The sequence below is a fragment of the Papaver somniferum genome, unplaced genomic scaffold (genome assembly GCF_003573695.1).
Source record: "Papaver somniferum cultivar HN1 unplaced genomic scaffold, ASM357369v1 unplaced-scaffold_10, whole genome shotgun sequence".
NCBI lineage: Eukaryota > Viridiplantae > Streptophyta > Magnoliopsida > Ranunculales > Papaveraceae > Papaver > Papaver somniferum.
Genome location: NW_020618825.1, coordinates 14,782,719 through 14,854,807, shown reverse-complemented (window position 1 = coordinate 14,854,807; position 72,089 = coordinate 14,782,719). Strand labels below are relative to the sequence as shown.

General features: G+C 39.1%; 5 protein-coding genes and 1 long non-coding RNA gene across 7 annotated transcripts in view; 2 read left to right on the top strand and 4 right to left on the bottom strand.

Annotated features, from left to right (window-relative positions):
- Positions 1-1,810, bottom strand: part of LOC113326415 — a 2,935-nt gene extending 1,125 nt beyond the window's left edge. Inside the window, exon 1 of the mRNA XM_026574153.1 lies at positions 1,400-1,810. Within this exon, the coding sequence (XP_026429938.1) occupies positions 1,400-1,810 (411 nt within the window). The remainder of the gene's footprint in view (positions 1-1,399) is intronic.
- Positions 1,811-3,183: 1,373 nt separating this feature from the next.
- Positions 3,184-8,676, bottom strand: LOC113326414 (alpha-mannosidase-like). Its single transcript, XM_026574152.1, has 26 exons — positions 8,470-8,676; positions 8,243-8,326; positions 8,064-8,152; positions 7,658-7,952; positions 7,479-7,565; positions 7,323-7,394; positions 7,114-7,227; positions 6,916-7,016; positions 6,720-6,813; positions 6,449-6,616; positions 6,252-6,335; positions 6,073-6,138; positions 5,927-5,983; positions 5,467-5,832; positions 5,314-5,382; positions 5,127-5,205; positions 4,977-5,047; positions 4,734-4,895; positions 4,592-4,657; positions 4,401-4,513; positions 4,212-4,299; positions 4,014-4,124; positions 3,815-3,910; positions 3,664-3,711; positions 3,482-3,550; positions 3,184-3,387 (listed from the first exon to the last, which is right to left on the bottom strand). Exons 1-26 carry the CDS (start codon positions 8,674-8,676, stop codon positions 3,184-3,186), a joined length of 3,060 nt encoding a protein of 1,019 aa, XP_026429937.1.
- Positions 8,677-25,848: 17,172 nt separating this feature from the next.
- On the top strand, positions 25,849-28,751 carry LOC113326125 (endoglucanase 16-like). The gene is made up of 8 exons (XM_026573919.1): positions 25,849-26,176; positions 26,598-26,810; positions 26,913-27,113; positions 27,231-27,308; positions 27,395-27,544; positions 27,773-27,881; positions 27,989-28,152; positions 28,242-28,751. The coding sequence occupies exons 1-8, from the start codon at positions 25,976-25,978 to the stop codon at positions 28,566-28,568; spliced, it is 1,443 nt and encodes a 480-aa protein (XP_026429704.1). The 5' UTR covers positions 25,849-25,975; the 3' UTR covers positions 28,569-28,751.
- A 951-nt stretch (positions 28,752-29,702) lies between these two features.
- On the top strand, positions 29,703-30,506 carry LOC113326413. Its single transcript, XM_026574151.1, has one exon. It carries the CDS (start codon positions 29,703-29,705, stop codon positions 30,504-30,506), a length of 804 nt encoding a protein of 267 aa, XP_026429936.1.
- Positions 30,507-35,008: 4,502 nt separating this feature from the next.
- LOC113326412 (zinc finger BED domain-containing protein RICESLEEPER 2-like) lies at positions 35,009-37,028 on the bottom strand. Its single transcript, XM_026574150.1, has 4 exons — positions 36,545-37,028; positions 36,190-36,330; positions 35,742-35,895; positions 35,009-35,639 (listed from the first exon to the last, which is right to left on the bottom strand). Exons 1-4 carry the CDS (start codon positions 37,026-37,028, stop codon positions 35,009-35,011), a joined length of 1,410 nt encoding a protein of 469 aa, XP_026429935.1.
- Positions 37,029-37,573: 545 nt separating this feature from the next.
- LOC113326690 lies at positions 37,574-38,256 on the bottom strand. 2 transcript variants are annotated; one of them, XR_003348479.1, is made up of 3 exons: positions 38,170-38,256; positions 37,975-38,077; positions 37,574-37,619 (listed from the first exon to the last, which is right to left on the bottom strand). It is a non-coding gene; the product is annotated as an uncharacterized LOC113326690 (long non-coding RNA). The 2 variants fall into 2 exon arrangements; XR_003348480.1 differs by having other exon boundaries at positions 37,975-38,074; positions 38,170-38,229.
- Positions 38,257-72,089: the final 33,833 nt, after the last annotated feature.

Here is a 72,089-nt window from a genome sequence, read left to right as displayed (position 1 = left end):
GCTTATGTATGTATTTGATGAACCACCTTGTTTCTCGTATTGGTGCATTAGAGTATTTAAGTCACCAATTATGCAACAAACACCTTTAATAGATTCTAATATATTATTTATGTGTCTCCAAAATCCATTTGTTTGAGGATGTGCTGGGAGGCCATAAACAAAGAATAAATCTCATCTTGGTATCGACAGTTTAGATTCAATGACACAGTGAATTCTATTTTGATATTTGGAGACCACTGATAAATCTACCGAGTTTCCACAGTAATGCAAGACCACCACTTATACCATTTGCAGCTACATAACCAAAGTGTCTGAACTTCAAAGAACTACAATTCCTTATATTGTTTGCTTCGTTTAGTCTTGTTTCAGATAAAAACGAGATAGTAGGATTGCAGCTGCGCAAAAACGAGTTTAATGTCAAAACTGTCGTCTCGTTCCCTAGACCACGACAGTTTCAGTATTGTATTAACATTTATCATACGACTTTTGGGGGCAAGTCGCCACAACCTTTACAGAAGTGCAACAATGTTGCTTGAGTAGGGGGTCACATTCCATCGGTTCTGGTTGTCTTTTACTGCCACTACGAATAAGAACATATGGAGTATCTGATTCTTGAGAACTTCTAGCAACTTTCTTCCATTGTCTCATGTTCTTATGAGGGCTTTGTTCAAGTGCAGTAGGTTCCGGGATGGTTTTTTTTTATTGAGATTGAACATCTGATGGTTTGGAGGTGGTGGTGGTTTGATGGTGGAGAGATGAAGGGAGGATTTACAGTGGGGTGGAAGTACTAGATTCAGTGGTGGGGTGGATGAGATTAGCAGAAGTGGTTGGGATTTTTGTTTTTTTCGGAAAGTTATTTGGTTTCTTTAGTGGATGGGTGGTGGATTTTTGGTTGTAGATAGGGTCTGGATTTTTTTTGGGTGTTTTTAGACTTCTCAACTGCATGAGATTTAGCATTGAGTGATGGAAAACTCGGTGATTGATTCTCATTATTATTAGGTCCGAGAGATTTTTTAACAGTTTCCTGAATGGCATGAGAGTTTGACACTGATATGGTAATATTGGGATTTTTTGGCTGCATGACTTTTTCCGTGGAGTGATTAAAGGAGAAAATATTGGTGGGATTTTGACTAGGTTGTGGTATAGGGCTTACTCTTCTGGTTTCATCATCACCATTGTTAGGGTTTGTAGTTTCTTGCTGCTTCCTTGTTGATGGACTATTCTGATTGAACCTAGGTTTGAAGCATTGACCTCTTCTGTAAGTATGGCTACTTTGTATCCTGCATCTTCTCCATAGAAGTTTCTTGTGAGAAGAACCCAATTTTCTCACATTCTCGAGGAAAGATCTGGACACTGTTTCATGATGTGACCAAATTTTCCAAAAAAAAAAGAAGCATACTCTAGATAGTCTTTCATGCCTTAACATGGCCTTGCACTTTTTCTTGGATAGTAGAGTGAAATTTAGTTCTTGTCTTACAGGCTCTGTGACATCCATTCTGACTCTTACTCTGGCAACACTCCCCCACAGTGCATGTTCTGATGAGGTTATTGGATATGTAGTTCCTATCTTGCCTGCAATGAAATCGACCATTTTGATTGTTTGAGCACTCATTGGTAGTCCATGAATGTGAATCGTAAAATCTGCAAACTTAAACTCATACTCTTCTAGAAGTTTGTCAGGATCGCATGTTTCCATGAAGAAAAGATCTTCATTTAGTGTCCATGGAGATCTAGTGAGAACTGTGTTGTAATCGCATCCTAGTGCAAAGTGAACTAAATATATGAATTTTCGAAAACTTAATATCTCCATGTTGCCTGATGGTCTCCAGGATCTAAGTAGCATGTTGTAGAGGATATTTATCCCATATTATCTTCTTGTGATTGTGGTTATAACTAGAGTATATTTATGTGTTGGTGGCTCCACTAGATCATATGGAACCTCAAACTCTTCTTCTTTATTATGTAACAAAGCAGCCATTGTGTTTGCCATATCTTCATGCTCAGAGTTTGGAGATTGGGTTGAAAATGACCCTATGCAACGCAGAAACTCCAAAAAGATAAAACTGTGTTGAAATCCAAACGAACAAAAAAGAAAAACCTTAAAAAAAAAACACACCAAGTTGTCAAGAAAGGAGAGAAACAAAAGATCTGATTAACCTGAAAACAAAAACACAACATGAAGGAAAGAATATGTTAGGGAGAAGAGGAAAATCGTTCTTAGACCAAAATAAAATCATTCTAAAGAAGAGAGAGAAAATTGAACGAAAAAGTTTAAAACGTTTGTTTTAGGAAATATTTCTGAAACTATCCCTTTAGTTTATTATTGTTAGTATAAGAAATATATATAATTTGATAGACATGTTTATATTCGTTACGCGGATGTTTTTAAATGCTTTTCAATGGTATAACTTTTACGAAATCCGTGGTATAGTTTGAGAGATAAATCATTTCTAAACTTTAATATTTATTATCCATAAGGATAAAATTGTAAAAAAAAATTCAACTCTTCTCCTTGCCATAAAAATTGTGCAAACTTGTACTAGTAACGTGCCGAAGTCAAATATGGAGATATTCGTATGATCATATCTCACATACCTGACATTTTCAAAGTCTAACAAAGAAGTCTTTTTTTCTTTTTGTGTGTGTGTTAGTAAAATTTTAAAAACAGGCTAAAGCCTCAGGAAAGTTTCATCCCAATCAACAATAAAAGTAAAGTGTTTTGCTTCTTTGGCAAAAAGTGTATGCCACTGCATTTCCGGTTCCGAGAACAAAAGAAAAACCTAGAAAATTAAGACAATTTGAAGTCTTGCAATTAGCTTCTTCCAAAATCGCCTTGTTGGCCCAAGAGATGTCTACTGCGACGCCATTTAGGTATTTGAATAAAGAAATCAAGACCTCTTAATTTTCTTGTTTTCAACGTGCACTTGTGCTGTTGTGCAGACTTGTCAGATTATGGAATTCAAAGCAAATTTTGGGATACACTGCAGATCCTGAACAACGAGGTTGATTTTGAGTTATCTCGTAATTCCGGCTAGCTATTATTGCATACAAGTAATATACTGCTATTAGATTTTGAATGCCTTTGCCATATTTTGTCTTATTGTCGGACTTTTGTGTCAAAAATACAAGATAGAAAAGTTCTGTAAATTTCATTAAAGAATGATTCATATAATACACAACTGTCTAAAATTTAATCAAGAATGTACGAATTTCCATCGGACCTAACTCAACAACTAAGGTGGATTTATCAACAGGAGCACCTCTCGTCGCGACAGCTTCTGGTTGGCCATTATCGCTCCCATCACTGTCTAATGTCCATTTCATCTTCATTTTCATTTCTGACTTCTTTTGGTTTGTCGATAAGCTTGTTTCGTTCAATTCCTTAATCTGAATTAGGCACAAAATTCCAATGCCGTTAGAACAAAAGTGAACAGAGAATCATAAAAATGCATACAACTGATCATGGTGTACGTATACGAACCATTCTATTGCCGAATAATTTCTTCAGCTCTACTTTGGCCATGGTTGAATACTCAGTATCTTCGTGGATCTGTACATATCAAATGCATGATAAGAAACAAGCATATAGAAGGAGATTAATCTCTCTATCCCCAACTTTAATAAAACAGCGGGCAAGAAACAGGAGGCGCGGCATTCTTTTACCTCGTAAAGATGTGCGAGTCTGACTAAAACCGCACCATCATCAAGTTCCTGCAAACGGCATCACTGGTTTAGTTTTCATTGGAGAAAAGAGACACTATTCGAAATACACATGCTAATTTACAGTTGGGAGAATAAAGAGCATATTTCTCACCTGAAGAGTTATCAATGCAACATTAGGAGGTAAAACGTAACTCGGATCCATAGTAGTTGCTTTCGTGACGTGAGAAGCGTTCCAATTTTCAATACTCTGGCAATACCACCGTGCATCTTTTTTAGCTATCGAAAAATGAAGATCCAAAAAAGCAAAACAGAAATCGTTATACGCAGTTTAAGTTCGTTGTTAGCAATACCTCATGTGTGAAAGCCAAAAGAAGCGGGGAATAAACTTCTTGACCAGTTGTCCGTCGCCATCTTTGTCCTGTCCCCAACTTGTTGATGTTGATGTAATAGTTACCGCGTATCTGGAAAACAATGCGTTGCTAATTAGGCATGGGCTGGAATTAGCACACTGTAGTCAGTAACTTACGGTTCACTCACTATCAACATACCGTGAGTGGTTCACAATTTGTTTCGTTGAAACATACAACTTCATCAAGAGGTTCACCCACGCCTTTGCCATCATCGTATTGTAACCGCCTTTTATAGAAAACATACAATTGATCAAAGACCACAGATATCTATTAAATAACCATGAAAAAGGTCTAGTAATATTTCATAACAAGAGGTTATGTCAAAACCTATGAAGCATTAGTTCTAATTCTCCGTCATGAATACTAGCACCGCCAGTGGCCCGATCAACCAAGACTGAAAACTCTGTCTTGTTATCCGCAATATACATTCCAAGGTTAAGCTGTGAATAGCAGAAGATTAATACATATTACAGAACTTGTGAGAGCATGCATGCAGTACTGGCAAAGCAAAAACTTACTGGATAATAATTTCCTGCCACGGGTTCATAAACTGAGAGTGACCAGTCTTTTCTGTAATCTCGCACCTACCCAGAACCATGAGTACATATTTAAACTCTAATAGTATATGAGAAGTAAAGATTTATAGACTTAGAGATATACCCGTTGTAGAAAATCTCTTCCGTTAGAATCTGTATAAAACATCTTTTTTGTAGCCATACTGGTTGTTATTCGAGTAATGACTTCCATGCCATCATATGCTTGTATCGGACCAACAGTGAACTCAACTTCAGCGTGGTCTTTGTCTTTGTAAAGTCTTGTCACCTGAGAAATGAAGTGAAACTGTCAGAGAGTTCTGCCAAATTTAAGATAGTCAAACCAGGACTAGACAATATGGCGACTAACCTGATATACCCAGGAGCTGAATTGTTGATGAACTTCGTGCACAAGGGGTCCTCGCACAATCTTCATAGGTACTACCTGTACGCAAACCCGAATAAAGCTAGTTACATTTTATCGATGGTGCACAAATTGAATTTGTAACTAACTGCGCACCGCTTTGTAAATGACTTACAGGTTTAGAAACAGGAAATGGAGAGGAATTGTTAGGGCGGAATACATACGTACCAGAAGCCTACAAGAAATGCAAACAGGTTACAACCAACAACGTAGTACGTCAAAAAAAAAAAGGTGATCAACTCATGAATGTAAACAAGAACGCTGATATGACTACTCTACTTACTTGTGAATCCCTCTCGTCACCAGAACTTGAAGCATACCAGAGGTAGTTTTGTTGCATCGGTACATTAACCTAAAGGAATCACAACAAAACTCGCTTCAAAAACAAATGTAGCAGTTGAAATGATTTTGATGTCAAGTTTTAGATGTAACTTACCCCTGTTTTAGAATTTAGCATACTCTTCAGTTGTCCAGTTTTTAATGAGAATGACATCTTTAAGTTCCCTGGTCCAACTTCGACCGTCTCATTCTGTGTATTAGACTTATTTAAATCCATTCGTCTCCGATGCCCACTTTGTACTTCATCTTTGTTACTAATGAAGTAAGTATTCCATCCTAGAGGAGGCACTGAAGCTAGAAATAAAAGCCAGTACTTTGGAGTTTCTTGCTTATTGACAGATATTCCAAGATACAATTCCGTATAATTTCTTCTTAAGTTCTTTGTGACCTTGTCCATTTCTACATACTGTGACTCAATCGTGTTTCCCTTGGAATCTTTTACCAAAAGATTTGGATTGTTTACCTAATATAAGATGACACCAATTTCACAGAATGAGAATGAATGTAACAAAGAAAGTCATGTGTACAGTACACATATATGTATGATATATACTCACAGGAATCCTGACGATGTTTGCGCGACTCCAACCAAGAGAATTGTAAGCTACTACAACCTGATTAAACAAGGATTCAAACGAAATTCATGAATAAAATCCGTCGTCATCGAGTTGTTTTTGAAAATACGAAAGAATCTTTTACATACCAGGCTCTTCCCTTTCTGGATTTGTTCTTCAGTTGGTGGACAATAGCTTATATTTAGCAATGGGCACTGTTATTTGTTTAGCGGACGGAAAGAAAAAAACACCGAATAAAGATTATGAAACTTTTTAATTAAGTTCATGGAGGATTTTAACAAAATGCAAAGATCATTGTTCTTCTTACTTGGGAAAATTTTACATCAGGAATTGCACTTTGTTGACTCGATTTTATTAGGCGTGACAGAGCTACGTTTGTAACAACTTGTGCCTGCACATCAAATCAATCACAACTAAAAAAACATGCATAGTAACAAAGCAGTGACAGCGATGGTAAATGGCATAAGAAGAGTTGAAGTTTAGGCCATTAGTTACAGAACCTACCTCAGAAGCACCAATAAAAAGTCGCTTCGTATAATCATCGTTCACGTGTTGTTTCGCAGTTCCGGTGATAGCATCATGGTGCTGAGCAATTCCTAAAGCATCACCTAAACTGAATGAATTTGGACCATCTGACTTCCTTCCAGCTAGAAACTCCAGCTGTCTTGCTGCCTATATAATCAAATCTTATTATTACTTGTAAGCTCTGAATAACATATTACATATCTTATTGTACTTGAACAACACACAAATTAAGATTCAAGACACAAATTACCAGATAATATCCACTCAAATCTCGAACGTATCGCTTGAATGATGGGCGACTGGTAAAATAACCTGTCCAATATGAATGTGCCCTTTCCGCATACCTGTGGCGTCGTGAATGAAAATATGAATGCAAGAAAATTTGATTAAGGAAAAAACTGAAACTAGACTCAAGAGGAAAACAAGGTAAGAATAGCAATGCTCACGGGAAGAAGTCATCGGTTTTCAATGGCCATGTTTCATTTTCTGCGTTCTTTGCGTCAGTATAAATCGATGCAGTCGAATACAATGCATTAATTCTACCATCCTGTATAAGTAGTAGTTAATTCAAGTCCCAATAGCATAAGCACAGAGAAGATTCAGAGTTCCTTTACTCCGGAATGGATAAAAGGAGGTGTATGGACCTTGTTAACGTAATGAATCAATTTGTCCATTTGCTTAAACCAAGTTTCGGCATACTGGTACACGAAATCATCACCCATTGCCCACATTATATGGTTTGTTCTTGTAATGTTTGCCTGTTCATATCAAAAGTATCAACAGACGATATATATGATCTCAAATCTAATAGCACATAACGTAAGTAAGTTCGGTTAGGTGTAGTAGTGTTTACTTGACTGATTGCAGCCGTAATGAGATCGTTCACTCGATTTTCGATATTCATATCAAACAGAAGAGGATTGTCCTGCAACATATGGAAGGTAAAACAGTTCAATACACACACACTGACAACAAATGATCCACCAAGGATAGTTTTTAAAGTTTCTACCTGTAGAGGTAAATAGTTCTCATCTTTCACTTCGAAATGGAAACCGGGAGGAGGAGCATAATTGACGGGAAAAATGTTGGTGAAAATCTGCATTAGAGAGTCACAGGACCGAAAAATGTTAACATAGATGCAAGAACAATGCAGGAAGAACTCTAGTAGCAATGTGGTGTGTCACTAACCTGAGCAGTGGAACCAAAAGTCTTAGAACCACGCCATATAACTTCAAGCGATTTATCGTTATAGCGTTTTTCTCGGTCTTCATAATCCATCCTCCAAAAGTGCAGTGAATCGAAACCAAGCTCAGAGCCAAGAAGGTAAGCTTGAACAGAAGAGTGGCCAAAAGGATCAATTTGCCAACCGGAGCGCGGAATAGCATTGAATTGTTGCTTGATCATTCTATGTCCTAGCGTCGTTTGATCTATCATATCTATGTAATGTGTTGTTGCTTCATCATGCATACACCATCCACCATTTCTGAATCACAATCCAAACATACCACCGTACCCCGCCCGTGTCAGATTCAGACGCTTAATCGGAAATAAATATAAAGACAGGTACATATATAAAGATTGTTATATTGCTTACACAAATTCAAGTTGGCCAGTTTCTACAAGTTTCTTGACTGCCATTTGTATATGCTCATTTTGCTCCCCCCACCATCTTTGAAAAAAAGCCTAGATTCAAATAATTCGCCACGGAGTCAAATAGAGGAGTTCTCTTGGAAAAATTATGTAAATGTTGTACTAAATCAAACTGTTCTATACCTGTTCAGCGAATACGAATTTTCTATCAGGATTCCTTAGCAAAGATTCAACGACCGAGTCCAGCACGTTCTCAATACAAGCATCCTACAAAGAACAATTGTGAAACGACAAGCAAAACCCCGTTAACAACTTCGCCAATCCAAAAATGTCGAAATCACTCCATTTTTCCCTCTGAAAAATCAATTCAAAATAAGAAATAAAAATTTAATCCTCATTTAAAAAAATACCTGAATAGTGTTATTTAATCCGACATAATACTGATCAATAGTCTTCAACCATCCAACATCATCATGCGAATGCGGAACCAAATGAACGTTTAATTTACCCTCAACAACACTAGCTCCGGTGTTATAATTTACAAAACCGGCAACACAAGTACTCCAAAGAGCAAGAAGAACTGCCACAACACCGGTGATAAACCCTGCTGAAACCATCTCCCTTGCAGTTCACAGTTTTTAAATCCAAGTTTTCCTCCTCCTCAAAGAATCTTGTTTGCTATACAGATGAGATTTGGATTACTTATATAGTTCAAAGAACCTAACAAAAATAGAATTATGAACCTTAAATGGAATATAATTTGAGAAGTAAATGAAGAATCTAATATACAAGGCAGATTTTTTTACTGACAGAATATGTTTCCTAAAATATTACTACTAGCAATTAATGCACACTTAAGGCACCCCATGGAGAAATGGGAGGCCGGAAGGAAAGGGTATTGTTCTGATGGGGGGCTATAGCTGCATGAGCCATATTTACACTAAGTTAAGAACAAGTGGCATCAAATGAAAAAAAATAAACCGTTCATTTGGTTCCAACTTCCAAACAGTATTTTCTTTCTTTTTCAAGAATTAAAACAAGATACAGCAGTGCATTATCATGAACCTTAGAAGTTTCGTCTCCTCCAAAAACATGATGATCAGAATTTGCTCCAAAACATTAGCGACGCCTGAGAGATTCGAACTCTCGCGGGGTAACCTGATGTACTTAGCAGGCACACGACTTAACCACTCGGCCAAAGCATCTTCAGTTGATACAGAATGCTAACTAAAATTATTCAAAGGCAATGAACTAATTATTTTCTTTGCGTTTTCAATAGAAACCATTTCTTTTCAAGCTTTGCCAAATTTCATAATGTAGGTTTTGCCAATATCACGATTTCTTCGAAGAACAAAATGTAAATAGATCGGATCGAATATATATGTTTTTCACAATAAAGAGTCAAACATACACCGTTGCCACAGATGGGGAGGGCTGCCGAAAATAAAATGAAACATCGTCAATTGCATAATACGTTATGAAAATGCGGGGGTCTAACAACCACACCCAACAATTCGTTTGGCAATCTGAGAGGACTTACTCCAATACACTTTCTAGAGAATCAACTAGACAGTCAGACTCAATCTAGAGTAAAGTATATCAAAGAGTACACTATCTCAATCTCTCAATATAATTCTTACTCAAGCAAATAGAAATATGCGAATTTTATTTAAATACAAGAGAGATAACTTGGATGGTACCAAAGACCAATATCCAAGTGTCAACCAATGTATATCAACAACCAAAGGTTGGATATTCCAATTGATTGATCTAACGCACAACCTGTTATATTTCAATTATGGAAATAACACAAACACCAGAATTTTGTTAACGAGAACACCGCAAATGCATAAAAACCCTGGGACCTAGTCCAGATTGAACACCACACTGTATTAAGCCGCTACAGACACTAGCCTACTACTAATTAACTTCGGACTGGACTGTAGTTGAACCCTAATCAATATCACTCTGATTCAAGGTACAGTTGCGCTCCTTACGTCTCTGATCCCAACATGATACTACACACTTGATTCCCTTAGCTGATCTCACCCACAACCAAGAGTTGCTACGACCCAAAGTCAAAGACTTGATAAACATATCCGTCTCACACAGAAAAGTCTATAGGATTGAATAAATTCGTCTCCCATAGAAGTACCCAAGAGTTTTTGTTCCGTCTTTTGATAAATCAAGGTGAACATGAACCAATTGATGAACGGGTCTTATATTCCCGAAGAACAACCTAATATTATCAATGACGTGACAAAAATCTTAATCGACTAGCGAAACAAGATATTGTGGAATCACAAACGATGAGACGAAGATGTTTGTGATTACTTTTTTATCTTGCCTATCGGAGATATAAATCTCAAGTCAATTATTCAATTGTGCTCTTATGATAGATACAACAAGATAAGATCACAAAACTACAAGAAGAGTAGTATCGGTCTGTCTTTACAATCCTAATGAAGTCTTTTAGTCGTTAACCTACAGGGTCTCGAGAAGAAACCTAAGGTTAAAGGAGAATCGACTCTAGAAATACAACTAGTATCACACAGGAGGTGTGGAGATTAGGTTTACCAGTTGTTAGAGTTCTTCTTTATATATTTTTCAAATCAGGGTTTGCAATCAATGTTAGCTTAGTAACAAAGCATTCAATATTCACCGTTAGATGAAAAACCTGATTCAACCAAGATAATATATTTCAACCGTTAGATCGAACTTAGCTTGTTACACACAAATGAAATGTACCCTCATTTAGGTTTATGTAACCGTACTTCAACGTGTACACCATGTTGGTTCACAAATAGTTAACCAAGGTTAGCCATATGTTTACTCTCATATTAACGTTATTCATCTTAACCATAACTAGTTCAAATGACTTCAAGTGAAACTAGTTAATGAGTTGTTCAATTGCATAGAAGACACAATCGAAACAATATTGGTTTGATTCACTTCAATCAATCATGAACATTATAGCCACAGTTTGCAAAGATTGCATTCCTTAATATTAAAATATTTAAGTTCATGAACACACCGATTTGATAAAATAACTAGCCTATGTATGCATACGGGTATGCGTACCTAAGCAACCAGATTTTGAGTTTGTTAAGTTTCCACACTCAGCAGAATTTTTCGGTTCGAAAACTTCCGCCAGTATGCGTACGGGTATGCATACTTAAGGTGACTATTTTAAGAGTTTGTATTCCCAAACCCAGCAGATATTTTCGTTTCGAAATATTCCTCTAGTATGCGTACGGGTACGTATACCTAAGGTAACTAGTTTAGGAGTTTTCAATTCCCTAACCCATCAGATATTTTCGGTTCGAAAACTTCTACCAGTATGCGTACGGGTACGCATACTTATCTTGTCTCCTTCACCAATTTGGTATACACACATATGCATACACTTGGCTCCCGGTTTATGGATTTATACACTAATGTGCGAAAACACTATATATGCTTATATCCAAAGATGGTTACATTATCAACTCTACATTCTAATCATTGAAACATTCTTAGAGGATGACAGTAGCCGTTTTCACACACTATTAGCATCAAAGCAATTTTCAGATTATTGAAATGTCAACATGACTTTCTTCACGAGTAAAGATGAACATGGATAAAGCGAAAGCTTTCCAACACATATTTCGATAAATATGTAAGCGAGATATACTCAGCTCGAAATCTCAAATGTGCATAGTTGAAAACTATATCGTAAATACGATTTATGTCTCAATATAGGAGATATAGTAGAAATAAATTTTCCTAGTGATAGATGAGTTTAAGTCTCCACATACCTTTTTGTCGATGGATTTACACAAGCTCTCCTTAGTAGTTCTTTGTCTTCAAATGACGAACGTTGAGAGATCTAAGCTCAACTACACTGTCTGTGTCCTAGTCCGAGACATTTATAATTAGGCTAGAAATCAAGACTTATAATTTTGATCACTAACATTGACAAACATGCTTGAGATATCAACGCATGCGAGTTCGACCGAGCAATGCCCTAACAATCTCCCTCTTTGTTAATATTAGTGGCAAACCTATCAATACATATGGATTACAAAATAAATAAAAATTGTAGCTTCTCGTCCACATGCTTGATTTCCTTGGCATCTTCAACACGACTCGACATCTTTGTCACTTCCAAGTACTCCAATGATTCCAAAGGTTGTAAGTTTAGCATCATCATTGTTGAGGATCCGTAGCTATAACAATGAGAAAACAAATGCTCTCAATTATTGTTATACAGTGTCATAGTATTATTACCGTATCAAAGTTCAGTTGTATCACAACTTTGACAACAATACTATGGTGATATCTATCACTCCCCCTTAGTCAATACTTTATCTCAACATGAAAACCACTCTCCCTTACATAATAATTCGTAAACCATATGTATTTGTAGTGTGAACTACACATTAATTATCCCCCTTTTTGTCAATAAAATTGGCAAAGGTACGAAAATTAGTGGGATCCTAATGAAATTTGCACGAAGATATTTCATGACCAAAAGTGTATTAACATACCAACAAATTTAGATGCAATCATATAGCCGAAGTTAAATGCATTCATCAAGGAGTTTATAAAGATACAAGATAACCCCTCAAAAATTCCACAGCCGCACTCCCCCCAAAGATATGGAAATTAAGCATAAGTTCGAAATAACTCTCCCCCATAAAATGTCATTCCCAATGCAACAACAAAGGAGACCTTACTTTTGCAAGAAAAAAAAGGATTTCTTTGGATACAAACAAATATCATGAAAACATGAATTCGTAATCCAAAACTACTCAATTAAATTAATCACAAGAGAACCCGTGATTAATTCAATTTAAATACACAACTAAACTAACGACATGAGTATGATCAATTCAATTGGTCATGCTCATCATAAGATAATTAGCGGAGCAACACAACTAAACAAATCATAAAAAGATCTATTCATTTGATTATGCTCAATTATAAGAAAACTTATGGAGCAACGGAATACATACACAAAAATGTGAATCGGAGATCGATCAATACTGCGGAATATACAAGGATTCATTCTATGTTTCATCAATATTTGGACAATGACATATAATAGACTTAATCCTTGTAATCAAAAGTTCTATCCTTTTTCCCATCAAACTAATGAATAAAGGATTTAGCTTTTGTTTGTCAAAAGTTCATTCTATCTTTTATCAATACTTTCATATCAACATATAATAGAGATAAATTTTGAACAAGTTTGGGACAAAGACCGTTCACGGACGCAAATAATATATCCCAAACCAATTTGCAATAAATAAAATCATAAATATTAAGATTGCAAAAATTATCTTCCAAAATACTTAGAATTTAAATAAATAAATCTAAAAACATGAAGATGAAAATGAAAATGTTGGAATCAAATAGTGGTATGTACTCACAATAATGGCTATTCCAAACCCTAGTTATTCTTCTAAACAAAAACAAGAATAAAAATTATCATAAGAAGATTTACTAGACATTGAGACCTCTGAAGAATTCTTTATCGTCCCTGAACTCCTTGTCGTCAACATCCATGGGAACATAAGGTTCTTGGATAAAGGAGTCAATTCCAGCAAACCTTCTAGGCTGATGATGTCGAACCAAGGACTTCTGAATTTCAAGAGTTCTCAAAACAATAGCCTTTATTTGCTGAATATCCTTCCCTTTTTCCTTTAACTCTTCAAGAACACCAGAAAATTTTTAGAATTTGAAGGAAGAGCTCTTGGCTTCCTCATATTCTTCCTTTTTCTTTTCAAAGTTGGAACCAAAGGAGATTTTTCTTTTTCCTTTATGATGATGGCTTAACAATCATATTAACATCTTTTCCATCTGACGCCATGAAGCTTGGAATATCCATACGAGTATGGGTTTGTGAGAGGAAATCACAATTTAAACTCAACAGGCAATCTTAAGATGAAAAGAGTTTCAGAGAAGGAAAAAGGAATGTAGGGTTACGGAACCTTTATCTACAAAGATTCACGTACGCACAATTACTACCCTAAAGAGAGTAGAATTGTTGAGAATATCCCTCTTTTATTGATTAAACAGGAAAATCCCTTCCAACATGAAAGAATCTTAAACTCAAAAAGAACGACAAATCTAAGATTTTTTTTTTGCTTTTAAAGGCTGAGGTGTGCACAATCTTGTCTCTTTTAATCAGGCACATGAGACAAGATGCACAAAAACAACACAATCAAGATGTGTTGCGGTGAACAACAATCTGTCCACCATAACCTTTTTGAGAGGAACTCATAGATCCCTGTCTATCAGCTTGTTTAGACCATACTCTTTTCTCTAGTGGTCTTGACCTATCTTTGGAAACCAACTTCTTCGAAGAAGATAAAATCTTACATACCTCAGCGGTTTTTTGAACAAGTTTAATCTTGTTTGCCAGGCGATTTGCTCTTCGTTGAAGTTTATTGACATATCTCATCTTGTGTTTGTACTTAAAACACTTTGAAAGTTCATGACATTTGAGTGAAAAATAAGAGCATGTTAATGGATAAGATGATTCAGATCCTTCGAGATGTACAAGCGGCTAGATACAGATTGGTACCTGGAAAATCAGACAAAGAGTTTCCGATGGAAAGGTTAAATTTTTCTTCCGTATTGTTGAATCTTCTCCTGGAAGAATATCAAGATTGATGTATGTATTGCTACAATTATCAAAATCAATATCTTCACTCAGAAGTGCAACACTTGATTTTTCGTCTTCATTAGAATCATAGTGATCAGACATTTCATCGAGGGTTGCAGCAAGACCTTTGTTCCCAGTGTATTTTCTACGGTTTGGACACTCATTGGAAAAATGACAAAAACCTTTACACTTCTGGCATATCCTCGTCATCAGCCTCGTCAGCATCCCTATTTTTAGGAGGAATGCGATTATGAGGTTTAACTGGTGACCTAGGTTTGTTTCTGGAGAACCGTTTACTTCTCTTTAATAAGATATCTCTAAACTGTCTTGTGATCATCGAGACTGATTTTTCAAGATCTTCATATGATGTATCAGTCTCTGAAAAATCATCCTCATAGACACAAACACTTTTACCTTTGTCAAGTAATTTAGTGTTTCTTTGTGTTTTAAAGGTAACATCCTTTCCGATTTTGGATGTATGCTCATGATCAAAGATCTTTAGCTTTTCAACCAACGTATTTCTGGAGAGAGTATCAAGGTCATTTCCTTCTACGATGGCATGCTTCTTAGAATTGTATCTAGATGGCAGCGGTCTGAGAATTTTCATCATAATGTTCTTTTCAGGAATAGTTTTACCCAGTGGAAAAGAGGCATTAACAATTTCAGACACTTTGTGATTAAACTCATCAAATGAATCTTCATCTGACATACGAAAGGTTTTCCCAATCGGAATTTAGGTTTTGAATCCTAGCCTCCTTTTCGCTGGTATTTACTTCAAATACGGTTTCTAAGATATGACAAGCATCTTCAGACCGAGTGCACGTTGTTACATGATGCTGAAGATCTGGGGTAATGGCACGAATGATGGAATTCAACCCGTCAGAGTTTTTCTTAGCAGCAAGTATCTCGGAAACATCATACGTACCAATATTCTTTGGAACTGTTGCATTACTGATTGCCACAACGGGAGCATCATAGCCATTAACTACATAAACCCATGATTGAAAATCACGCGATTGAAGAAAGGCTCGCATAGCAATTTTCCACCATAAGTAATTTGAGCCATCGAAGACTGGTGGTATGTTTATTGAGATAGCACCTTTGCCCAATATCCAAGTGTCAATCAATGTAAATCAACAACCAAAGGTTGGATATTCTAATTGATTGATCTAACACACAACCTGTGATATTTTAATTATATAATAATATAATGCGGAAAATAAATAATACAGACACCAGAATTTTATTAACAAGGAAACCGAAAATGCAGGAAAACCCCGGGACCTAGTCCAGATTGAACACCACACTGTATTAATCCGCTACAAACACTATCCTACTACCAATTAACTTCGGACATGACTGTAGTTGAACCCTAATCAATCTCACACTGATTCAAGGTACATTTGCGCTCCTTACATCTCTGATCCCAGCAGGATACTACACACTCGATTCCCTTAGCTGATCTCACCCACAACCAATAGTTACTATGACCCAAAGTCGAAGACTTGATAAACATATATATCTCACGCACAAAAGTCAGGATTGAATAAATTTTTCTCCCATAGAAATACCAAAGAGTTTTTGTTCCGTCTTTTGATAAATCAAGGTGAACAGGAACCAATTGATAAACCGGTCTTATATTCCCGAAGAACAGCCTAGTATTATCAATCACCTCACAATAATCTTAATCGACTAGCGAAACAATATATTGTGGAATCACAAACGATGAGACGAAGATGTTTGTGATTAATTTTTTATCTTGCCTATCGGAGATATAAATCTCAAGCGAATTATTCAATTGTGCTCGTACGATAGATACAACAAGATTAGATCACACAACTACAAGAGAAGTAGTATCGGTCTAGCTTCACAATCCCAATGAAGTCTTTTAGTCGTTAACCTACAGGGTCTCGAGAAGAAACCTAAGGTTAAAGGAGAATCGACTCTAGCAATACAACTAGTATCACACAAGAGGTGTGGGGATTATGTTTCCCAGTTGTTAGAGTTCTCCTTTATATGGTTTTCAACTCAGGGTTTGCAATCAATGTTAGATTAGTAACAAAGCATTTAATAGTCACTGTTAGATGAAAAACTTGATTCAACCAAGCTAATATCTTTCAACCTTTAGATCTAACTTAGCTTGTTACACACAAATGAAATGTACCCTCATTTAGGTTTATGTAACCTTACCTAAACGTGTACACCATGTTGGTTCACAAATAGTTAACCAAGGTTAGCCATGTGTTTACTCTCATATTAACCATAACTAGTTCAAATGACTTCAAATGAAACTAGTTAATGAGTTGTTCAATTGCATAGAAGACACAATCGAAACAAAATCGTTTTGATTCACTTGAATCAATCATGAACATTATAGCCACGGTTTCCAAAGATTGCATTCCTTAAGATTTAAATGTTTAAGTTCATGAACATACCGATTTGATAAAATAATCATCTTAAGTATGCGTACGGGTATGCGTACCTAAGCAACCGGATTTTGAGTTTGTTAAGTTTCCAAAGTCAGTATAATTTTTCGGTTCGAAAACTTCCGCAAGTATGCATACGGGTACGCAATACTTAAGGTGACTAGTTTAGGAATTTGTAATTCCCAAACCTATCTGATATTTTCTGTTCGAAAACTTCTACCAGTATGCGTACGGGTACGCATACTTATCTAAGATTATACTGACTTTGGAAAGAATCTTAAACTCAAAAAGAACGGCAAATCTAAGATTTTTTTTTTGCTTTTAAAGGCTGAGGTGTGCACAATCTTGTCTCTTTTAATCAGGCACATGAGACAAGATGCACAAAAACAACACAATCAAGATGTGTTGCGGTGAACAACAATCTGTCCACCATAACCTTTTTGAGAGGAACTCATAGATCCCTGTCTATCAGCTTGTTTAGACCATACTCTTTTCTCTAGTGGTCTTGACCTATCTTTGGAAACCAACTTCTTCGAAGAAGATAAAATCTTACATACCTCAGCGGTTTTTTGAACAAGTTTAATCTTGTTTGCCAGGCGATTTGCTCTTCGTTGAAGTTTATTGACATATCTCATCTTGTGTTTGTACTTAAAACACTTTGAAAGTTCATGACATTTGAGTGAAAAATAAGAGCATGTTAATGGATAAGATGATTCAGATCCTTCGAGATGTACAAGCGGCTAGATACAGATTGGTACCTGGAAAATCAGACAAAGAGTTTCCGATGGAAAGGTTAAATTTTTCTTCCGTATTGTTGAATCTTCTCCTGGAAGAATATCAAGATTGATGTATGTATTGCTACAATTATCAAAATCAATATCTTCACTCAGAAGTGCAACACTTGATTTTTCGTCTTCATTAGAATCATAGTGATCAGACATTTCATCGAGGGTTGCAGCAAGACCTTTGTTCCCAGTGTATTTTCTACGGTTTGGACACTCATTGGAAAAATGACAAAAACCTTTACACTTCTGGCATATCCTCGTCATCAGCCTCGTCAGCATCCCTATTTTTAGGAGGAATGCGATTATGAGGTTTAACTGGTGACCTAGGTTTGTTTCTGGAGAACCGTTTACTTCTCTTTAATAAGATATCTCTAAACTGTCTTGTGATCATCGAGACTGATTTTTCAAGATCTTCATATGATGTATCAGTCTCTGAAAAATCATCCTCATAGACACAAACACTTTTACCTTTGTCAAGTAATTTAGTGTTTCTTTGTGTTTTAAAGGTAACATCCTTTCCGATTTTGGATGTATGCTCATGATCAAAGATCTTTAGCTTTTCAACCAACGTATTTCTGGAGAGAGTATCAAGGTCATTTCCTTCTACGATGGCATGCTTCTTAGAATTGTATCTAGATGGCAGCGGTCTGAGAATTTTCATCATAATGTTCTTTTCAGGAATAGTTTTACCCAGTGCAAAAGAGGCATTAACAATTTCAGACACTTTGTGATTAAACTCATCAAATGAATCTTCATCTGACATACGAAAGGTTTTCCCAATCGGAATTTAGGTTTTGAATCCTAGCCTCCTTTTCGCTGGTATTTACTTCAAATACGGTTTCTAAGATATGACAAGCATCTTCAGACCGAGTGCACGTTGTTACATGATGCTGAAGATCTGGGGTAATGGCACGAATGATGGAATTCAACCCGTCAGAGTTTTTCTTAGCAGCAAGTATCTCGGAAACATCATACGTACCAATATTCTTTGGAACTGTTGCATTACTGATTGCCACAACGGGAGCATCATAGCCATTAACTACATAAACCCATGATTGAAAATCACGCGATTGAAGAAAGGCTCGCATAGCAATTTTCCACCATAAGTAATTTGAGCCATCGAAGACTGGTGGTATGTTTATTGAGATAGCACCTTTGCCCAATATCCAAGTGTCAATCAATGTAAATCAACAACCAAAGGTTGGATATTCTAATTGATTGATCTAACACACAACCTGTGATATTTTAATTATATAATAATATAATGCGGAAAATAAATAATACAGACACCAGAATTTTATTAACAAGGAAACCGAAAATGCAGGAAAACCCCGGGACCTAGTCCAGATTGAACACCACACTGTATTAATCCGCTACAAACACTATCCTACTACCAATTAACTTCGGACATGACTGTAGTTGAACCCTAATCAATCTCACATTGATTCAAGGTACATTTGCGCTCCTTACATCTCTGATCCCAGCAGGATACTACACACTCGATTCCCTTAGCTGATCTCACCCACAACCAATAGTTACTACGACCCAAAGTCGAAGACTTGATAAACATATATGTCTCACGCACAAAAGTCAGGATTGAATAAATTTTTCTCCCATATAAATACCAAAGAGTTTTTGTTCCGTCTTTTGATAAATCAAGGTGAACAGGAACCAATTGATAAACCGGTCTTATATTCCCGAAGAACAGCCTAGTATTATCAATCACCTCACAATAATCTTAATCGACTAGCGAAACAATATATTGTGGAATCACAAACGATGAGACGAAGATGTTTGTGATTAATTTTTTATCTTGCCTATCGGAGATATAAATCTCAAGCGAATTATTCAATTGTGCTCGTACGATAGATACAACAAGATTAGATCACACAACTACAAGAGAAGTAGTATCGGTCTAGCTTCACAATTCCAATGAAGTCTTTTAGTCGTTAACCTACAGGGTCTCGAGAAGAAACCTAAGGTTAAAGGAGAATCGACTCTAGCAATACAACTAGTATCACACAAGAGGTGTGGGGATTATGTTTCCCAGTTGTTAGAGTTCTCCTTTATATGGTTTTCAACTCAGGGTTTGCAATCAATGTTAGATTAGTAACAAAGCATTTAATAGTCACTGTTAGATGAAAAACTTGATTCAACCAAGCTAATATCTTTCAACCTTTAGATCTAACTTAGCTTGTTACACACAAATGAAATGTACCCTCATTTAGGTTTATGTAACCTTACCTAAACGTGTACACCATGTTGGTTCACAAATAGTTAACCAAGGTTAGCCATGTGTTTACTCTCATATTAACCATAACTAGTTCAAATGACTTCAAATGAAACTAGTTAATGAGTTGTTCAATTGCATAGAAGACACAATCGAAACAAAATCGTTTTGATTCACTTGAATCAATCATGAACATTATAGCCACGGTTTCCAAAGATTGCATTCCTTAAGATTTAAATGTTTAAGTTCATGAACATACCGATTTGATAAAATAATCATCTTAAGTATGCGTACGGGTATGCGTACCTAAGCAACCGGATTTTGAGTTTGTTAAGTTTCCAAAGTCAGTATAATTTTTCGGTTCGAAAACTTCCGCAAGTATGCATACGGGTACGCAATACTTAAGGTGACTAGTTTAGGAATTTGTAATTCCCAAACCTATCTGATATTTTCTGTTCGAAAACTTCTACCAGTATGCGTACGGGTACGCATACTTATCTTGTCTCCTTCACCAATTTGGTATACACACATACGCATACACTTGTCTCCCGGTTTATGGATTTATACACTAATGTGTGAGTACACTATATATGCTTATATCCAAAGATGGTTACATTATAAACTCTACATTCTAATCATTGAAACATTCTTAGAGGATGACAGTAGCCGTTTTCACACAGTATTAGCATATAAGAAATTTTCAAGTTATTGAAATGTCATCATGACTTTCGTCACGAGTAAATATGAACATGGCTAAAGCAAAAGCTTGCCGACACATATTTCGAGAAATATGTAAGCGAGATATACTCAGCTCAAAATCACAAATGTGCATAGTTGAAAACTATATCGTAAATACGACTTATGTCTCAATATAGGAGATATAGTAGAAATAAACTTTCCTAGTGATAGATGAGTTTAAGTCTCCACATACCTTTTTGTCGATGAAGTTCCACATGCTTTCCTTAGTAGTTATTCGTCTCAACTACATTGTCTGTGTCCTAGTCCGAGACATCTATAAATAGGCTAGAAATCAAGACTTATAGTTTTGATCACTAACATTGACAAACATGCATGCGCGTTCGACCGAGCAATGCTCTAACACGTTATACATCTTTTTTTTGTTGGAATGTTATTTATACATCGTTTTGATGGTTGCATAACCAAATTAATGAATGCATTAACCAAAATACGACTGTATAACTGTTATGCATCCTTTGATGTGGCTCAATAATTCGTTATGCATTTTTTTCTTGCTGGAATGATATTTTTAGGCATATACTACATTCGTCTCAGAAAAAGGCCAAATAGAAAAGGTGAAAGTATCACTTTTCCTGAAACAGAGTGAAAGTATCACTTTTCATAAAACTGAGTGAAAGTATCAATTTTCACGAAACGGAATGAAAATATCACTTTTCCTGACACGCACGGGGTGAAAGTATGATTTTTCTTGAAACAGAGTGAAACTATCACTTTACCCGACACACACTGAGTGACAGTATCACTTTTCCTGACACGGGGAAAAAATATCACTTTTGATATGGGGCGAAAGTATCTCTTTTCCTGACACACACGGAGTGAAAGTATCATTTTTCCTGAAATGATGTGAAAGTATCTCTTTTCCTGAAACGCATTGAAAGTACAGTTTTTCCTGACACGCATAGAGTGAAAGTATCACTTTTCCTGTATCACTTTTCCATACACGGGGCTAAAGTATCCCTTTTCTCGACAGGGTGAAAATATCACTTTTCCTGACACGCATGGGGTGAAGTATCATTTTTCCTGATACGCATGGAGTGAAAGTATCACTTTTCTTGACACAAGGCGAAAGTATCACTTTTTCTAACACGCACGAAGTAAAAGTATCATTTTTCCCGACGCGGGGTAAAAATACCACTTTTCCTGAAACGGAGGTAGTACATGTTTTTATTAGTTACAATGGAAAATTAGTTGATGTATAACTATTGCATAATGTGTTATGCATCCTTTATAGTGGTTTGCTTAATGGATATGTTGATAATTTTTAAAAAATTGTGCCTAAAAGGATAAACATCTTCGAAATTTTCTTAAAAGCTCTTGATGTTTGTATTCATTGTGTAGATCTCTTTAAAATCTTTTCAATGAGATAAAATTTGTAAAATTCCAATCCACGGATTTTTAAATATGATATATTCTAGTTCGCTTGCTAATTGTACCCCTAAAAATATAATACATAAAAAGTTATAGTAATTGGACTAAAATGGAAGGATATTTTTGTCCAGTGAAAAAATGACGAAAATTTCTAACTTTTTTTTATCAAATTGCACATTTGAGTTAGTTTTACAAAATAATAGCCATGAAAGTAATTTCCTCCCTTCGAGGTCTTTCGGGCCCTCCAATTGGTTGGTCCAATTATCTGTTATAAAGAAAATCCACAAGATCTGGCTAATTATGCAAACATTGACATAACTTAGTAAACTACTTTAACTTGCTTGGATTCCAACTTTTAGCAGGATCATTCATAGCTATATGGTTTTACAACTAATTATGTGGTTCGGAATTGGCGATTGATGTATTTGCTGTGGTGATAACCCTTTTCACTCAATGATATGGATATGGTTTGGAGGGTGCTTCCCGATGGCTCTTGACTCCGCTGGATATGTGCAGGAGGTATTCTAATTAGCAATTCGTATGTGAAAGGACAATAGTCCCACATCGGTATAATCCGCTTAATTAACTTAAAATATAATATGGAAGGGCCGCTCAACTCATTGCCAGTTGGTTTTGAGTTGGATGCTCGTAAACTTTAACATGGTATCAGAACTAAACCCCAGACCAGACTTGCGTACGCCGGGTGTAGGCCGAGTTACTGGCCGAAGTGTTTAACCGATTTTGTCACTTGTACACCCGGGATGTTGGCCAGTGCCGATACTGGCCGAGGTGTTACCCCCTGATTTAGTCACTCACATGTGTACACCTGTTACCGATGGACTGGTAACTCGTATGTAGGTCCACGTGTGAGGCCCAGTGACTGGCCTTACAAGTGAGGGGGCGTGTGAAAGGAAAATAATCCCACATCGCTATAGTCCGCTTAATTAACTTAAAATATAATATGGAAGGGCCACTCCACTCATTGCCAATTGATTTTGAGTTGGATGCCTATAGAGTTTAACATCGTGGTACGAAAAGAAATTTGGGATGGCAAACATACGAGTATTATACAGATTCGGGTTGTTCGGATTCTGTAAAAAATCTGGTCAACGGTTTGTTTTTCGGACAGTAGTTCGGAACGTCACACATACGTGTAAATTCGTTTTAGAAATATGAGTTCGACATTAAAAATTCGGCTTTCATCATAGTCGGAAAATTTGAATTGAAATACAATATATATGTTTTTAATCCTTAAACACCAACCTTCCATGCTCGAGTCCCAAGACATTCATTTTTTTTGAATCCTAAAACACCAACCTTCTGAGTTACATAGACGAACTATTGGGTTCACAATTAATACAAGAAATATTCGGAATCCCCATATAATCCATGTTCCGAGGACATGGGTTAAGTAATTCGGCCGGATCATGCGGATTCGATGAGTTCAAAAATATGCGTGAATGATTCGTCGAGTTACTAACTAGGAGAGAGGCATGCTTATCATGTCATCCATGGGCAAGCATGGGCCATTCATGTATTAAAATAAAGACCGATTTTTTTGGGAACCATGATATTTTTGCGGGGATCTTATCTATTTACGCTATCCATGATAATGAGATAAGGGATGTCTTAGTTGTTATAACCAACAACAAAAAAGGCGAAAATAAAAAGAAAAAGCAGAACAACAACAAAAAGTTTTGAAGAAATGGAGAAGAAGTGATGAAATGAGTATGACACTCTCTCCTAGGAATATTATATATAGATGAAAATCCCTCGAATATTAACCGGAACCTCAAGTCCAGCCGGTAATAACGCATTAAAATATAGGTGAACATTTTCTTCCAATCATCCCCTAGTAAGATGAAAATAAAAGGGGCAAACTGTGGGGCGAAAATAGCCAATCGCCACATGTAACCATCACAAGAGGTGATCACATGATAAGAAATTATAAAAGATACACCGAATCACACCTCAAAAGGTGATTACGCCGGAATCAATACACCAAGTGATCAGCCTCATAAAGGAAGCGTGTAAAGAGTAGTCAAATCACACAGACGGTCGAGTCTTAAAGGAAACAAGGAAATAAATGAGAATCAGAAGAGGTGTGATACATCTGTAGGCAGAAGTACCTCGTGTCAGAATCTCAGACGAAGGATAGAGAACGATAGGAGGTACAGTATGATGCGAAAGGAGTACAAAATAATCCGAATATAGAATCGTGTGATACACTCGGAGGGGGAGTAAAGAAGATCCAGTCCGGGCAATGATAAGATTTACGATGACCTCACCATCTTAGCATTATCATATCATATCTTCCTGAGTTCAATTTGCATATAAATACCAATCCATGTAGAAGGAAATGTACATGTAATCTTGAATGATATTTCTCCATAGAATTATAGAAAGAGATTTAGAGAAAGAAAGAGTCAGAAATTTGAGTGATATTTGTAATTGATCAAATGGTAAGACCTTCAATAATGAGAATAAATAGTTTTCTTCACCGTGGATGAAGGTCAACAAGACCGAACCACGTTAAATACTTGTGTCCATCTTTATTGTCATGTTCTTTACATCTTATTTTATTACTTTGAATATTGAGCATCTATAATTTATAGTCGTTAGACCTACATGAATGTAGCCATCAGAAAAGATGTAACTACACACGTTCTAAGTGCATCCGTGATTCCTATAAAAAGGAGTAGATTTAAAATGAATGAATTTTTTTCTTACGAATATGAAACAATCGGTTTATGTATGTCTCCAACAAAGACCGGTTATGAGAATTGGATTTTATCTACGCTATCATTAACCGATTCCTGATATCCTTCATGAATACCAAAGAACACTATCCCAGAATCGGTTTACAAGTGCATGAACGTAAACCGATTATGGGCAGTTTTTTCGACAAAAAATCAAAAATTCTTTGTTGTTTGATGTTTTGAAGATTGATTTACATTAATTGATCTCACATCTAACACGATTAATATGATTAATTAGTGATAATTAATTAGCGGTAAAATGGGAGGTAAGAGAATAATTGGATAAGGGAGAAAAAAAACCATCGTGCCCAACAAGTCGTTATGAAAAAACAAACTCCAGTCTTCCTAGATAGGGTTGCGAATTGGGAGAAGCTAACCCATGGCCCCCATGTGGATGCCTTTTTTCCCTGAACTGGATAATCCGTACGAGTAGGAACGCATTGATCACCTTATACAATTTGCAAAGACATTGATTTTAATTTTCATGCGAGACAGAATCAAAGGCTTACTAATAATGATCATATATCCGTAATGGCAGAGACAAAAATTTGCATCTTCTATAATGAGGTTTTGCCAAAATTAAGCAATATACCAAAATTACCAGCACACAATTTGGTTTCTCCACAACAATTTTAAGTCAAAAAAAGGTCTCAGCATTCTCTCTTTACCTTCCAAATTCCCATATTTTTCTCAATGGTTTCCTCCCCAAAAACAGTTAACAATTTCTCTCCCCATGAAGATAACAAATTCAAACCCGTCTCTTCAAGTCCTTCCTATCATTAAAATGGCAAATGCAACGGCTCCTCGTCGTCATTAGTTTTCATTTGTACAGTTATATATCTCAAAAACCATTCTACACCAAAAAATCCTACGTAGTTTCTTTTCTTTTTTCTTTTCTCTGAAAGAAAAATTCTACGTAGCTTCTTAAATAGTTTGGATGGGGTTAAGTTTAAAATTAACTGCCATTTTATTGGCATTGTTTGCCATATCTAATGATGTACATGCTAATTTCGATTACAAAGATGCATTAACAAAATCTCTTATATTCTTGGAAGCTCAAAGATCAGGTAAGCTTCCTGCTAACAACAGGGTTAAATGGAGGGGTGATTCTGCTCTTGATGATGGTAAAGAGGTCAATGTAAGTAACTAAAATTGGTTTCATTTCGATTTTTCTTCTCTTGCCGTAAATGTTGAGTTCACAAAATTGGTTGAAAAGACCAAAATCAATAATTCCTGGGTGAAAAGGACATTTAGATTTTGATACTATTTAAATGGACAAAAATGTAAAAATAGCCAGGATGTATACAGTTTCATCCTACCCATTTTCAAATACTTTTTCTTATTTTTAATTTACATCAGGATGTATCCAGTTTCATCCTTACTATTTTTTAAGTTTAAATCAGAATGAATCCAGTTTTATTCTTGCTATTTTTTTAGTGTCCATTTCACCCATACTAATTTTTACTCGTCTATTTGAACCATTTTTAAAAAATATTTGGATGAATGACCCATTTTCCGTTTTTCTTTCGGACGTTAACATTGTTGCAACGTACTTATAGTTGGATCTTACGGGAGGATACTATGACGCTGGAGATAACGTGAAGTATGGACTTCCTATGGCGTTTACCGTTACCACGCTTGCATGGAGTGCAATGTTTTACCATGCAGAGTTACAAGAGACCGGTGAATTGCAACATGTTCATGAAGCTATCAGATGGGGAACAGATTACTTCCTCAAGTGCGCATCTAAAAAAGGTCGTTTGTATGTCCAGGTAATTAAGCTTTTATAACCTTGATCGTTATCCGAACCGATAACAGAAACGACATATTATGGTTTTACATCTTGAAACTGCTTTTTTTTTTGTTCAATTAAGGTGGGAGACCCAAACGCAGACCATCAATGTTGGGTTCGACCAGAAAACATGAAAACACCAAGAACTGTTTTGAAGATAGACCAAGGCCAACCTGGATCAGAGATAGCTGCTGAAACTGCTGCAGCAATGGCCGCTTCTTCAATTATCTTCAGAGCCACTGATCGTGTTTATGCTCGTCGTCTCCTTAACAAAGCCAAAACCGTACGTACCTACATATGACGAAATTAACTTCCTTTCTAAGCGCAAGGCCTAGACCGTAGCGTTAGAATCCATGGCCTTGCATCGACTAATTAGCCAGTTTTGTATGTGTATGTGCAGCTGTTTAAGTTCGCTAAGGAACATAAAGGTACCTATGATGGAGAATGCCCATTCTATTGCTCCTACTCTGGATACAACGTAAATTCTTTTTCTATATTCTTTTCATACAACATCGTATAACTCCATGCTGCACATGTTTATAATTCTTGGGTCAATGAATGTAGGACGAGTTGTTGTGGGCTGCATCATGGTTATACATTGCAACCAAGAAACCAATTTACTTGAGCTATATCCAAGAAGAAGCCATTACTGCAAATGTTGCCGAGTTTAGTTGGGATTTGAAATATGCCGGTGTTCAAATTCTTCTATCCAAAGTAATTTCTCCATCAACCTTTTCTTTTTCTTTCCAAACACCTAAATTAGGATGTATGCAAGTGTGAACGGCCCACCCATGCCACAGGGTGGCTTCGCCCCTGGTCATGGGTATTCTCATCCAACGACTTTACCAGCGTATTACAGAAACACTTTTCTCTATGTATTGTTCTGTTTTCTCTAATTTCAAGTTAATTACTAGCTAATCTGATTCACGTTATGATATGCAGTTGTATCTTGAGGGAGAAAAGACTCTAGAGACCTACAAGAAACAAGCTGACAACTTCATTTGTTCAGCACTTCCCGATAGTCCCTATCACCAAATCTACACCACCCCAGGTTTGCTACGAAGAGTTCCTGAGCACATAAAAAATTCATTGGAGTTTTCCGGTTTTTTTGTTTTCCGAATTACAACCTTCTTATAATGTCGTTCATACGGTTTTTAGGTGGTTTGGTTCATCTAAGAGATGGAGCTAACACACAATATGTCACGGGAGCTGCCTTCTTGTTTAGCGTATACGGCGACATAATTGCTCAACACAACCAAAAAGTTAGCTGTGGAAACCAACAATTCGATTCAGTACACCTTTTACAGTTCGCTAAGAAACAGGTACTAAACAAATGCTGGATTCGGATTTACTTAGCAAAATTAATCATAGCGCGTAATTCTTAACAACATTGACGTGCATTGTTTTACAGATGGACTATCTGCTTGGAAGCAACCCAAGACAAAGTTCATACATGGTAGGTTTCGGGAACAACCCACCAAAACAAGCTCATCATAGAGGAGCATCAGTACCTGTAATGCCTGCTGGTACAGAAGTGAGTTGCCCCATGAGTTTCACAAACTGGTTCTCAAAGGACCAACCAAACCCGAATGAGTTAACCGGTGCAATTGTTGGTGGACCTGATAAATACGATAAGTTTATTGATCAAAGGTTGCAATCTCCCATGGAAGAACCTTGCACTTACGTGAACTCCTTAGCTGTTGGTCCATTAGCTAAGCTTGCTACTCATCACCTGTAATTCTGAGAACAGAAAATAGCGAACAACCGACAGTATATCAAGTTGTTGTTCTCTTTTCTTCTTCTTCTTTCTCGAGTATTATTTCTTGTAATGTAACAACTTTTAATTCTTGTTTTACAAAGAAAGGAAAACAAAATACTTACATGTTTTGATTGATTAAACACAGATTTTGGTATTACTTTACTTTGTGAGTTTTTAATTTTTTATCTTAATTTAGATCGTAAAGATAAGTTAGACTTTTGTGTTTCCAAAATGTAAACCATTATCAGTATGTAACTAATCTACGTCGTTAACCAAATAGGCCAAATCAATGAAATGCATATGTTCCAGAGAATCCAAGTTACCGCGGCTGGAAAAATGAGCAAAAAACTTCGCATATTCCAAGTTGCCTTGTCGACATAAAACAATGCAGCATTGTTTACTAGGTAGCGGTTTCAGTTGTTGAGTATTCCATAGAACCTGCAATGGAACAACAATGTAGATACCAAAGACACGATTCTCCACGTGGACGAAGAACAAGACACAAATCATTTAAGGGGATCCTGCCGAAAGATCTTACACCATCCCCGAAAATCCTCGTCAGTGACTTGTCAAATATAGTCAAGATCGTCATTATTGAATGATTGACGAAGTAAAAACTAGGCGCGAGATATCGTATTGAGGCGAGGTAACTCGCTTGAAGAGTCTAAGTTGCGAAGGATCAACTGGAGTACCCGGCAAGATACCAATCACGAAATAAATGTTGGCGAAATAAGGTTGCTTGCCCGAAAATATAATAGGCGAAGTCAGTAAATTATGGAGCAAGAAAAGAGACAGCTGTCCCGACAAACATCCAAAGTTGTCAGCGAAAGAAAGGGGAAAACTTTATGGAAAACGATCTGGGCGAAGTAAAAAGCATCTCCACGAAATACTCAAGAAGCAAAATGAGCTGTACACCATTAGGGTCGATTGGCCTATAAATAGGGGTCCTTGGATAATGTAAGGGAGCTGTTTTAAGGTTAGGATTTTATAGATCTTAAACGATCCGTCGGTGGTTAAGACTAGAAATCTAGGAGAGAAAGTAATCCTTGGGTATTGCATCGGAAGATTGAAAGCAAGAAACTAGTCGGAAGATATCGAACCAAGGATCAGTCGATGGCACCAGATCGGGCGAGACACGTGATGCAAATGAGGAGGAGAAAACGGATGAAGGCACGGAGAGAAGAAATGAAAGTAAAGGCATCGGTTGAAGATGGAGAAAGCACCATAAACCGGCGGAAAGGCAAGGCGGAGGAAAACACTGAACTTATGGAGGAACCTGTCCAAATCATGAAATCTAGGACTATCGCAATAAAGGGAACAACCCGGAAGAAAAAAGGAAAGGATATTGACGAGAGCATGATGCTGGAAGAACCGAATAACGCACACCATCGGGAGAAAGGGAGAATAAGGTACAAATCCGAGAAGCAAGCGGGAACGGTGAAGCAAGGAGGTCAGGTGACGCGACAAGATTACAGGCGCGACAACGAGGTGAAGATGGGAAATTTGCGAGAAGAAGATACTAGTTCAGAAGAGGTAACAACCTCGTCCCAAATGAAGATTCCAACGCGAGGAAACGATCCATTGGAAGATCGTGAGGAAGATGGGAAAAGTACAGAAAGAAGAACGCAGAAAAAGAAGTTGCGGGAAGGATATGATCGGGAAAGAGACCTGAGGAGACTACTGCTGGAGGCCAGGTGCGAAAATCAAAAACTAAAATACGAAGAGGAAAGTAGGCGCGAGGACGAGAATAAACGAAAGAAGAGCGAAAAAAGCATTTACGAAGTAAGAGGAAGAACTTTAGATCAGAAGATCTTACGGGAGCTGCGAGGTATGATGATGGAGATGGGGAGCTCACAAAGGGATAGGAAAACGCAGTGGATGTGGGAAGACGTGTCAACCGCACTGGCTCATGCATGATTGGAAAAAACACCAGAGGGAGAACTTAAGTGGGATGGTCAAAACACAAAGCAAGGGGAGTCGCAGCAAAGAAAACAAAGGCCACGATATGATAAGGCAACACGTCATGAGGCGAAGAGTATGAAGATAGCAAAGCAAGGATCGAACGCGTTAGCATGGACCGAGTTGAAACTCCCAGGACTCAACATAACTGTATAAAGGATATGGGAGGAAGTCATATTGACTGAAGAAATCCCAGCCCCCACAAACCTGGGAAAGGATCCACAACCGGGGAAGAGGAATCAGGAGTTTTGCCGATATCATCGCTTTCACGGGCACCATACGAACAATTGTAGGAATTTCAGAAGGATCGTACTTCGTCTCATTAAGCAAGGAAAGCTCGCGCATTACATGGAGGATCAGATGCTGCCATCACCACCACAACCTGACTACAGGGGGAACCAGATCTAAATAATATGTGGAAATCCGGCTGTAATTTTATAGTGCATTCGAGGAAAGACATCCAAAATTTTCACGACAATGTGCTCTCAAGAGTGTATAAAAGGGATAACGAAGGAAATGAGATAATACCTATGGTGAAGATGGAACCTATGGAGGAATGGAAAAAAAGGAATATATCGTTCTCGGCGCAAGATGCACCAAAGGAAGGATTGCACACAAACTCACTGGTCATCACCTTGGCTATTGGCGAACACTTATGGGGAAAAGAGTATCGAAGAGGTAAGGGAAAAATCTGGTCTATAGACAAGGTCTTAGTGGACATGGGAAGCTCGGCGGACATCCTTTTCTATCATGCATTTAAAGCTTTGGGATATGAAGATTCTGACATGGTTCCTTCCGCATACAATCTGTACGGATTCAATGGGGTGTCAACAAAACCAAAGGGTGAAATCTGCGTTAAGATCTTCGCGGGAGAGATAGAGACGTAAGTTACAGTCTGTGTGGTGGAGGTAGAATAGTCATACAATGCCCTCATGGGAAGACCTTGGATTCATGGGATAAAGGGGGTTGCATCGACTTACCACCAGGCGGTACAATTCCCAATGCCGAGCGGGATTGGCGAGATAAAAGGAGATTGGGAAAACGCGAAGGGATGCGGCGAGAAGGATATTGAAAACTACGAAGAGAGACCGAAAAGGAGGAAGGAAAGGAGGAAGAGAGCATTGGAGTCAAAGAAGGAAAGGGAACTAATGGTATACATGACCAAGGAAAAGGAAGGATGGGCGATACCCAGTGAACTACCCGAAAAGGAGGGTGACCTGATATTAAAATAGAAGGAACCAACCGCGCTAAACAATCCTATCATGAATTTTGCAGCTGTAGAACCAACGAAGGATATAAATTTGGGTACTGACGAAGAGCCGAAAATAGTAAAAATAGGGACGAAGATGGAAGCTGACGAAGAAGCAAGGTTAATCCAGTTTCTAAGTGACAATCGCGAAGTATTCGCTTGGGGCATGGATGAAATGCCGGGAATTGACCCTCGAGTATCCTGTCATAAGTTGGCTCTGGATGCAACAGTTAAACCGGTAAGACAACGAATAAGGAAGATTGGGACCACCTATCATGAACAAATTGAAAAGGAACTTCAGAAGATGATGGATGCGGGTATCATAAGTCCAGCAAAATATCCGGAATGGATTGCAAAGATGCTGATAGTACCAAAGAAGAATAATGGGATAAGGATATGTATTCATTTTAGTGTTGCATTCCCAAAGGATAGCTTCCCTTTACCCAATATCCCACAAATGGTGGAATCGGCGGCAGGATATAAAAGACTCTCCTCAATGGATGGCTACTCAGGATACAACCAGATACCTCTAGATGAAGAATATTAAGAACATACAATATTCTTCGCTCCAAGGGGGTTGTATTGTTACACGAGAATGCCATTCGGATTAAAGAATGCGGGAGCCACATACCAACAGATGGTAGAGAAAAAAATTTCCATATGGGTGCATACAACGTTGGAGGTATATGTGGATGACATGCTCGTAAAAATTAAGGACTTAGGGGATCACGTAGAAGACTTAAAGGAAATATTTGAGCAAATGAAGAAGTACAAAATGAAGATAAATCCGGAGAACTGTATCTTCGGAGTTGAATCTGCGAAGTTCTTGGGACATATAGTTTCGAGGAAAGGAATTGAGGTGGACACAGCTAAAGTACAAGCCATACTAGAAATGTCGTCATCTTCCACTATAAAAGATGTGCAGAAACTGAATGGGCAGTTAGCATCTTTAGGAAGGTTTATCTCGAAATCTTCAGATAAATGTAAACATTTGTTTGACATTTTAAAAAAGGGTGCAAAATTTTCTTGGACACAAGCATGTGAGCAAGCGCTGCAAAACATTAAAGAATACTTAATCAACTTGTCAATACTACGAAAGCCAAATCCAGGGGAAGAATTACTCATTTGTCTCGCAGCAACACCCAATGCCCTCAGTGCAGTACTACTTCGAACAGATGAAGGGGTGGAGAAGTCGATATTTTACATAAGCAAAATGTTCAACTCAGCATAAAGGAACTACCCGAAGATCGAAAAACTGATATTAGCACTGGTAAACGCGTCTCGAAAATTGTGAACTTATTTTCAAACTCACAAAATCAAAGTTTTAACAAGAGTACCCATAGAATTAGTCTTGAAGAGCTCAAATAGGGCGGGAAGAGTCGAGAGATGGAATACCCAGATTGATTTATTTGGGTTAAAATACGAGGTTCAAACTTTCACGAAGTCACACATCATTGCAGAATTCCTAGCCGAATTTCCGTCAGCAGAAGATGAAGGGGTAGAAGAGATGATGGGCATATATGAAGGACGCCCGGACCCAAAGGATATGCTACAAGAAAGCCACCCTCGAAGGTCGGAAATATTTTTTGACGGGTCTTCAAACAACTCAGGAGGATGTATGGGGATAGAGCTGGCAAACGGGCGGGACGGGTCTGGCTTGTGACCAACCCGCGGGTTACGGGTTAATACAAGCCTGAGCTCGCGGGTTGAAATTCTTCACGGGTGGTCATTTATCCCACCCGTGCCCGTCCCGGGTAAAGCTCGCGGGTTCACGGGTGCTCACGGGTTACCTGGTTTTTGTTGAGTCAACTCGCCAGAAATCGATTTCTGGGCTATTTCCTTCCACATTCAGGGCATCTAAAGTTCCTTTCCTACAAGCTACAACCTAAGTATCTAACATTCATCCAATTCATTTGGTATATCAATTCAAAAACTCAAAATTGCAAAACTAAACAAATTAGTCTTCTTAAAGAAACACAGACACAGTCACACAGATACTATCATAGTATCATACATTCATACTAGACTTACTTTACTAGTCATTAGTAGTTTACTTTAGTGCTTAAGTACTTTAGTTACAGTTACACAGTACTTCATCAGTTCATGATGATAATTGATAAATAATGAAAATAAACTTCCGAGACCGAGACTGTACCATTGTTTCTAATTTGTATCACCAAGTGCGACAATATCACAATATTAATAACCACTTCCTGCACAAAATATATATTGTGTGGTTAATCAAAAAAAGTGTTAACTATCAAAAAAACATCTCCAATCTCTTTTCTATGCAATATTTGGAGATACTGGTAAGTGATAAAACATTCTCATATTCCATGTTTATCTTTGAGTTGCTCCAACTATTCAATATGAATCTGTAATTTCAAGAAAAAATAAACCAAACAAAAAAAAAGATTCAAGTCAAAAACATGGAATTTGCATAATTACCCCGCTTTATATTGAAGAAGTACGCATACTAACTAGACGCATAAGAACTTACTTCCTCCACATCCTCCACTGCCCCATCCTCCACTGCGTCAGGTTCAAATCCTAATATGTCTTCTTCAACGATCACATTGTCCTCATCCATATCTTCTTTTCCTATATGGATCATAATAAAACAACCAATGTTATAGATAAGATTTAGACACTCAACTAAATAAAATATTATTGATTTACTTACCAATTCCATATTCCCAATCACGAGTTGTTATTAACGCCTCAGCATTTTCAGGTAATAAGGAACTGCGAAATCGATCAATCACCCTTCCTCCAATGCTAAATGCAGACTCCGATGCGACGGTTGAAATAGGAATTGACAAAATATCCCCTGCCATTCTTGAAAGTACTGGATATTGTTGTTCATGGTTCTTCCAATAGTTAAGGATGTCTAGTGAATTTAGACAACCTCTGTACGTCTCGCCAAGATATTCATCTAACTCTGACAAGTCAGTTAATACATTACCACCACGTTCCTGTGTTGCAACATATTCCTGTTGACAAGACACTAGATATCAAGACACAGAATGACAGAATCCCAAACAATCCAACAACCAATTCTTGGGTACATTCCTCATTCTATCATAAGTAATTACAATGACAAATAAACGATATATGGCATGCTCAGAGTTTACATTGACATATTAAATCTGGGTTCAAAGTTATCATCTTGTATTAAAAAAAAAGAACATGTTTTGCAGACTTATACCAATCATGAAGAACTCAAATGAATCAAACTGAACATAAAAGTTGAAATTACCTGAAAGAAATCACTCCCTTCTTGGGCAGCAAAATTCCCACCATTTTGAACACTCAAATTTTGAGCTGCACAACTGTTGGAAGCTCTTGAACTTGACAAGGTGTAATACTCATTAAAAAGTGCTTTTATATTACTATGCACTTTATTAACTTGACATTCTAATTCTCTCTCATCAGGATACAACTTGGAGTAAGTAAATTTCACAAAATTCATTTTCGATCTAGGATCTAACACAACTTCCATAGCCAATATAGGACTCAACTCCTTCCAGTAACTATCAAATTTTGCTTGCATCTCTTTTACCATGTTCCTAATGAATTCAATATTACTTCTGCTCTCTTTCTTTAGTAACACCTGAACTTGACAAATTCTTTCAAAATACAGATTGGAAGTAGGATACTTACTACCAGAAAAAACCTTTGTGAGTTCATGAAACACCTTGAGAAACTTTGTGACTACTTCAATTTGTTCCCATTCTTCATTAGTTGGACAGTCTTCATAGTCTGAATCCACCAACTTCAAATGAGAGAAAACTGGCTTATACAAGATACAACTGTCTAACATAAGATAAGTTGAATTCCACCTGCATAAAACAAACATTCAGTGAGTATCTAAAAAAACATTAATACAAATTATACAATTCTCCAACTTTGTAATTTATAATAGAATAGAAGTGGAATCCCACCTTGTCTTTACGTCTTGCCGAATACCCTTTTTCAGACCAGACATTCCTAAAGTTTCAACAATGTCCAAGAACTTTTGTTTTCTTACTTGGGACTTTTTAAGGGACTTCACTGACGCTCGAATCTTAAGCACGGCTGGATCAATCTTCGTAAGTCCTTCTTTTACAATAAGAGTTAAGATATGAGCACAACAACGCACATGAAAGTATTTTCCATCGTTCAACAAGATCTTCTTTGCAACAAGTCTACTCTTCATAATTCCAGCACAAGCTCCGTTATTTGCAGCATTATCCAAGGTGATGTTGGATACCTTTTCTTCAATTCCCCAATCTTCTATCATTGCAAATAACTTAGAAGAAAGGTGTTTACCTGTTTGAGGTAGTAGAAAGGGGAATAAGTTAACATGAAATTATATTTAAGATAATAAAGAAATAAAATTAAGTGCTTTACCTGTATGAGGTGGTGGAAGGGGAGAGAAATTCAGAAGCTTCTTTTGCAATACCCAATCTTTATCAAGATAGTGCGCAATTAAGCTTATATATCCAGTAGTTGTTACAGAAGTCCACATGTCTGATGTTAGACATATCCTACCTGTAAGGGTAAGTCATACACATTACCTAGCACATCATATTAATCAATTACTCATACATAAAAGTATAAACAAATCATTTGAAATTTTGAATCATACCTGGAGCAAGTTTCAATCTGTTGCGAATAACTTCTTTTTGTGCTTTATGTTTCTTTACCACATCGGCTTTCCCAGTATTCCTTGATATTAGTTTAAAGTCATCATTTAAATAAGCACATATATCCCTAAACTCTTTCCACCCCACCAAAGAAAATGGAACATTTCTTGCAATGAGTAAAGCTGAGAACAAATCCCGTAATTTCATTTGATCAACCTTGCGAACACGGGTAGACAGCTGGCTATTTTGTGAAGCTAATATCATCTGCCCTACGTCCATAGACTGACGTTTAATGCACTTATGCCTTTTCATGGCTGAGGTTCCACCTCTTTGGCTTACATATTTATATCCTACATTACAAGCCTTGTACACCCCCTTCGTTGTACCATCCTTATACTTAACGAGTTTAAAAAATTCCCAAACTTCGGATCTAAGTCTATTTTTCTTTCCACGTGCAACTTGTGCAGGTGCACAACCAACAGTTGGATCCTCATTCACAGAATCTAGCATCTCAACATCATCATCATCATCTTGACCGTCACCACTCATAACATCGTTGTAATGGTCTGGTTCTGGTAACTCTTGTTCTTGTACACTTGACATCCTGAAATGGATGGAGCCACAAAGAACAAGTCAAAGAGTCATTCAGAGAATCAGAAACGTGAAAAACTGGCAATGTAAAGAAAAGAAAAGAAAAAATCAACTGTCTATTGAAACCTAACCATATTTCAGAAATTCTAAATCTGTTGTAAGTATTTATACAATTATTCTTCTAAGCATAATGCTCTGATGGTGGTGGTGCTATTTATGTTGCTGGCTGTGTTGGTGACTGAAAAGTATAGACTACCAATCTATTGAGAATTTGTCACTTGTATGAGTTGTTTGTGTAAAAGCTATCTTCATCAGGTGTATCATTGATTTCTAAGAGAAAGAGACATCACAGAACAAATTGACCTACCAGTCTCGTACCTAATAGTTCATCATATATAAACCTAATGTCAATGAAATTCAGACCTCAAATTCCACTACTGATATAGTCGAATATTCCAACCAAATCATACAGCTAAACACAACATTGAAGAATAACTTGAACTGAAAAAGATGCAGTAACTGATAGCAATAACAACACATGGAGGCAAAAGGACTCACTCTCTCCCCAGTAGATTTAATCAAAGATGGTGCTTGATGTCCCCCCTGAGTTCCATGGAAAGGTTACAGATGAGATTTTGTTCATCACTAAACAGTAATTAAGTTGCAGGACAGAGAGACAAGAGTATTCAGATAAATTGTGGGGGACAAATCGATAAACACAACCAAAATTACCAATTAAAGAATCTAAATATCCTATGTGCAAACTACAGCAGAGATTACCAACAATAAAATTAGAATTGGGGAAAAAAGGCTAGTATTTCATCTGCTGGTATGAGTATTCTCGGTAGACTGGATGAATAAAAAAAGTAAAGGGGTTAGATTTAAGAAATTAACAATTGATTACCAAAACCCATGTTTTATTTTGATGATATTTACGAGAAAAGAAAAGAAAACTTACTTTTGATTGTAACTGTAAGAAGATGAAATCCGAAATTCAAACACGAGATCTGAAGTTAACCTTTACAGTGAACCTTTAAATACATGAGATCGATCTTCTTCTGCTGTTACACGAAAATTTCAGAGACAAAAAATGATATCTGGAAATAGTGAAGAGAAAAATCTTGGGTAAAACTTTGAAGTATGTTGTTGTTACCTGCTAGCCTTTAAACTTTGATCTTTAGATTTCAATTTGTTGTTCTGTGACTGTGATTCGTACCTGCCATCAAATTCAGAAGACTCAGCAGGGAAGAAGAAAAGAAGAGGATTAGAGGAAGAATGAAGGCGGCAGCGGCTTAGGGAGTTAGGGTTTCCTTCTTCGTTTTTAACTTTTTATATGAGGGAAACAAGATATTGTGACACGTACGTAACAGGCTTACATTACTGTGACACGTAGCGGTGGGGAATGAGCCGGGTTAACCCGCGGGTTTCACGGTACGGGCCGGGTTAACCCGTTTCTTCACAAGCCACTAATTATACAACCCGCGCCCGTCTTGTTTAGTTACGATCCGGGACGGGTGCGGGTTTTCACGGGACGGGACGGGCTAACCCGCGGGTTTTGGCTTAGTTTGCCAGCTCTATATGGGGATAGTATTCACTTCGCCGGGAGGAGCCGGAATTGTATTTTTCTTCCGCTTAGAATATAAAGCAACTAATAATGAAGCCGAATATGAAGTGGTAGTACAAGACTTAAGGATTGCGATCGAAATGGGATTGGACGACGTAAGAACTACCAGCGATTCACAACTGGTAGTTCGCCAAATTGAGGGGAGGTATAATGCGGTTGATCCAGTAATACAAAGTTACTTACAACTCGTGAAGGAATATTCTGCCGATATATGAAGCATAATTTGGATAAGCATGGGAAGAGATAATAACATACACGCTGATGCTCTTGCCTTTATAGCTTCGATGATTGAAGGCCCGAAAATTGGGCATATCCGAATCGAGCGGTTGATGCAGCCATCAGTAAGCAGGGAAGAAAAGGAACTGAGGGTTATGACCATTGAATAAAGAGATATGGAGATAGACGATAACAATTGGTGAGCCCCTATATACAACTATCTGACGGAAGGAGATCTCCCGCGAGATAGACCAAAGGCAAATAAGATTAAGAGCAGAGCCAAGAATTACGAGGTGCAAGGAGGGATACTGTACAGAAGGTCATACATGGGCCCTTTGATGAGATGCCTGTCACAGAAAGAGGGAATAAATATTATGAAATCGATCCACTATGGAGACGCTGGCAACCATAGCGGGACCAGATCCTTAGCTCACAAGACAAGGACACAAGGTTACTTCTGGCCATACATGCACAAAGACGCAAAAGAAATCTCCACGAGATGCGAGGAATGCCAAAGATATAGGGAAAGAATACACGCCCCATCCAGTAGCTTGAACTTTGTATTAAGTTTTTGACCGTTTGCCATGTGGGGAATAGATATCGTAGGACCATTTGTAACTGGGACAAAGCAGAGACGATATTTAATAGTGGCAACGGACTATTTCACGAAATGGGTGGAAGCTAAAGCTCTGCAAAACACAAGAGATGAAGATATATATGATTTCATCCTAGAGAATATCATATGTAGATTCAGGATACCGGTCCTAATCGTTTCGGACAATGGAAATCAATTCGAAGTGGAAAATGTTGTTCAATGCCTTCAAAATTCAAACCGGGAAGTCAACTCCGCTATACCCACAGAGCAACGAGCAAGCATATGCGACAAATAAGACATTAGCGGCCACGCTGAAAAATAAATTGGAAGGTCACCATAAAGGATGGCATGATCAGATCACGAACGCGCTATGGTCATATAGAACCACTAGCCGAGATACCACGGGAATGTCCCCCTTTTGCTTGACATATGGAATGGAGGCAATCTTGCCATCCGAGGTCATTCTCCCGACAACCAGGAGAGAAGCATGGGAAAAGGGGCTGAACTCAGATTTAATACTAGCAAAATTAGATGACCTCGAAGAAAACAGAGAAACCGCGAAAAAGCATATGACAAACTATCACCAAAGGTTGTCAAGAGAATATAACAAGAGAGTGAAGGCACGAGCTTGTACTACGGGAGATTCCACCATACCAAAAGGGATCAGGAGGGAAGCTGGAACCCACGTTGGAAGGTCCATACATCGTGAAAAGGTTAGTTGGAAACGCGGCATACAAATTAGTGGATTGCGAAGGAATGGGGCACATATACGGAAGGGAAGATAATATACAGCGAAATCAAAAGGGAAGATCGAAGGCTGGATCACCCTTGGAACCCTGTGTATATCAAGAAATATTATCCATGAATAAAATTGTAATGCCAAAAGAAAATTTGTAGTTGAACAAAGATTATTAATAGAATATCTTTCGTGTTTGATTAACATCTTGGCGAAGTGAGACATACAAAACAGACAAATAAGACCTCAGATTAAGAGGCATATAAAATCCACGAAATATACAGTTTCTAGGTGTTGATGGTGGTTTTTAGCTTAGGGTTAAAATCATAAAATCTTAGTCTAACGTGACGTCACTCTATAAGAAAACGAAGCCGAGAGTACCAATAGCTCCACTAACACATTTATTGAGCCATTCAATATGTCTACGTGAAATTTACCAGGGTACCTTTTTTTTATACATGTTATGTACCACGATAGAACCCTCAGTATTGACTGGCATCATCTCCGCGCCAAAGGCATACCATGCCAGCCGCACCACCGTGCCAACGGCATGCCAGCCATGCCATCCACATCTCCGCGCCAAAGGCATACCATGATAGCCGCACCACCGGGACAACGGCATGCCAGCCACATATCCGCGCCGAAGGAATAACATTCCATACGCACCACTGTGCCAACGGAATGCCATCCATGCCATCCACATCTCCGCGCCAAAGGAATACCATGCCAGCCACACCACCGTGCCAACGGCATGCCAGCCACATCTCCGTGTTAAAGGCATAACATGCCAGCCGCACCATCGTGCCAACGACATGCCAGCCACATCTCCGCGCCAAAGGCATGCCAACCATGCCATCCGCACCACCGTGCCAATGGCATGCCATGCCAACCACATCTCCGTGCCAAAGGCATGCCGACCATGCCAGCCGTACCACCATGCCAATGGCCTTCCATGCCAGCCAAATCTCCGTTCCAAAGGCATGCAAACCATGCTAGCCGCACCACCGTGCCAATGGCATGCCATGCCAGCCACATCTCCTTGCGAAAGGCATGCCGACCATGCCAGCCGCACCACCGTGCCAATGGACTGCCATGCCAACCACATCTCCGCGCCAAAGGCATGCCAACCATGTCAGCCGCACCACCGTGCCAATGGCATGCTGTGCCAGCCACATCTCCGCGCCAAAGGCATGCAAACCATGAAAGACGCACCACCGTGCCAATGGCATGCCATGCCAGCCACATCTCCGCGCGAAAGGCATACCGACCATGCCAGCCGCACCACCGTGCCAATGGCATGCCATGCCAGCCACATATCCTCGCCAAAGGCATGCCAACCATGCCAGCCGCACCACTGTGCCAATGGCATGCCATGCCAGCCACATCTCCGCGCCAAAGGAATGCCAACCATGCCAGCCGCACCACTGTGCCAATGACATGCCATGCCAGCCACATCTCCGCGCCGAAGGCATACCAACCATGCCAGTCGCACCATAGTTCCAATGGCATGATATGCCATCCACACCTACGCACCAAAGCCATGCCGTCCATTCCTCCATGCCTCTTGCTACCAAACGAAGGGTTGCAACAATCAACGGTCACCCTTCCTTCTTTGATGCAAATCTCAGCCGTCCATGTTCGCCACCAAACGCGTGGTAACTTTTGCCCCAATGCCAAGCCCTTATTTTGGCTGCGCCTAAACTATGCCAAAACCCTAATTTTGGACGCGCCTAAAACTATGCAAAAATCCTAGCTTGGACGCGCCTAAACCATGGCAAAGAAATGCCGGCTATGCCTCCATGCCGCTGGCTGCCAAACGAAGGGTTGCAACGATCAACGACCACCTTTCCTTCTGAGATGCAAATCTCAGCCGTCCAAGTTCACCATCAAACGCGTGGAAACTTTTGTCCCAATGCCAAGCCCTAATATTGGCCGCGCCTAAACTATGCCAAAACCCTAATTTTGGCCGCGCCTAAAACATGCCAAAGCCATGTCGGCCATGCCTCCATGCCGCTGGTTGCCAAACGGAGGTTGCAACAATCAACCGCTACCCCTCCTTCTGAGACGCAAATCTCAGTCGTACAAGCTTTCCACCAAAGCAAACGATTTGTGGCAACCTCTTGGCTGCGACGCCAAAGTTCCACGGTTTGTGCCAAACCCTAATTTGGGCCTCGCCAAGAGCATGCACGAGCCGTGATGACCATGCCTCCATGCCGCCGGCCTCCAAACGGCGGGTTGCAACAATCAACGACTACCCCTCCTTCTGAGACGCAAATCTCAGTCGTACAAGCTTGCCACTAAACCAAACGATTTGCGTCAATCTCTTGTTTGCAATTCCAAAGTTCCATGGTTTGTGCCAAACCCTAATTTGAGCCGCGCCAAGAGCATGCACGAGCCGTGCTGGCCATGCCTCCATGCCGCTAACCGCCAAACGGAGGGTTGCAACAATCAACGACCACCCCTCCTTCTGAGATGCAAATCTCATCCGTACAATCTTGCCACCAAACGACTTGTGGCAATCTCTTGGATACGCTGCCAACTCCTTGTCCACGACACACACTTAGTTATGCCAATTATTTGGTCACGGCACCAAACCCTAATCAGCCACGCCAAAAGCATGCGTAAGCCATGACAACACCATGGCCACGCCACTGGCTACCAAACTGAAGGTAACCACAATCAACGGCTAACCTTCCTCTCAATATGCAAAATCTCGGCCGTCGAAGGACACCACCGATATAATTTTTTTTAGGTTTTTTTTTTTTTTTTATTATTATTATTTTCTTTTGTTCTTTTTTACGCATTTTGGTATTTTTTGATTCTTCTCAGATTTGGAGCGAAGCTACAAGGAAAGAAAAGTACTATAAAAGGATAGCATCGCCAAAGAAGGAAAGAAAAGAGGAATCTAAAAGGAGTGAAGAAGAAGATTTTGTATATAGTTATTTTGTTTTATTTTTAGAAACTGTAAATAGGGTTTTATTTTTGTAATTTTTCTTTTCCTTTTTGGACATTTTTATTTTTGGACTTGGACATTTTTATTTTTAAACCCTAAGGAAGGGTTAAAATTAAATATAAACTGTTGGCAGGGAAGGACGACAGTTACGATATTGTCTCGGCCCCTCGGGTTCGTACACTGACATAGGTGTCGGTGGCCTAAGTCGACTTCAACGGTTCATCGCCCGTCTGGTACGGGAGGTAAGACTCTATCCACCCACGAATCCCCTGTCAGTGGGTTTTATTTTGTGTGACAACTCACACCCCTGCAGTAGAATGTCGAACTGGTATTACAATAGCCAATACAACGAATATCCGACTGATTTTCAAAATGGACGTTACTACTTTGACCATAGTGTGAATAGTGGTTGGGAATATCATCCTTTTGAAGATTATGGTCCATACCATGGTGAGCCCAATTACTATCCACATAAGTACCGATCATATGAGCAAAATTCTTATATTTCTCCTTTAGAAGAGTCTCTCAGGAAATTAGAGGAGTCGACACGTAGAATAGCTGAGATGAATAACTTAGTTTATGACGAAAGAAAACTTTCTTTAGAGGAATCCCTCAAGCTGATAACTGAGACGAACGAAAGAATTGCTCGAAATAATCTTAATTTTCAATACAGTGTCTCCAATAATACCCTTGAAAATTAGGATAGTTATTTGCATAATCAAGATGACGAGGATATAATTGGTAACACTACTTGTTGTTTATATGAGGTTCAACCATTTTCATGTTATTATAATGATTATGATGAGGATAGTGTTGATGAAGAATTTGAAATAAATAGGCATAGTGATCAGGAATTTGCTACTCCAACTGAGCTTAATAATAATATTATTTGTAGTTCAAATCCAAATAATTTTAATAATTATTCACCTATTCAAAAGGACGAGGATTTGACTAGAGATACCCCCGTTTTAGACGATGTAGTATTTCCTTTTGATTACGAAGCTAATAATGGTTTAGAGGAACGAGTATATTTTGAGTCTAGCGATTTAGAAACAATAGACTTAGAAAAAGAAAATGAACTCTTCGAGATGAGTGAGGATGTACCTGACTTAGAAGAATCAATTGACCATTTTCCTGAATTAGATGGCCTTGAAATTAGGGAAGTTGTGACTAGTCTTTCTAGAGACACACAAAACTCTAAGTTTGGGGGTGATTATCATTCTCCTTGTGCCTTACCTTTAGATCTTACAGAGATCCCTCACTTGGGACTTGACATACGTGCCTCAACCATTTTACAAGATTATCTTCATACACGTTTTCCTGAACCTAGTGATGTCTACAAGAAATTTCAGTTATTAGAAACTCATCCTCTGGTTGATGTGGTTTACCCAGGCTATGATACCCAGATTGACTTTTTTTTCCCACCAAATATTTTTCTTCCAAATGAGGGAATGTTTGATTTTCAAATGTGTCGAATATTAAGTTTTGAGACTAAACCTAATTACTTTAGGAGATTAGACTCGACATACTTGATTGATGAAGATCACCACTTTCATTGTGGTCAGTTGTGTAAATCAAATCTGATTGACTTAGAGGATCCTCAATTATTCAGGTTATTATTATGTGCATCTCAGTTTTTATTTGAGTTTTTCCAGACTCTAGAACCTGAACATTTGGATCTAACTTATGAGGAGATGCAACCCATGAAAATATTTTATTTGGACCCAGTTATAGATCCTGAACCTGAACCACAACTAGATGTAGTTGTCTTAAACAGGAAACTAGACAAGGGTGTGCTTTATTTGTTCATTTTCTTGGCATGTTGCAGATTCCTTTTACTTGTGATAGCTCTATTTGGTTTTGATGACCCACAGATATTTCGGCTATTACTTTATGATTTTATAAGGTGACTAATGCTTTCTTAGTCTGGCTAAAGACATTAAACTTATCACTTCTTGGAAGGTAACCCATTCTCATGCAACACGGTAATATCTTTCCTTATCTCTTTTGCTTTAAATGGTAACAGTTTCTCCTTGTTCATACTTTTAATTTGATCTTTAGAATATTGAGGACAATGTAGATTTAAGTTTGGGGGTATAGGAGAAACTTTTTAGTTGCACAATTAAACTCCAGAGCCTAGAAATTTATCCCTATTAAGGATGGCACTAACAAATCTAAGTGGATGAAAGCATTTTGGTTGTAGGAGTTGAGGAACCAATCTTACTAGATGGAAACATCTAAAGAGTCTATTCATAAAAGCACAGAGCTCAGGTGTTAGAAATAACATGATAGTTTCACCATATCTCGTTGATTCCTTTTCACTTCATTTTTTATTTTGTTTTGTTTTTAAACTATGTTTCTCTAAGTGATTGGGTGGGGCTCACGATTTAAGTTGTTACCAATGCTAGGGTGAATTAGAGTGATTGAGATACCAAAAAAAAAAAAAGACCAGACCATCTGACCAACTGGAATAAATTCAATAAAGTCGACCACTGGAACCCTTGTATATGCCAGTTGTGTTGACCTAGAGTTAGGATTATCAATCACTGGTTCCCTTGTATATGCCAGTGTGTTGATATTAGTCAGACTAGTATCTCAGTCCATTAGGATAGGTTTATTTTGGCGGAGGCCTTCAGACAGATATGAGAAACACCGTTCACCTAGCAAACATCAAAACCATCTATGTCTTTCTATATCCATCTTCTTGATCTATCCATGTGATTAGTTTTGACTCCAGATATTGATGTCCATAGTGCGACTATCTGAGTAGAGCCTTGTCACTTCATATGAATTTTAGTATGCTTGAGTGCAAACTCGTGTACAACAATTGGAATTTCACATCAGGGTACTTCCTCCTGTAGTCAATAAGTATGCCAACCAAGGAGATTCTTTAGTGCCTTCCAAGGTTCTGTGTAGATAGCTAGGGTCTGGAGTATAAAGGTTTTGTGGGTATACCTCTGGTAAGCCCTCCGGAGACAACACTTCGCCACTAGGGACACCTAGGGGTTTACAGGCTTATTGCATACGCTAAATGCAATCGACGATGCCTGCGACAGTGAGTTAGGATTTTATTTCTATTTTATTTTTGTTCGAGGTCTAGCAAATAATAGGTTTGGGGGTATTTGATAGACAAATTTTTGTGTCTGATATAATCTCAATTTTATATATTGTTAGTGCTCGATTTTGTATTTATTTTGGCTTTTTATGTCTTTGTAGGTGTTTTTGGAAAAATAAAATTTTGCGGCGAAATTGGCTCGAAAAGTGTTTTTTGCGTTCATGGGAGGACATTTACTATTAGGACCCTCACTTTGGATAAGGAGTAACCTAATTACTAGGAGGCATCCCATTTCCAGGCATCTGCTAATCGCACCCCTACTCTGGATAAGGGCAACCATCTTCAACATTAAAAAAAAGGATTTTGGCGGGAAAAAAGTGTAGTTAAAGAGCAGTTTTGACAATCGTGATTTGGAGGAGTTTGAGGTCGATTAAACCTCTGATTTTCATAGGAAAGATCAGAAACGCGTTGAAATCCTAAAACAAGAAATTGTCGCAACTTGGCCGTGAAGAGAAGGAAAGAGATTTTGGAAGATTTGAGAGAGATTTAATCGGTATTTTTGATATAAATAGATGTCTTGGGTCATATAGAAGAGGTGTCGAGAGTTTGGGAACCTAAGGAGAGACAGAGAAAAACAAATCAGAGCTTTACCAAACTCTGTTTCTGCTGCTGCTGCTGTTGAAGAAGAAGAACAGCTGAAGAACATTGACCCTCGATAGACAGTTTCTTAAAACTGTCGTTGTTTAACAACTGAAGAACATTAAGCTGTTCAGGGAAGTCTTATTTCAGGGCAGTCTTAAATCAGCGACAAAGCAATAGTTTTTCTGTAACAGTTCCATTGTAACAGCTGTTTTGCAACACCAATACACTGTTGCAAACAATCTGTGTTATTACTTTTCACTCTTTTAATTATCTTTTGAGCAACAAACACATATTTTGAGATCATGATTGATATAAGGAGATAAACCCCAACACTTATATGACGGAGGAAGCCATATTTCATAGTGTGGTAATTATATTTAATTCTTTTTATGACTTTTTGCATTAATTTAATCGTTTTATGATTTTTGTTAATTAGTTGTGAAGTCGTATGATGATGTATGCTTGGTCTAAGTGCTTTTGATGCATCATGCTAGTGATTTACAATTAATCTTTTTAAAATCTACCCTGGCAAAGAATTAGAGTCAATAAACAATAGCTATAATTGTCTAAGAATTGATTTTTGAACCACATGGTATGAGGTTTGGTGGAATCCCGAGTCTCAGTAATCTCTCGACATTGTGACAAACCTTGTGTATATATTTTCTTTATTTTCATTGTTTTCTATTATTAAGTTTGAAATTGAGTCTACACAAGTCCGAGTTGAACGAACTTTATTTACCACTTAAAAAACTACACCACCACAATCAACGGCTAACCTTCCTCTCAATATGCAAAATCTCGGCCGTCGAAGGACACCACCGAACCGGAAAGATTCTCAATATTAACTTGCCAAACAATAGCAACATGCTACACGTTTTCCACGAAAACACTCGAGACATCAAAACATGTCACAAAACTGTGGGATGCTCATCAGGGTATTGGTCTGGCGGTTTACAGCGTGTGGCATACACTACGCCCGTTACAAGAAAGTGTCATAAGAGTGAGGAGGTTAGTAAATACAGGAAGTAATGGTGAAACGTTTTCTTCACTATGGAAACATCAATTCCAGGCGTTACCCGTTACCACTTTATTCCATCTACTCAATCGTTTCCACTTCTTACGAGACCAGGGTACGTTTTGTTACGACTTGTATAAATAGGTCTCACTTATTTCCACCAAAGGACAGGTTTTTTGGTCAGGAGAATACAACACTCAGAAATCACTTGTTAGCTTCCCAATCTGCTAGCATTTTCACTTTCTGATACAAGTCATCAAACAACTACTCTTCCATAATTAACTATTCTGGTATCAACACTCTCTTCGCTTCCCTCCATAAGACCAACCCTTCTCCTTCACTTTGTGACCGAAGCAAGTCTGGAACAACCATTTCTTGGTTTAGGCCGGATTTGTACAGATTGATCTCTCGAATCAAAGTACTCTCTTGTAGTACATTGTTCATGGTTTAGACTCGTTTCTCACCCACACACTCGAAATTACACTAGTCTAGAAGAGGCTATAAATAACGGATGAAGTCTGTCATAACATTGGATTTATCACGGTTTTCATCTGTTATTCGAACCGTTATTTATTTGGTGTGACTCTTTATAAATAGCAAATATAAAATGTTATTAAGTATGACAAGTAAAACCTGTTATTAAGAATCACAAACAAAATCTGTTATTAAGAATCACGGTTATTGTGTGTAAAATACAATTACGGTCGAAGGATGTCATAAAAAAATAACGGTCATTTTCTAGCTACCGAATCCTGATTGGCCCTGATTCAGATTTTTTGAATCTAAATTCGGTTTAGATTTAGTTTTGTTGTATCTTGTTCAAATTCATATTATCAAGTATCTGAAGTTGATTTTGGAATGTGATCGTGACACAAATTACAATTTCAAAACGAATCTAAAATGAACTTTATTAATTATTTTTTTCAATAAAATAGAGTATTTTAATACAATGAAAGATAAAATACTAGAAACCCCAACTTAAAAACTGAAAATTAAAATCATAATCAATCCGCTGTCACCTTGCCATATTTCCAACTCACAAAATTCTTTAACATATGGATCTCCATTAGAACACTCAACATTGTTTGTGCTACTTTCATAAATATTCTGGTGGACATTTGGTTGGAAATACTTCTCCAGTGATAAGAAATTATGTCCAGAACTAAGATATGCGCTTCAAATTACCAAACCTTGAATGAAGATGGCTCCTACAGAAATTACATGCCACTTAATCATATCATATCTTGAAACATATCGACATGTACTCCATCTATATCACCTAACATAACACTGTTTTGTATCCATAATTTTATCAATATCGGAGTCATACTCGTCACTATTTGGTGAGCAGCCTCGCTGTAAAATGAATATGAAAATTTAATGACTGAATCAAAACGAAAATTGATTAACAAGAGAAGAACATCCTACTAGGCAATCTAAGACCAAGTGCAGAAGCAATTGAACATCTGAAGCAATGAGAGATTTGAATGGTTACTGAAATTTAAAGGGTATACAACGAATTAAATTAAATTTGAAACAATAAACAAAGGTAAGTAGACTTTTTCTTAAAACTGAAATAACAGAGGATGAAAGCATTAATGTCGTAGAAAATGGAAACTAAGGCCAGGATTACGACATAAGGAATAAAACTGACCTATTCGAGCCCACACACTAACATTTAGAGCAACATGTACCTTTCGTATGTTGTTGTTGAGCGACGCCAGCAGTTTTCCTGCTACTAGCAGGCTTAATATGCATGGGGTCTCGTTCAACAAAATTGACCATTCATTTCAGTAAAGAAGAGGATGAACTCCTATCATCATGGTCATTGATCCCTTGGAAAAAGCATTACTGAAAAGTGAAAGCCTCACTTAGATTTCCATAAGATCCAACATTCCAAATATTGTCATTTACAAAGCTAAACATCCAAGGGAAAACAGTTGCGAAATCTTATAAAGGAACTTAAAAGGTTTAAACGACAATGAAATGCAAGTAATATACTGACAGACCTCAAAATTTGAACCTCTATCTAAATCACAACAACCACATGCATATTAATATTTGAAGAAAACTCACTTCTGATGTTGTTCATGCACAATATAAGCTGCAAATTAAGCAACCACTTCTTGCTTTGGCTTCAATACAATTGCAGTATTGAACTTTAGGATCAGATGCAATCTCGCATTCCAGCACAGGAGAAACAACTTCACATTTTAAAAAAGTTGAACACCTGAAGAACTCAAATTAATTACTACCGCAGTAACTAATCCCCCACAAACATGTAATATAGAGGAAACAGTCTTCCTTTTCTTGTATCTTTGGAACGATTTGTATCCGTGACCCTGAACAAGGATGAGGCCAAGGTTTTTCAATTCTCTCGAATTGGCATCAGATGACATATATGATGGAAGCATTTTCTTGAGTTTCATCTTTCCGCCCCCAGCTTTGAATCTGAAAATCTTCATTTTAAAACTTATAAATTTCTAGATAAAACCACAGAAAGATTAAAACCCCTGATTTTAAATCTTCTTAGATTGAAAACTAAAACATAACAATCTGTAAAGACCCACAAATACTAAACTCCTAACAAAGATGGAAAAATATATATGTATCAAATGGATAAAAATCAAAGAACATCTCAAGAATCCAATACTATAGAAACCCCTAAAAGGAACAGCTTTAACAATAATAATTCTATGTTCACGGTTTAAAAGGGGGAAAAAAATTAAAAATAGATTTTACCTTGGTAAGACCTTCCACATTACTGAAATCATGATATCATAAAGAAAAACTTGAGTCGATTCCGATCGTGTCTTGGTATAAAAAGCTGCAATAACAAACATGAAGAAATCAGAATCTCTAACAAATTCTATATTCAAAAATAATTCCCAATTTCACTTCAAACCTAGAGTCTTTACAACAATATCCCAAAATCGGATTTTTTAATGAAAACCCTAGAAACTTACACGAACATTAAATCTGAATTCAACAAGAGAAAACGAAGAGGAAGAATCATACATGAAATAAATGGTTTGTCAATGAGAAACAAACGGATTCTGTTGTCTTTGGTTTTGTTTGAGAATTTGGGTTTTGCTGAGAAGATGAAAAAGATGGAGAAAGGAGTTTGAGTTTGGGATTAGTTTCTCTTAATTTTTCAGTTTCTATTTTTGTGGAGACGCAATAGATGGAGAAGAGGGAGGCGCAGAAAGGTTAGGGTTAGAAGGAAAAAGAAATGGAGAACGAATAAGGAGAGCTAGAAATTGGGCCTGCAGCAAGAAACTAGATGTTATATCATGGTCCAATGACGAACCAGGCGAAAGGCTCACGACAAACTAGGGGTGGGTGGACCATTTTGAGACTTATAGTAACGTGGCATCACATGTGGCTAGACACTTCTGGGTATGCAATAGAAGATTTGTAGTGGGCGTATAAATACTAAAAATATATGTCGTATTTATTCTGTGATATGATGGTTTTTCGTTAAATCACGCACCCAATAAATTATCATGTTTCAGAATGACATCTTTCTTGCGTTAAATGATGGGTCCAACTATTTTCATGTTATATGACGAAATTTGTTTGTGAAACTATAATCACGTAATTAATCTGTCATTTAAAAACGTGATTATTAACCCTTTCTGGACTAGTGTTACCGAAATCAGCAGAAACGTTTTTCACCCTCAAACATTTGGCGACCACAGTGGGAGATTAATCTCTCGGTTACAATGTCAATTTCTAATTCCCGATTTCATTCTTCAACCCAGATCTCAAGATGGTAGAAGAAAATGATCCGCGCAGGGATCGATGACTCAGTTACCAGACGGCTCAATTTATCACACGACGAGAAACGACTGGGGACTTCTCACAGTAACGGCCTGGAAGATTCGTTTTGTTGGGAGACCCTGGAAACGAGTAAGTATTGTTAGACAAAGTGCATAATCTATTGAGTTTCCACACTGATAATAGAAACAGATATCCATGTTACCCTCGAATTTCATCCTATACTTTCCACAGTCATACAACACTCATAGTTCCATGACTCTCCTGGAATATTTGTGTTACTTACAATCATAATCAAAAACGGCATTATTCTAAAAACAGTTCATTCCAAATAATAATCCAAAACCCTCATAGGTAATAATCATCTATCAACCCAAAAATCCAGAAAACCAAACCATAAACTAAGAGTTTCGTTTGCCTTTCAAAAAAGAAAAACCTAAGCAAAGAAGTTCAGAAGACAGAAGTACATTCAAGGGAAGCCATTCAACAATGGCTTACTCTTCTTAGAGAAACCCTCTTTAGTGCTTTGGAAAGCCGCCCCATTTCAGCTTCAACTTTTTGGACAACCTTTCGATTTCCGCTTCCTGTTGTTTGATCACATCCGAAGAAGGGCCTTCGATCGCCTCGGCCTGCAACTTTTGTATCTCGGTAAACCCTCAACAAACCAGGGATCGTTGAACTTGTAGTCTACGCACATGTCACGATGAAACTTCCAGCTTGAGATTACATCCTCGGAGATGGTGTGGCTAGTCACATTGCACATGTCGTCAATCGAAGATAAGGATCCTCTTCAACGCTCTCTCCAGAAGTTGCTCCGCTTCAACGTCCTCAAGCAGCGGCTCCGCTTCAACGCCCTCCAGCAGCGGCTCCGCGTCAACGGCTACGCTTCATCGTTCTCTCCAGAAGTCGTTCCACTTCAACGTCCTCCAGCAGCGGCTCCGCTTAAACGTTCTCTCCAAGATCCGAAGCCGAATCTTTAGCGTTTTTCTCCATAAGTTTCAACGTCATCTCCAAGAGCCGAAGCCACTTCAATGCCTCATTCCTTCCAAGGTTCATGCTCGTGGCCGCCGCTCCCCCTGTCAAGGATCATGATTGCAGCCAGCCAATTTTCGTAGTCGTGGCCACCTTTTGATCCACCCGTCAAAGCTCGTGGTCATGGAAGTTTTTCCCGCTTACGCATCCAGCCAACCTACTTTGTTCCCACGACGATGTAGTGCCTTATGGTCACATCTGCTGCCAAGAACTGTTGCTGCTCGTGATACCAACTAGAGCTTCACCATGGAAACAATCACTGCAAAGATGGAAACATGTAAACCACACTTGAGGACTGAGGATCTACACGGAATCCCTTCACTGTCAAAGATTAAAATACACGGTCAACCAAAAGGTCATAGCCACGAAAAGGTCATCTGGTCTTCAAGGATATAGCGTAAGAGTACCATCACCTCTCTGTCTAGAAGACGCCTGCAACACTTTACGAGGCCGCGGTGGATCCCAAGCCTGTTTAAGAGGAAACAACTTCGGAAACTGAAGAAAAGTGCGACTGGGTACTGCTCATCGCAGTCCATCCCGACGACCATCAAAGATTCATGAGATAACTCCAGAGACGCGGCTGAAACATTTTCTTGAAGAAACAGAGGGAGCCACGATAAACAACATAACTCTCTCATTTCTACCTCTTCGCTATCGATAATACTTGGTTCATGTGATATTCTGAGCATCCCAGCATCACATCCATAAGAGTACAATAAGCTTGTATCGAATACCGTGGACATGGATTCAAGGCGATGCAATGAAAGTAGGCTACACATGGGGACTACCAGCATGGGACGCTTTCACTCCCCTCAAACAGGTTATTTCTGATTTCAACGTCATCACTGTCGAAGTTTTACAAGACGTAGGAATTTCTCAACATGAAACCGTACATGTGCATTAAAGATTCCAAAAACACGCCACAAAGATACATTCACATATTCGGCCGTGCCATCGGATCTAACGGAAGTATAACTGGGGACTTCTCACCGCATCCTATTCCATACTATAGTCCAAGATTCAGAAGATGGTTCGAAGGATGTGGCTTGGAACAAAGTCCTTGAAGACTTGATAACAGCACATCGGCAACAGACCGCCTCCCAACTCATTTATTTCATCCAGTGGCTCCGGAAGATTTCAAGCATACAAGCATCCACAACATATTGTCATCGCGATCAGAAGGTCCAAGCACTGAACAACCCAAAGTCAAGGATGGACCGACAACACAACCACGATCTCCAAGATTATCCCTGACATGATTGTTGTCGAGCATATGTTTCAGTCATCCGTCCCAAGAATTCAATGGAGTTTGGTAAATTTTGGAACCCACTGGAGAGACACTACAGAAGAAAGCACGGATATGGACGGGCAACAGAAAACACAAGAGGGCCGATACCTCTTTTCATGTGGACGGAGTTTCTAGAGTTTGCACAAAATAAAGATTCCTTCTTGCTCCATGAATGGGAATAGATGACTGGGCGCGACTATGCTACCTCGGGCCCGCAACATCCCTCATGAATTCTTCCTGAGTTATTACTGTCGGGCTATTTTCACCTCCTAAACGAGCTCAAAACCTAAATATCCCTGCGTAGGGAGATAGGAAAAAAAAATTCGATCAGAATGGAGGAGCGGACCATCAAAATCCGAGTTTGTACGAGAATTATACAACAATTTTAGTAAAGGGCGCTAATTAGGGTTTCGGCATGCCAAACTTAGACAAAGTTGCCATGAGCCATCACCACCGTTTGGTAGCCGAAGTTCCAGCGCCATCACCACCATTTGGTAGCCGAAGTTCCAGCGCCAGTATCCTGCGTTCTTTCCAGCGCCAGCAACCTACAACCTTCCAGCGCCAGCATCTAGCATCCCTTCCAGCGCCAGCAGTTTGCATCTTTCCAGCGCCAACAACTTGCATCCTTTCCAGCGTTAGCAGCTTGCGTCCTTCCAGCGCCAGCAGCTTGCATCCTTTCCAGCGCTAACAGCTTGCGTCCTTCCAGCGCCAGTAGCTTGCATCTCTCCAGCGCCAGGAGCTTGCATCCTTTCCAGCGCTAGCAGCTTGCGTCCTTCCAGCGCCAGCATCTTGCATCCTTTCCATCACTAGCAGCTTGCGTCCTTCCAGCGCTAGCAGCTTGCGTCCTTCCATCGGAACTTCTCCACCCATAGCCGATTGCACCAACAGTCCGCATACCGAGCGGGAGCCAACAAAAGCCGATGCCAAGCCTACGCCAGCAGCTCCATATCACGCCAAGCCTACGCCAGCGGCCCGTATCAAGCCAAGCCAGCGGCTCCATATCATACCGAGCCTATGCCAACGACTCCATTCCAATCCAACACAACGCTAGCGGCTCATTCCAAGCCAATCCGACACCAGCGGATCCATTCCAAGCCAAGAAACACCAGTGGATCACTTTACGCCAAGCACTGCAAGTGGCTCAACTCCGAGCCAAATTTGCGCAAAACCACCAACATGAGAGTCGCAGGATTTCCTTACCTCCGAAAAAGGTTAGCCAGATCTTCCTGACCATCCCTTCATTACCCGCTTCGATTTTGTCATTGTCTGTCCCCATCTCATGCTTACCCCGAAATAATGCCCATGTTCCGAGCTAAGCAGGGGTTAATGTTGATGGTGGCTTTTAGCTTAGTCTAACGTGATGTCACTCTATAAGAAAATGAATCCGAGAGTACCAATAGCTCCACTAAAACATTTATTGAGTCATTCAATATGTCTACGTGAAATTTACCAGGGTATTTTTTTATACATGCTATGTTCCACGATAGAACCCTTAGTATTGACTGGCATCATCTCCGTGCCAAAGGCATACCATGCCAGCCGCACCACCGTGCCAACGGCATGCCAGCCATGCCGGACACATCTCCGCGCCAAAGGCATATCATGCCAGCCATGCCAGCCACATCTCCGCACCAAAGGCATAACATGCCAGCTGCACCACCGTGCCAACGGCATGCCAGCCATGCAAGCCACATCTCCGCGCCAAAGGCATACCATGCCAGCGGCACCACCGTGCCAACGGCATGCCAGCCACATCTCCACGCCAAAGGCATAACATGCCAGCCGCACCACCGTGCCATTGGCATGCCATCCATGCCAGCCACATCTCCGTGCCAAATGCATGCCAACCATGCCAGCCGCACCACCGTTCCAATGGCATTCCATGCCAGCCACATATCCGCGCCAAAGGCATGCCAACCATGCCACCCGCACCACTGTGCCAATGGCATGCCATGCCAGACACATCTCCGCTCCAAAGGCATGCCAACCATGCCAGCCGCACCACTGTGCCAATGGAATGCCATGCCATCCACATGCGCCAAAGGAATACCAACCATGCCAGCCACACCTACGCAGCAAAGCCATGGAGGCCATGCCTCCATGCCGCTGGCTACCAAACGAAAGGTTGCAACAATCAATGGCCACCCTTCCTTCTGAGATGCAAATCTCAGCCGTCCAAGTTCGCCACCAAACACGTGGCAAATTTTGGCCCAATGCCAAGCCCTAATTTTGGTCGCGCCTAAACTATGCCAAAACCCTAATTTTGACCGCGCCTAAAACTATGTCAAAATCCTAGCTTGGTCGCGCCTAAACCATGCCAAAGCCATGCCGGATATGCCTCCATGCCGCTGGCTGCCAAACGAAGAGTTGCAACGATCAACGACTACCCATCCTTCTGAGATGCAAATCTTAGTCGTCCAAGTTCGCCACCAAACGCGTGACAACTTTTGGCCCAATTTCAAGCCCTAATTTTGGTCGCGCCTAAACTATGCCAAAACCCTAATTTTGGCCGCGCTTAAAACTACGCCAAAATCCTAGCTTGGCCGCGCCTAAACCATGCCAAATCCATGCCGGCCATGCCTCCATGCCGTTGGCTGCCAAACAAAGGGTTGCAACAATCAACGGCTAACCCTCCTTCTGAGACGCAAATCTCAGCCGTACAAGCTTGCGACCAAACTAAACGTTTTGTGCCAACCTCTTGGCTGCGACGCCAAAGTTCCACGGTTTGTGCCAAACCCTAATTTGGGCCGTGCCAAGAGCATGCACGAGCCGTGATAGCCATGCCTCCATGCCTAAAATTCCACGTACACTTCCTCTCAAGATACAAAATCTCGGCCGTCGAAGGTCACTACCGAACCGACAAGCCTTTCAATCTTAACTTGCCAAACAATAGCAACATGCTACACGTTTTCCACGAAAACACTCGAGACATCAAAACATGTCACAAAACTGGGGGATGCTCATTAGGGTATTGGTATGGGGGTTTAGAGCGTGCGGCGTACACTACGCCCATTACAAGAAAGTGTCATAAGAGTGAGGCGGTTAGTAATGTACAGAAAGTAATGGTGAAATGTTTCCTTCATTATGGAAACATAAATTCCATGCGTTACCTGTTACCGCTTTCTTCCATTTACTCAACCGTTTCCACTTATTACGAAACCAGGGTACGTTTTGTTGTGACTTGTATAAATAGGTCTCACCTATTTCCACCGAAGGACAGGTTTTTTGGTCAGAAGAATACAACACTCAGAAATCACTTGTTAGCTTCCCAATCTTCTAGCATTTTCACTTTTTGATACAAGTCGTCAAACAACTACTCTTCCATAGTCAACTATTCTGGTCTCAACACTCTTTTCGCTTCCCTCTCTAAGACCAACCCTTCTCCTTCACTTTGTGACCGAAGCAAGTCTGGAACGGCCATTTCTTGGTTTAGGCTGGATTTGTACAGATTGATCTCTTGAATGAAAGTACTCCCTTGCAGTACATTGTTTAGAGTTTAGACTCGTTTCTCACCCACACACACGAAATTACCGAAATCAGCAGAAACTGTATTCACTCTCAAACACTAGGGAAACTAAAACCCTTCGCCTAGGAAGGCTGGGAATCCACGGCATGCACCCTAGGTAGTTCGCATGAAAGTGCAAGAGGCAATACCTAACGCATGTCGTGAACAACTCTCAGAAAGGAAGATAGGGGAAATGATAAGACCTATCCGTTGAGGGTACCTTTTATGATGGCCTTCGGTAAGGAGTGTGGAGTATGACCAACGCGCCGACGTATTCGGTAGAGCTGCGGGTGCCTGGGACGTCTGGAGCATTACCGTCCATGACCGTATGGCAAGTCTTGGATACAAAGCACTTGATCCCAAAGAAACCTCACTTAGGGTGTGACTTCGTAATATTAAACCATATCGGCGAAGGGGATGAGAAGTCAGGAAAACAACTGAATGTCGTAATAACTGGATGGGAGGATATCAACATGCATGTTAGGGTTAACCTCCTTGAAGGTGAAATCAGGGGGGATATAAAGGGATGGCACCCTCCATATTAGGGAGCTGTGTGACCAAAAAAGACTGCAATGTCATGGGACTAAGGTTCATGGGAATGGATAGGCCTGTCGCATTGTCGTGAAATGGGGTACACGAAAGTGTTAAGACGAGGTTGATGGATTATTATTTGAAAGAATAATAAGCGCCTGATACTTCGTCGAACTAAGATCCTTCAAAAAGGATGGGGCACAATAAGACCTTAACTAGGAGGCGCAATAAGACCTCGTAGAGAAACAAAGCTTAGTCTAAAACTATTCACAATCGGACCACCAAGGAAGAAAAACTAATAAGCAATAAAGGAAAACTATCAAGATCAGCCAGTAACAAAATGATGATTTGACTGTAATCCTGTCTTGATCAGTTAATTTTAATAAGAACAAGAGGAAAGTATATACTTTTATATTTTGTGTTCTTATTTAGCATTATCCTTGAAAGACTCAGCATTTTCCAGTATATACTTGACACACAAGGTAAACCAAACACGGACAGTAGCATTATTTATGATAACACAATAGAGGCAGGAAGTAAAGGCAATTACATTATTTACAAAGCCAAGCTTGGGAGCGCCCAGTCAAAATAAAGTTAAAAAAAAAGGTTACAACATTAGTCCTCTTCGTCATCACCACCTGATTCTTGGGAACATTGGCGAAGACCAGTCCAGACGTTGCCATCTTTCTGAATTAAAGGGGGTTTACCTTCAGAATTATTAACTTGGAGATCTTCGTCCGTTTCTGTCTCCTTTTCAGTATAAATTGACTCATCCATAGCTGGTGCATCATCAGAAAATACTTCGAGCACCAGAAGCACGCGAGGACTGCCACGGGAATCGCAGAACTCATTAAAGAGTTTAACCTTATAATCTTGAGCATTTTTGAGAATTAGCTTTGAGACCTTAGCTGCGTCCTTTTCCATGGTGGTGAGATCCTCGTTCAAATACCGAACATCATCTTGAAGAGTAGAAACCTTCTCAGAGAGATTGTCCTTCTCACGAGACAGACGAGAAACCTGCTCCTTAAGCCCTTGTTCAGACCCTAAAGAAGCAAAGGAAGGTACAAGTCAAAGGGGAGAATGGGCACGTAACTTTTGAAAGAACCAAGGCAACATTAAAGCAATTGAGGGAATAGAACCTACCGAGAAGTCCGCTTATCTTCTTCTCCAAGTTGGACGAGTTTCTTTTCTCATCCGCGAGTTGAACCCTCAGTTGGGAAAGTTGAACACTGGACTTCTCTAGTAGTTCGCGGGACGCGCGAAGTTCTACGATATGAGCCATGTCTCGGTTGTGCCCCTAAATTAAAAAGATATCAGAAAATTCTGATAAATTTGAGAAATATGGGAAATTCGGGCTTAACATTTTCAAACTCACCAAACCCATTATGGAGGTGTGCTGCTGCAAGGAGAGGTTCAAGGAAGCATTCACTATGAAGGACTGATCCTCAGCCAAGAAGGTATTAGAATTGAAAGAGGCCAAAGACTCAACAGCAGCTGACCTTAGGGTAGGGTTCTGACGAGTTGAGATAAAGATCTCCCTTAAGAAATCCATATTGGGGACATAACATGGATCCTCCACCTCGAAAGCCTTATTTTGGTTATTATCCTTGGGAAGCTCAGCTGACGAAGTATTTGGAGCAATATGAGAAGAAGAAACCGTGTGAGAAGGGGGAAGTTGCTGGTGATTGATGTTTTTTCAAAAGTTGTTGTAGATAGTGGTGAAAACTGGTTCTTTTCGAACTTGTGAAGGTAACTTTTTTTAGATTTAAATAAAATTAAAGCAAATTAATTTTCAAAGAGTGATGTCAAGATTTAAAATGGACTAAGGCTCCGGATTCACTATTACTTCAAGTTAATTGGTTACAAAAATATTTCATAATTATTATCTAGCTCTTTTTCCATTAAATCACTTATTAATCTATAAGGTGTCCAAATATTAAATTGTAATCCTTAAGCATGATTTATCAAAGAATTAATTCTAAGCATAAAACATCAAATTGATTCACAACTAATTAAGAAAACCATTTTCATCTCTTTTTTTATTGATCCAAGTGAATTAAATAAAATAAATAATTAAGAAATTATAAAAAGAATTTACCAATCAAACATGAGTGAATATCTCCTCCGTCGCCTCATTCACCAGGTATTTTAGCCGCTCATCATGTTGGAAAACCTCACAAAATATTTCATTGATGCTCAAAAGTGTTTTAAAATGAAGAGAAAGACAAGAAAATGATGTAAAACAGGATTTTGCGACCCACGGAAGGCGTCCAGAGTCAACGAAAGAGCTGAAGTGTTGTTGTCGTTGGGAAACTACGACCCACAGGTGACAGTCGATGTCACTGTTGATAAACGACGGCCTTGGAGAGTTTGTTCTTCACGTTCTTCCTCCTCGCAGCAGCAGCAGTAGCAGAACCAGAATCTCTGCAACTTGGATTTTCTTGCTCTGTAGTGCTCTAAACCTCTCCCAATTATCTCTAAACTTCGCTAGCTCCTTCTGCTCGACACTAGGGACCTATTTATACACAACAGGTCACTCCAATCCTTGTAATAACTCCAAGAATATCCGGCCATAAAAAGAATATTTTCCGAAATATTTTTTACTTATTTCTCTGATTTTTTACGGATTGTTTCCTGGTTTATCTCTTTCATGCATCATCTCTGAGCTGTAGGAGAAGTTTCCAGCCAATAGAGTTAACCCATGCACGTCTCTTCCATCCAACAATTCCAAGAATAGAATATCTTCCCTATTTGAGAATATCTTCCTGTTTTGATTCCCACCGATTATTTAACCAAATTTGACCGAATCCAACACCCATACCATCTCTGTCTAGGCCCTAGGAACAAACCCATTTAATTTGGGACGTTGAATCTCACTGGACACCTTCAAATCCTCAACCCTAGTCACGGCATTTCAAGAACAATTTTTTCCCGCCAAAATTTGAATTTCAAAAGGTTGAAGATGATATGCCCCCTATCCTGGACTGGGGTGCGAATAGCAGATGCCTTGGGGGTGACCTGGGGGTTCCCCTTAGTAATTAGGTTACCCCTTATCCAGAAGCGAGAGTCCGAATAACACTTGTCCTCCGGGTGCCAAAATCAACTTTTCGAGCCGAATTTTCCAAAAATGTTTATTTCCTAAAAATACATAAAAACATAATATTAGTACAAAAATAGAGTTCCAACAATACAGACATTGAGGACAAATTAGACACAAAAATGTGTCTATCAAATACCCCCAAACCTATTGTTTGCTAGTCCTCGAGCAAATCTAATAAAATGACTACACTTAGCACGTGTAGCAAGCCGTTAAACCACTAGGTGGCCCTAGTGGCGGAGTGTTGTCTCCGGAGGATTTACCAGAGGTGTACCCACAAAACCTTTATACTCCAGACCCTAGCTATCTACAACGAACCTTGGAAGGCACTAAAGAATCTCCTTGGTTGGCATACTTATCGACTACAAGAGGAAGTACCCTGATGCGAAATTCCAATTGATGTACACGAGTTTGCACTCAAGCATACTAAAATTCATATATAAGTGACAGAGCTCTACTCATATATTTGCACTATGGACATCATTTTCGGAGTCAAACTAATCACATGGAAAGATTAAGAGATGGATATAGAAAAACATAGATGGTTTTGATGTTTACTAAGTGAACGGCGTTTCCCATATCTGTCTGAAGGCCTCCGCCAAAATGAACCTATCCTAATGGATTGAGATACTAGTCTGACTAATATCAACACACTAGCATATACAAGGGTACTAGTGGTCGATAACCTAACTCTAGGTCAACACAACTGGCATATACAAGGGTACCAGTGGTCGACTTTATTGAATTTATTCCTTTTGGTCAAATGGTCTGGTCTCAATTTTTTTTTTCATGGTATCTCAATCACTCAAATTCACCCTAGCATTGGTAACAACTTGAATCGTGGGCCCCACCGATCACTTAGAGAAACATAGTTTCAAAACAAAATAAAAATAGAAGTGAAAAGGACTCAACGAGATATGGTGCAACTATCATGTTATTTCTAACACCTGAGCTCTGTGCTTTTATGAATAGACTCTATAGATGTTTCCATCTAATCATATTGGTTCCTCAACTCCTACAACCAAGATGTTTCCATCCACTTAGATTAGTTAGTGCCATCCTGAATACGCATAAATTTCTAGGCTTTGGAGTTTATTTATTGCAACTAAAAGATTTTCCCATACCCCCAAACTTAAATCTAACATTGTCCTCAATGTTTTAAAGATGAAGTTAAAAGCATGAACAAGGAGAAACTGATACCACTGGAGGGAAAAGAAATAAGGAAGGATATTACCGTATCACATGAGCGCGGGAGCCTCCCAATAAATGCTAAATTTATAGTCATTAGCTAGACATCAAATAACTCTAAAGGAATTGTCACCTTCCAAAGTCGTATACCAATAGTCGAAACAATTGTGGATCCACAAGACCAAATAGATCTAACACAAGTATGAGACAACTACACTGGTTTAGAAAAATGAAAAGAAGGAGCACGTCCTCATCTAAGGTTCATGTCAAGACAACTGGGTTTGCATGATTGAGCTTCATATGTGTGTCTCGATAACTAGAGTCATCCGCAAAATGGGTCTCTAATACCTGGGTTACCTCCTGGACAATATCAGGAGGATCGGGTTGCGGAGTCTGAACAGACTCTATTAGTATCTCAGACGTACAAGGTTCGAGTCCCAAGTTAGGGACTCGAATTAGGGACACTTGACGATCACAAGAATCATCACTACCCCCAAACTTAGGATTTTGGCCACTCTCAGACAAACCTCTGATTATTGCTTGAATTTCCGGATCATCCCAGTCCTTAAAATACTCAAGAGATTCTTCTAGTTCTCTACTCCAAAACTTAGGATTTTGGTTGTCTCTACATAGACTGGTCACAATATTCCTAATTTCTAGACCATCGGGTTCTTGAAAAAGGTCGATTGCTTTCTCTAAGTTATGATTAGGTGGTTCATCCTCTACTTGCTTTATATCTTCCATGGTCCACTCTAAAGCTTCCTTATTTTCTTGAAGCACGGTCTCTGGCCTATTCTCATGTTCACTATCCAAATTGGAAGATATAATCACAGGAAAAGACTCGGGTGGGCCTAAAAATGTATAATTAGGCTCCAACTCAGGAGGCTCTTTTAAACAAGGTATTAAGGTAGACTCAGAAGCTAGCAATGTTTCAAACCTATCTTTCCATATATCAATATCTAACACAGGAATAGAATCCAATAGAGAATTTACTTGTTCAATGTTGCTATCATCGTCGAAATCCAGGCTAAAATGGGGTAGACAACTCTCTAACGGATCTTCCGATACAATGTTTGGTAATGGCTCCTGAACTAAGGTTCCTATCATGTTCACCTCTTCAATGCACGTGTTATCTAGCTCAGAATGTAGCTTATTGATATTAAAAATATTCAGCTCAATAGTCATATTACCAAAAGATAGATTCATGATACCATTTCGACAGTTTATGATTGCATTAGACGTAGCTAAGAATGGGCGACCTAAAATCACAGGTATCTGGTTCTCTGGGTCAGGGACAGGTTGGGTATCTAGGACAACGAAATCCACAGGATAAATAAACTTGTCGACCTCAATAAGAACATCCTCTATCACACCACGAGGAATTTTAACAGACCTATCAGCTAACTGGAGTGTTATCTTGGTAGGTTTCAATTCACAAAGTCCTAGCTTTAAGTACACATGGTATGGTAGTAGATTCACACTGGCTCCTAAGTCAAGTAAAGCTTTTTCTACCCGGTATTTTCCTGTCGTGCAAGCAATGGTAGGTGCACCTGGGTCTTTATACTTAGGAGTTGTGGTGTTTTGAATAATCGAACTTACATGACAAGCTAAAACGGCATTTTTAGGGACACTAAGCTTTCGCTTTCGTGTACACATATCTTTGAGGAACTTGGCATAAGATGGTAGTTGCCTAATTGATTCTAGTAACTGAAGGTTTATGGTAACTTTCTTAAAAACCTCCATTATATCATTAAAGTTGGATTCACTTTTTGTTGGTACTAATAGCTGGGGAAATGGGGCTCTGGGGACAAAGACGGGATCAACAAGACCCTCATTGGTCTCTTTAGAGACTCTATCAGTCTCTTCATTCTCTGGTTCACACGGGTGAACTACAGCATGTTCACTTTCAGGTATGTCGACCTTATTATCAACTTTCCTTCCACTCCTATGGGTCGTAACAGAGTTAACATGACTGTACGATTTCTCTCCTCTAGGGTTAGGATCAGTATGACTAGGGAACCTTCCTTCCTCTCTCTCATTAATATACTTAGCTATTTGGCCGACTTGAAGTTCTAATTTAGCAAAAGACTGGGCACTATTCTTAAAATTCTGTTTGGTTTCCTCTTAAAAATTACCCTGGATTTTTACTAACATTTCCTGGATTTGTGATAGCATTTCCTGGCTCTTCCTTAATATACTAAGGGTTTCCTCTAAGCTAGTTATTCTATTCTCAAATGGGTTTTGGGTCTGTACTGAAGGGTTCTTAGTATAACCAAAACCTGGGGAGGCTGAGAATTACTAGACTGGACTTGATTCTGGCCCTTAGACCAAGAAAAATTAGGATGGTTTCTCCAACCAGGATTGTAGGTCTCTGAGTATGGGTCAAACTTCTGACGGTTCTCAAACCTAGCATTGTTATAGACATCATGAGCTTGCTCTTCACTAACCTGACCTTCCCAAAATGAGTTATCGGGCTCCATTCCACAACTAGAGATTTGAGAGGCTCTATTAGGTTCAACAAGGGACTTATTTTTAGGTTGACCCATTTCCAACGCTTCTAACCTTCTAGATAAAGCAGCAAACTTGGCATCTGACGTAAAACTTGTATCTACCATATTGGTGCTACTTCTATTGACTAAGAGTCTTTTAGGGGGTTCCACACATGACTCCCACTGTTGGGATTTCTCAGCGATAGCTCCTAAGAAGGTAAAAGCATCATCAGCATTTTTACTAGTGAACTCACCAGCGCACATAGAATCGACCATGGCTTTGGTCGAATAGTATAAACCATTATAAATAATATCTACAAGTTTCATCTTATCAAATCCATGGTGAGGACACTGGGATAGGAGATCATTGAATCTCTCTAAAAACCTATAAAGAGACTCTCCCTCTTGTTGCACACTAGTATTAATGTTCTGCCTAACAGCTGCAGTTTTATGCTTAGGGTAGAACTTCATATAGAAGGCAGCGATAAGTTCCTGCCATGTTTCTATGGATTCAGATGGTAGGTTGTTCAGCCAGGTCTTGGCTTTATCTCTCAAGGAAAAGGGAAACATCTTAAGTTTCAAGACTTCATCAGTAAGGTCTTTTATTCTAATTGTCCCGCAAATTTCCTCAAAGTACCTAATATGGAAATAAGGGTTCTAATCATCTTTTCCTAAGAATATAGGGATCATCTGAAGAATACTAGGTTTTATCTCGAAATTAGCCGTAGTGGCTGGCAATTTAATGCACGAAGCTCGGTTGGACCTAGTTGGGAACATGTAATCTTTCAAAGTTGCCATCGCTGGCACAACAAAAGTACTAGGGGTACTTTCCTCACGAAGAGACGGATTCTTAAAACTGAAGTTCCAAAAACAGGGCTCTCAAAAGAACAATCTTCGAGCTCCCTGCTTAAATCAGAAGAACTACTAGGTTTTTCGCTAATCAATCGACCTAGAGTATCTCTTTTCCAAGCCCTATTAACAAAATCGGCATACACTAAAAAAAAATCAAAAAGAAATAAAAATCCTAACAGAAAGGTTCTAGCAATCACACAGCAGGCTGACTCGACTTTACCACAGCAAACCTAGAGAATTCTAGCAAACAACAAGCATGATGGCTCACTTAGATTGTTTCTAGACTAGCTTCTATATCTCGAAAGGGAATTCGTTACAATTTAATCAAACCCCTCTGGAATCAATCCGAGTCAAAGTAAGTTAAATCGAGGCGAGGGAAGCTTAGTGGAGCTTTGATACCCAAGGCCTCACCGCAGTACAAGGCGGCGCAGTCACGCATTCAACTTACAGAAACCGTCATGAACTTCGAAGTATGCTAAAAGAATAACCAATATCCTTCGAAATTTTTTCCTAACAAGATCGATACCCTATAGGTCTCTTTCTAATCAGATTGTAAAGCTTGGATTCGCGTTAGGTTTTGTTCTCCTAAAGCGGGCAAGAAGGAGTAGTGATGAAATCTGAACCCTTATCTTGTTAATGCCAGGCCTTGCCCTTTACTAGGAAAATAAAGACAGTCCGGTTCGTCCTCAAACAATTAGCACCTTAAGGAGTACAGTAACTCGCTTGCAGGGGATTCGCGAGTGTTTCGATTGGACTTACCTCCCGTACCAGACGGGGGATGAACCGTTGTCGTCGACTCGGGCCACGACTCCTATGCCGTGTACGAACCCGAGGGGCCGAGGTGATATTGTAATCACCGTCCTTCCCTGCACACAATTTGTATTTAACTACCCTTCCATAGGGTTTAAAAAAAATAATAATAATAAAGTCCAAGAGTCCAGTCCAAAGTCCAAACAAAGTAAAGTGCAAAAGAAAAAGAAAAATAACCTAGAAAAAAAATATATAAATCTCTTTTTTTTTTCTCTCTTTTCTATATATAAAACAAAAAAAAAAATCCTCTTTCGCTCCTTTCGCTTTAAGCTTTTCCTTCCAAGGTCCTTAGTACTCCACTTCGAACCTGCAAATCAAAGACAAAAAGAAACGTAAAAAGGAAAAAAATAATAAACCTAAAAAAAAAAAATTCTACCTAAGCACAGGTCCGCGTCGGCGGCGCCAAAAATTTGATGTTTTTTCAAAAGTTGTTGTAGATAGTGGTGAAAACTGGTTCTTTTCGAACTTGTGAAGGTAACTTTTTTTTGATTTAAATAAAATTAAAGCAAATTAATTTTCAAAGAGTGATGTCAAGATTTAAAATGGACTAAGGCTCCGGATTCACTATTACTTCAAGTTGATTGGTTACAAAAATATTTCATAATTATTATCTAGCTCTTTTTCCATTAAATCACTTATTAATCTATAAGGTGTCCAAATATTAAATTGTAATCCTTAAGCATGATTTATCAAAGAATTAATTCTAAGCATAAAACATCAAACTAATTCACAACTAATTAAGAAAACCATTTTTATCTCTTTTTTTTTATTGATCCAAGTGAATTAAATAAAATAAATAATTAAGAAATTATAAAAAGAATTTACCAATCAAACATGAGTGAATATCTCCTCCGTCGCCTCAGTCACCAGGTATTTTAGCCGCTCATCATGTTGGAAAACCTCTCAAAATATTTCATTGATGCTCAAAAGTGTTTTACAATGAAGAGAAAGACAAGAAAATGATGTAAAACAGGATTTTGCGACCCAAAGAAGGCGTCCAGAGTCAACGACAGAGCTGAAGTGCTGTTGTCGTTGGGAAACTACGACCCACAGGTGACAGTCGATGTCACTGTTGATAAACGACGGCCTTGGAGAGTCTGTTCTTCACGTTCTTCCTCCTCGCAGCAGCAGCAGCAGAACCAGAATCTCTGCAACTTGGATTTTCTTGCTTTGTAGTGCTCTAAACCTCTCCAAATAAAATAAATAATTAAGAAATTATAAAAAGAATTTACCAATCAAACATGAGTGAACATCTCCTCTGTCGCCTCAGTCACCAGGTATTTTAGCCGCTCATCATGTTGGAAAACCTCTCAAAATATTTCATTGATGCTCAAAAGTGTTTTACAATGAAGAGAAAAACAAGAAAATGATGTAAAACAGGATTTTGCGACCCACAGAAGGCGTCCAGAGTCAACGACAGAGCTGAAGTGTTGTTGTCGTTGGGAAACTACGACCCACAGGTGACAGTCGATGTCACTGTTGATAAACGGCGGCCTTGGAGAGTCTGTTCTTCACGTTCTTCCTCCTCGCAGCAGCAGCAACAGTAGCAGAACCAGAATCTCTGCAACTTGGATTTTCTTGCTCTGTAGTGCTCTAAACCTCTCCCAATTCTCTCTAAACTTCGCTAGCTCCTTCTTATCGACACTAGGGACCTATTTATACACAACAGGTCACTCCAATCCTTGTAATAACTCCAAGAATATCCGTCCATAAAAAGAATATTTTCCGAAATATTTTTTATTTATTTCTCTGATTTGTTACGGATTGTTTCCTGGTTTATCTCTTTCACGCATCATCTCTGAGCTGTAGGAGAAGTTTCCATCCAATAGAGTTAACCCATGCACGTCTCTTCCATCCAACAATTCCAAGAATAGAATATCTTCCCTATTTGAGAATATCTTCCCTGTTTTGATTCCCACCGATTATCTAACCAAATTTGACCGAATCCAACACCCATACCATCTCTGTCTAGGCCCTAGGAACAAACCCATTTAATTTGGGCCGTTGAATCTCACTGGAACACCTTCAAATCCTCAACCCTAGTCACGGCAGTTCAAAAACATTTTTTTCCGTCCAAAATTTGAATTTCAAAAGGTTGAAGATGATATGCCCCCTATCCTGTACTGGGGTGCGAATAGCAGATGCCTTGGGGGTGACCTGGGGGTGCCCCTTAGTAATTAGGTTACCCCTTATCCAAAAGCGAGAGTCCGAATAATACTTGTCCTCCGGGTGCCAAAATCAACTTTACGAGCCGAATGTTCCAAAAATGTTTATTTCCTAAAAATACATAAAAACACAATATTAGTACAAAAATAGAGTTCGAACAATACAGACATTGAGGACAAATTAGACACAAAAATGTGTCTATCAGTGATAAGAGAAAGCAGGCTGGGCAGGACGATTAACTTGAGTCAAACTATCCAAGTCAAGAACTCAGCGACGACGATGTAGGGTCTCTAGGGAAGAAGGAGATAACGAAGAATCATCCTAAAATTCACGAAGTTAGGAAATAACACGAGAAGAAGGAAGAGAAACCAAGAAAGAGAGAGATACCTAGGCGGTAGGAGCAGGAACCACCGGACCTTTGCGCTTCCTCAGATTTGTAGCAGGGCCCGCCATGGCTTTGGGTCCACCCTCCTGCAAGGAGGAAGGTTAGCAATTAACGAAATAACATTAACGGAAAGGTTGCGAAACGCAAACCCGCACTTGATTAGGCTTTCGTGAGCGATCCTTCACCAAATCAGAAGGGGGAGCGGACACTGAAACAAAGCAGAGACATTAGAGGATGACGTGAATAAAAGACGAAAAAGCCAAGATAAAATAAGACTAACCTCGTTGGGCCTCTCTGACCAGCGAAGTCTGCCCGGTTCATATTCCGCGAGATGAGCGTGCTTTGGATGAGGGTCGGTCCGAGCGTTACCATTCTCATCAAAACCCCACACCAAAGGGCCTTCAGCTGCTAAAGGAAACATCATCCAGTCGTCATCATTATAAAAACGAAGATATCTATTTCACTTCGTACCGGTAGGATCAACATCCATGAGAAGGGCCTTGGACGGGTCATCCAAAGTCTTACGAGAAAGCTTGAAACCCCATTCTTGATAGACTCTCGTGGTCATAGCTTTACCATCATAATTCTCCGAGAAAGAATCGATATTATAATATGCATGGTCAAAATCTTGTACTAAGTGTGGAATCTGGGAAGGACCACCATTAGACCTCCTGACAAACTCATTGGAAAGACGAATAGCGTTTCCACACAATTGATAAACACCTCGTTGAAGCTTAACTAAGATCTCTTAAAAGAGGGGATTCTTTGGATCATACAAGGGAAAAGATAGGCCCGCTTTCAGTTGACTGACAGTAATCAACATCTTCGTAGGAGTCCAAATCCCCGACTGAATCCATCGGTAGTTTAGCTTCATGAACTTGGTAGCTGTAACCGGAGGAGAAACAGTGGAATCAATTGCTGGGGACAGAGAGAAACCCATCTTATGGAAGTCGACCTTGAATTCCTCATAAGTCCTAGATACGGTTGGGTTAGGGATTTTCTTGGGAGCCATTGAAGCAGATTGAAACAAACCCAAAATTTGCAGAAGAAGTTAAAAAATGAGAGAAGAAGAGAGGTTAAAAAAATTATAAAAGGTCGAGGGTATTTATAGATGGTCAAACCAGGCTACCCACGATAGAAGAATGCGAACCGGTAATCAGTGGTTGCACGGGGAAAGAGGCCACGTGGAGAGAAGGAAAGAGGAGATATGGCGGTTATACGACTTTTGACGGTTCTTATTCCACCCTCCCTCCGTTCGAGTAGAATAAGAAAAGGCAAAATGTAGATATCAAAGACACGATTCGCCACGTGGACGAAGAAGAAGAGACAAATCATTTAAGGGGATCCTGCCGAAAGATCTTACACCATCCCCGAAAATCTTCGTCAGTGACTTGTCAAATCAAGTCAAGATCGTCATTATTGAATGATTGACGAAGTAAAAACTAGGCGCGAGATATCGTATTGAGGTGAGGTAACTCGCTTGAAGATTCTAAGTTGCGAAGGATCAATTGGAGTACCCGGCAAGATACCAATCACGAAATAAATGTTGGCGAAATAAGGTTGCTTGGAAGAAAAGATAATAGGCGAAGTCAGTAAATTATGAAGCAAGAAAAGAGACAGCTGTCCCGACAAACATCCAAAGTTGTCAGCGAAAGAAAGGGGAAAACTTTATGGAAAACGATCTGGGCGAAGTAAAAAGCATCTCCACGAGATACTCACGAAGCAAAATGAGTTGTACACCATTAGGGTCGATTGGCCTATAAATAGGGGTCCTTGGATAATGTAAGGGAGAGAGATTTCACGAGGAAGAGAGTACTTTGCTTAGGGGGAGAGATTAGGATTTCCTATTACTTGAGAACTTGTAATCTTCACTACTTAGAGTGATTAATTAATAAATAATTTCTCATCCGTAATCTTGATCATGTCTTAGATCTGTTTCTCTTCTTATTTGGGTGTACTACTGGATTTCCGGTAGTTACAAACAGATTGACGCAATAGAAACATAGAGGCATAAGAATCAAGATAGGTTCATAGAGTATGCCACACATATTTCAGAACCCTTGAAGGAAGCATAACCAAACACTATTTAAGATAAAGCCGTGAAAATGAAGCAACGCTAGAAACATAGACGTGTGTCAAATAACACAACCATGGAAATTTTCTAGTAGGGTTAAGTTCATGACTCAGTTTCACGTGATAAGATGTTGATAGCAAAAGAAGTTAAAGAGTATTACTAAATACTTGTGTGACCAAGGGAGAGACCATGTACTGTCCCTATAAAGTAACGAAATTGATTAGCGATTTCGACGTGTTACTTGCCATTGTCGACTTTGGGTTCGTAACATTCTCTCCAATGGATTTCTTTTCTTTCCTTTTTACATCGAGTTGCAAACAACTCGCAAGCAAGTCTTGAGTTTCCAAGAACATAAATTCCTACTTCCGACCAAACCTACTACTGAGCAGTGTTAAATAATACCACATCGTCTAGGGCAATCTAGGTCCCGTGTTTAATAAGTTTCGGACAATTCTAGCCTTACAAGTCGGTTTTCGAGGTTAGTTAGGTCCGGGGATTCTTAACAGTATCCGTGGTTTTCGTACCACTCGGTATCCGCATGTGTGCGTCCGTGATTTTCGTACTACTCCGCCCATAGCTTCGTCTTCTGTGCCATCCCGTCTGTGTAGCCCTATCCCTAGTCGTTGGGTGGGGTTGTTAAATAGTACCACATCGTCTAGTATCAGAGCCAGACCCTCTCAACGCTACCCGTATCCGTGGTTTCCGTACCACTCCGTATCCGCCTGTGTGTGTCCGTGGTTTCCGTACCACTCCGTCCATGGTTTCGGATTCAGTGCCATCTCGTTTGTGTAGTCTTAGTCCTAGTCGTTGAGGGGGGTGTTAAATAGTACCACATCGTCTAGGAAAACCTAGGTCATGTGCTTAATAAGCCTCGGGCAATCCTAACCTTGCTTGTCCCGTGCTTAATAAGCCTCGGGCAATTCTAACCTTGCAAGCCGGTTTTCGAGGTTAGTTAAGCCTGGGAATTCCTAACTAGTGTAGTCCTAGCCCTAGTCGTTGAGTGGGGGTGTTAAATAGTACCACATCATCTAGGGGAATTT

Excerpts from the sequence above, each read along its gene's own strand:
- LOC113326414 (XM_026574152.1), bottom strand. The coding sequence starts at position 8,676 with ATGGTTTCAGCAGGGTTTATCACCGGTGTTGTGGCAGTTCTTCTTGCT. Across the intron at positions 6,617-6,719 it reads ATTTGAGTGGATATTATCTG|GCAGCAAGACAGCTGGAGTT; the intron begins GTAATTTGTGTC and ends TTGATTATATAG. Across the intron at positions 4,658-4,733 it reads GAAGAGATTTTCTACAACGG|GTGCGAGATTACAGAAAAGA; the intron begins GTATATCTCTAA and ends GGTTCTGGGTAG.
- LOC113326125 (XM_026573919.1), top strand. The coding sequence starts at position 25,976 with ATGGGGTTAAGTTTAAAATTAACTGCCATTTTATTGGCATTGTTTGCC. Across the intron at positions 27,114-27,230 it reads TCCTTAACAAAGCCAAAACC|CTGTTTAAGTTCGCTAAGGA; the intron begins GTACGTACCTAC and ends GTGTATGTGCAG. Across the intron at positions 27,309-27,394 it reads GCTCCTACTCTGGATACAAC|GACGAGTTGTTGTGGGCTGC; the intron begins GTAAATTCTTTT and ends CAATGAATGTAG.
- LOC113326413 (XM_026574151.1), top strand. The coding sequence starts at position 29,703 with ATGGCACCAGATCGGGCGAGACACGTGATGCAAATGAGGAGGAGAAAA.
- LOC113326412 (XM_026574150.1), bottom strand. The coding sequence starts at position 37,028 with ATGTCAAGTGTACAAGAACAAGAGTTACCAGAACCAGACCATTACAAC. Across the intron at positions 36,331-36,544 it reads GAAAGAGTTTAGGGATATAT|GTAGGATATGTCTAACATCA; the intron begins GTGCTTATTTAA and ends TTACCCTTACAG. Across the intron at positions 35,640-35,741 it reads CGGCAAGACGTAAAGACAAG|GTGGAATTCAACTTATCTTA; the intron begins GTGGGATTCCAC and ends TGTTTTATGCAG.